General features: G+C 34.8%; 1 long non-coding RNA gene across 1 annotated transcript; it reads left to right on the plus strand.

The window, feature by feature from the left end:
* Positions 1-29,472: 29,472 nt before the first annotated feature.
* Positions 29,473-52,522, plus strand: LOC111096511. Its single transcript, XR_005360409.1, has 4 exons — positions 29,473-29,600; positions 29,740-29,880; positions 30,522-30,675; positions 51,869-52,522. It is a non-coding gene; the product is annotated as an uncharacterized LOC111096511 (long non-coding RNA).
* Positions 52,523-72,089: the final 19,567 nt, after the last annotated feature.

The following is a 72,089-nucleotide window of genomic DNA, read 5'->3' on the forward strand; positions in this document are numbered from 1 at the left end:
AGATGACTACCTCATTCAGATTTAATTAATAGCTTTTAGATTAAATAACTATTATATTCAAAAAGAAGAAAGGTAAACAGGGAAGAAGGAAGGAAAGAACAATGAAAAGATGAGAGGACTAAATTAAAGAATCATAAAACTATGAACTTGTATCCATTTCAAAGATATGTGCAGTAGGCTTTTGTGTGTTGGATATTTCTTTTATTCTTATATCTTTTATTGTTTTTTAAAGATTTTATTTATTTATTCATGAGAGACACACACAGAGAGGCGAGACACAGGTAGAGGGAGAAGCAGGCCCCATGCAGGGAGCCTGACGTGGGACTCGATCCTGAGACTCCAGGATCACACCCTGAGCTGAAGGCAGGCGCTAAACCACTGAGACACCCAAGCGTTCTTTATTCTTACATCTTTTAAATTTAAATTTGAATACTTATATTTCAAGATGAGAACAACAAAATATTTGAAGGGGAAACATTAATATCATTAAATCATAGGACATATATGTAAAATATAAGTAAATATTAAAAATGGATCCTTTTGAGTTAGTTTTCTTTTCACCAAAATTCTCAGTATAAATTACTGTAATTACAGAAGATATATTGTTTTTTCCTTCTGGTACAAAGATAATTTAAAAGAAAGCTTAAGGATATATAAAAAGATTGGGAGAAATGCAATACTTTAATTTTTTGCAGTTTGGCCTTTATAGAAAGCCAAACTAAATTCAGTCTTTTTGAACAAAGTAACCACAGTGGCATACTGAAGAAACTATCTACATACTGACAATTATATTTGAGCATCTTGATCTTCTTTATAGAAGATAGTACATAGCATTTTAAACCATTTTCCTTTGTTTACTAAGATAGAGCTATATAGAGCTACTATATTGTACTCCTTCCATGCTTAAGACTTTTTTCTAGGTGTTGTGATTTTTATAAAGACACTTAGGACATGTTTTGTGGCCCAGAGTTTACACTCTAGAAAAGAAAATAATTGTGATAGGAGGCAAAGTACATTGGGTGGCACAGGCAGCAAGTTTTTGGAGTTTAGAGTTGAGAAAGAGCACCTTTGACTTCCGTGGTGTGCATAGTCTTCCTAGCCAATGTGGGATTGAAGCTTGACCTAAATTGTTGACTTCTTTTTTAAAATAATACCTGTTATAGAAATAAATATATTTCTGGAATGATATAAATAAAAGTAAAAAGACTAAATTAAAGGGCCATTCAAAATTTGTAATACACTATTGTTCAAATAATTCTTGTGTTGTAAGAAGCTTCTAATATAATAATTTGCTAAAAGAATATTTTGTAGCTTTTAGTTTTAAAATTTATTTCTATATTATTTAAGAAATCTATTTACAACAATGGACATGAGATTTTTCTTTTTTTTTTTTTTGACATGAGATTTTTCTAATGCATTTTTTCTTTTTCTTTTCTTTTTCTTTTTTCTTTTTTTGTCCAAACCACTTAGCTATACCTTGTGGGCAGTTGGCCATAAACACTCAGAGGCTGATCCCTTGAAATAAATATTGTATCACCCTGAAATATTGCCTCGCTCTATGGTTCTAGAATAAGAATGAGATTTGGATAAATAGCTACTTTAATCTAACCCATGAAAATATAAATATTGTGAACAAATATTTGTTTTGTATACAAGGCTGGCTTCGTGAATATATGACCTGGACAGTTGAATAGGGCCCATGCTTAGAAAGGCTACATGCTTGGTTTAATATTCTATTTCCTTTATTTTTTAAGATTTTATTTATTTATTTATTTGACAGAGAGAGAGAGAGAGAGAGAGAGAGAGAGCATATGCCCTGGGAGCTGTAGACAGAGAGGGAGAACAGACTCCCTCCTGAGCAAGGCTTAATCCCAGGACCCTAGGATCATGACCCCAACCGAAGGCAGACGCTTAACCAACTGAGCCACCCAGGTGTTCCTATTCTATTGTCCTTTTGATAATTTTGAAGAAGAGACCCTGAATTTTTGTTTTGATCCGGTGCCCACAAATTATGTAGCAGATCCTGCCAGTGTCTCTATTAGTTTGGTCGCTAATACTGCATTGTATAACTGAAATCTGCTGAAAGATTAGAACTTAAATGTTCCCACACACACAGAAAATGTAAATATGTGAGATGATGGATGTGTTAATTAACTCAATGGGGTAATCTTTTTACAGTGTACAGTATACATATATCATACCATCACATTGTACACTTAAGTATCTTAAAATCTTATTTGTCAATTTTACCACATTGGAGCTGAAAAATTTTACTCTGATTATATTGGTTCTTCACTGAATTGATAAATAATATATATATTTTAAAACACCATCCTTCTAGCTTTATATCTTATTCTTTTTCTCCTCCTCAGTATCTTAATCTACATGTGTTTACATATGTATGTATATTCCATACACACTACGTTGCCAGACCATCAGCTTCCAAGGGCCAGGGTGATTGCTCAAAACAGATGATCATCTTCAATAAAAATGAGAATAGACACACTGAAAGAAATATTAATGAACTCATTTTTATTCATGAGATGATATATATATAACATGATTATTTAGACAACATCTTTTCATGTTAGTTTCAGGCAGCTAATTGTACATCTCAAGGAAATAACTGATGTCATAAGATTCTCTCAGGACATTCCTGAGGGGATTACTTTAAGCATTCCAATACATTGAAGTAAAACCATCCCACACATTTAATTACGCAAACTAAATTCATGATCTTCATGCCTTCATGATCTTTTGAACTTCAGTGAGAATAAAAAAACACGATGTTTACTACATAACTAAAACCTGTTCCGACATCTGATTGTGGTAAATGATATATCATTTTTTTTTCTTATTATGCCCACAGTCATAATTTTTAGAAGTTACAGTGTTTTCATCTCCTCTAGCGTCTGTAGTGTGCTTTAGTTACAACCATAACTATCTTATCTGACATTAAAATAACTTCCATTTAACTCTTTTTCTCCCATTATAGTATGGATTAATTCTAATTTTTTAGTCAGAGACATAGGGAATGATTAGTTGCAGGATCATGGCTTACACAAATGCGTGTGTTTGTGTATGTGTGCCATATTTTTGGTACGAATGACAGATAAAAGAAATAGAGAATGATTTGATCAGAATAAACAAGACTGGAGAAAGGAAGAATGAAGGAAGGAAAGTAGGAGAAAGACTAGCTTTACAGTTGAAGTTGTTAATCCCTATTATTTTCTGAGTAATACATCCATTTATATTAGAATGATATTACTTAAATATAAGAAATTACAACACATATTATCATGGCATAGGGCAATTATTTCTATAGTATTAACATATGAGGCAATATAATCATGTGTTTTTATAGGTTCCAGAAAGTCATAAAGTCAATTTTTATTGTTGTTTTCTACATTTTTTTAAAAAAGTAAAATTTAATTTTTGAATTTTTCCATAAGATGTATGATTAAATTCTTATATTTTTGTTAATAAGAGGTGATACCTCATTGTGCTTTTAATTTGCATTTTCCTAATGATTAGTGATTGTGAGCACATTTTCATGTACCTGTGGGCCATTTGTATGTCTTCTCTGGAAAAATATCTATTCTGTTCTTTCTGTTTTGTAATTAGATTGCTTGTTATTGAATTGTATGCATTTTTAAAGATATATTTTTGGATACTAACCCCTTTTCAGGTATATGATTTGTAAATATTTTCTCCCATTCCATAGGTTGCCTTTTCATTTGTTGATGGTTCCCTTTGCTGTGAAAAGTTTTTTTATTTTGATGTAATCCCACTTACTTATTTTGTTTTTGTTGTCTTTGCTTTTAGTGTCAACTCCAAAAAATTATTGCCAGGAATGATGTCCAGGAGCTAACCTCTGTGTTTTCTTCTAGTTGTTTAAAGATTTCTGGTCTTACGGTCAAGTCTTAAATCTATTTTGAATTAATTTTTGTTCATGGTATAAGATAGTGGTCCAGTTTTATTCTTTTGCATGTGGATATCCAGTTTTCTCAATATCATTATTGAAATGATTATCCTTGCCTCATTGTATATCTTTGTTTTTTTTTTTTGTCATAAATTAATTGATTATATAGGTTTGGGTTTACTCTGTGTTACTTCTGGCCTCTCTATCCTGTTTCGTTGATCTATGTATGTTTTCAAGCCAATACCATATATGTTTTTATTACTATAACTTTGCAATACAGTTTGAAATCAGAAAGTGTGATGCATCCAGATTTGGTTTTTTCTCAAGATTGCTTTGGCTATTCAGGGTCTTTTATTGTTCCATACAAACTTCAGGCAATATTTTTTACAAAGGTAAAAATGCTTTTGTTGATGTCCTTAATATCAGTCTTAAAAAGAAAAATCTTGACAATTATCTTTTTTTAAGATTATTTATTTATTTATTCATGAGAGACACGCACAGAGAGAGAGGCAGAGACACAGGCAGAGGAAGAACCAGGATCCCTGCAAGGAGCCAGGTGTGGGATTCGATCCCAGATCCTGCATCATGCCCTGAGCTGAAAGCAGACGCTCAGCCGCTGAGCCACCCAGGCATCCCTTGACAATGATCTTGGTAACTATACATTTATTTACGTATAGTTGAGCTGTCTAGTTGAGCCGTTCAACTAGAGTTCTTAGTTACTTCCTTTTCTTTTTATAATTAACAAAAATTACATTTCAGCCTCATGGCCCTTTTGGCTATATGGGCCCCAAATACAAAAGCTAACTCAATTTCCATTATTATAAAGCAATATACAAAATAGGAAGCTTATTATCTCAAACTCAAAACTGTCTCCTGAGGCGCCTGGGTAGCTCACTCAGTTAAGTCCGCCTTTTCATCTCAGGTCCTGATCCCAGAGTCCTGGGATCCAGCCCAGAATCAGGCTCCTTGCTCAGTGGAGAATCTGCTTCTCTCCCTCCCCCTGCTCATGCTTTCTCTCTCTTTCACTCTCTCTCTCTCTTCCTCGCTTACTTTCTCTCTCTCTAAAATAAATAAATAAAATCTAAAAAAACAAAAAAACAAAAAAAAAAATGAAAGAAACCCTCTACATTTCTTGGTTTGATTAAGAATCATCATATTTCTATTTGTTAAGATATTGACCAAATCTTAAAATGATATGGAAGAAGGACTTTGATCATTGATGGGAAATTGGGGGAGATGAGAATAAAGTTACAGGAAGAAGACTCCAAAATTCTAGAAACTGGTTCCTTGAGAAATCATGCTATGATTAGTAAAAAATAAAGAACAAAAAGGCTTTGAGATACTATGCCTTTGACCTGCTGTGTTTGAAAACTTATTTTTAAACCACACACTGAGCAGCTTCCATAGTATGCTTTATGTATTTACAGACTATTGCACACTGTTGTGACAATTCACTTTGAAGTTACTCTCAGTGGTGTACGGCTTGATGAAAGAACGTTCTGTAATCTTTCTGAGCAGGTCTGGGATATGGTAAAGCAAAGAGGAATCATGGGGAATAGGCCTGACCAGGTCTTCAAAAGATCTTTTCTCTCCCTGTTAAAAAGTGTTCATTCTTAGTTGCCACCCTCTTAGAAAAAATTGTGACCCTCAGGGGTTTTATTTGGAACAACATGAGTGGTTTTACTTTCAATAGTTACAAGGAAAATGACAGGTTATATTTAATTTTTTTATATATCTTTATTTACATAGACTTCAGTGATATCCCTGCTTGCTGTATAATTTGATTTATTTTGGGACATCAGAAAGAATCCATTGAAGTTGCACATGGCAACTGCCTACTTGGGCAGAAAAACATGTAGCACAGAACAGAATAGTAAATAAAATTCAGTTAAAAAAAACACAGAGTACTTTAAAAGGCAATTATGGGTACTTTTATAAAAGTATACTCTATTCAAATACAAAAATATTAGTTGAAGAATAAACAAGTCAGTGTTTGAGAATATGTTGCCCCTAATATTCATAAAAGTCTTACAAATTGTGCAGTGGATTTAAGTTCCTCAAATTTTCTGATGATGGATAAAGAAATATGCGAATATGGGGTTAATCAAATAAATTATTTTAAAACATAACTATAGAATTTAGAAATAGAATATGACCTTTGGTTTTGCTTCCTTAATTTAGTATTTTAAATAATAATGTTTTCTTTTTTTAACTTTTTCAAGTTTTTTTTTTTTTTTTTAAAGTAATCTCTATACCCATCGTGGGGCCTGAACTCAAAACCACCAGATCAAGAGTTGCATGCTCCCATCGACTGAGCCAGCCAGCCACTCCAATAATGTTTTCTTTTAATCTTAGGTCTGTGGCATAAAGCTTATTAAGTAGAACAAATAAATTCAAATTCTGGTTCTACCACATACATACCGTCTCTAAGCCTCAGGTTGCTTACTCAAAGAATGAGGATAATAATAGTAATGAGGATGCCTATTTAATATAACAGAGCTTGGATTCTGGATTCTGAATTCTAATCCTGGTATTACACTTTTTATATGTGTGACTATAGGGAAGGTACTTAACCTGTCTGTGCTATAGTTTCCTAAGCTATAAAATGAAAGTAATAATAACAATAGCTACTTCTTAGAGGTGTGAAGCTTACTCTCTTAGCATGTGTAAAAAACTCTTAGATGAGGGTTTAGTATATAGTAAGTGCTATTTGTATTACTATTATTATCTATCTGTTGCTATTTCTGTGAGAATTATATAAGATAAATTATTCTAAATATCTTCAACAGTGCCTGCAATATTCTAAATGACTAATAATTAATAATCATTTTTAAAAATAGAAGTAAATCTATCAAACCATTTAATATGGAGAGATTATTGTCTTACTGATTAACATGAATCAATTATTTACTTGAAATGACTTTTATTATTTCCATAAACACTCTTCAATTTTGACAATGATTAAAGACTGCTCTTTACTGTTTTCCAAAGAAATTCTGATAACAATGAATTTATAACTAGTGATGTGATAAATTTATGGCTTATTATATGCCATCTTTATGGCTATTTTGTGCTTATACATTCAGTTTTAAAAGAAAACAAGGATATTGTCCTCCATAGCTTGATGAAAAGAATTTTCAGATAAAATATCCAGATGAAAACACTTGAATCCTCATTTTTATTTCATCTTTCTTAATCAAGTTACATGTGGTAGTAGAGGTATTAATAATTTAAACCGATGATTATAATAAAAATAAAAGCAATGTGATAATATTTCTCTTAAAAATAGAAGAGAATTGCCTCGCAGATTTCAACTTAATTCTATACAGCCATGAAGTGTCTTTAAATGTTTTGTTAGTTAATCCAAGGAATGCAAAATAAATAACACAGCCTCAAAATTTAAGCAGCGTAGGATGAGATGCATATACAAATAGGAGATAATATAATTCAGTAAGAGTTCAGTGGGGATCACAAAAGGAAAATATTCCATATGGTTGAGAGTGAGAGGAAAAAAGGAAATAGCATCTGTATTTGGGGGATTGTTAGAATTCTGGAAGACGGAGATAGGGCAGGAGTGATTTTATGGTAGTGACTGAAGGTATCTTTGGGTATTGCAAACAGTCTAATATGCTTGGATATTAAGGTACACTTTTTGAAGCTATGGTAGATATTTATGGAAACATAGGTTGAGATTATTTTTAAGATCTAACATAAGGGGGGATCCCTGGGTGGCTCAGCAGTTCAGCGCCTGCCTTTGGCCCAGGCCATGATCCTGGAGACCTGGGATCAAGTCCCACGTCAGGCTCCCGGCATGGAGCCTGCTTCTCCCTCTGCCTGTGTCTCTGCCTCTCTCTCTCTCTCTCTCTCTCTATCATGAATAAATAAATAAAATCTTTAAAAAAAACTAACATAAGGATAAAACATTAGTTCTCAATTTTATAGGCATTTTCTTTATCCTTCTCATTCTTTAAAAGTCTTTAGAACTCTAACTCTGCTCCCTGAAAGCTTTGAAATCATTTCTTCACTCTTTTAAATTAAATTTTTATTTTAATCAATGTAATATACTTAATATATACTTAATATAGTTTATTAAGTCAGATTGTAGTGAAAGGCCTATGATGGGGATTCCTGGGTGGCTCAGCAGTTTAACACCTGCCTTTGGCCCAGGGGGTGGTCCTGGAGACCTGGGATTGAGTCCCAGGTCAGGCTCCCTGCATGGAACCTGCTTCTCCCTCTGCCTGTGTCTCTGACTCTCTGTGTCTCTCATGAATAAATAAATAAAATCTTTTAAAAAAAAAGAGAGAAAGGCTTATGATAATAGTTCTGTTCTATCCACTGCTTAACCCCAAGTCCCACTCCACAAAAACAATTTTTAACTTCTAGTTATTGAGACTAGACCTACTAGTTTTATTTTTTAATTTTTTAAAGATGTTATTGATTTATTAGAGAGAGAGAGAAAAAAAAAGAATGAGCATGGGAGGGGCAAAGAGAGAATCAGACTCCCTGCTGAGCAGCGAGCTCAATGCAGGGCTTGATCCCAGGTCCCAGGACCCTGGAATCATGACCTGAGCAAGGTAGACACTTAGCCAACTGAGCCGTTCAGACGCCCGTGGACCACCTAATTTTAAATAAATATATTTTACTGCTATTTATTAATTTAAAATAGTTTAAAATCAGCAGATTTCCAGTTGTGAAGTTGAGTATTTAGCTCTCCAATACATGCTGATGATCTGTCCAAAACACACTCATTCTCCTCTACCGTCTTTCTCTTTCTTTTTCTCTTTCCCTCCTGTTCCTCCCTTCCACACACATGCACATGCACACACTTCCTTTCCACTATACTCTGAATGTAATTTATTAAACGTTTTGTTTAAATAAGTACTCAGCGTTTACATGCCTATGAATATGCAAATATTATTTAAGCTAAACCACATAGTGATCCAAGGTGAGATTTCTGTCATTGAATAACTTTTTTTCCCTAGATTTTGTAAATACTTATGCTTAAAAAAACTTTAAGCATTTGCTTAAGTTTCAATGTACTAGCTAGTAATTTTCTTCCAAATCTGAAAGAATCATCACCAAATGGTCAGCCACATCAGATAATCTATTAGTGAATCTATCTATATATCTTTCTGTCTGCCAATATTCTTTCTTGCTGTCTACCTATCTATCATCTCTTTGTCTTTAAATTACAATGTCAGTGCTCCTGGAGAACCTAGCCTTTCTCTTCTACTGGGATTAATTGATTTCTAAAAACTATGTGCTAATGACTTGGGAGTTTCTCTCATCATCATTCTGAGAACCCTATATACCCTTTTTCTAATGGTAAAGTTCCATTTTCTTGATCACTTTGCTGCAATTGTCTGCTTTTTCATTCTATCTGCCTGCCATTAAAAACCACCTTTATTTCCTATAAAGGAATTTTGGTTGGTTTCTGTGAGAAAGAGCAATTATACTCCTGTTTAAGTGAAAACTCCTCTTAATTATAATAGATGATCTAGTTCACAGAGAAAAGAGATGATATTACACTTAAATTTTATCACCTAATCACCTCCACACCTTAAGGCTTATTTGCATTGTTACCAAATCATCTTGCCCTTCAGATTTAAAAACCGGCTAATTGCCACCCTGATTCCCTGTCTTCCCAGATCTAGATACTACTCTTGTCCTTCCTTCACGGCAATGCTTACTGAAAATTTGTCTACCTTTGCTGGCACTTGTCTCCTGAACTCTCATCCCACAGTTCAGTGAAGTCAGATTTTCAGCTCTACTACCTCCCTAAAATGGTTTGCGTTCAGGTTACTCATGGCCCAAGAGGAGACATTTTTAAACATTTTGTTTTTTCCCACCCATAATGTCTTCAATGCATTAAACATTCTTAGTAACCTTCTTTTAAAGGCTCTTTCCTTGTGTTGTGTCAATGGTACTTTCACAGTTTATCTTATGGGCAGCCTACATGGGGACTGTACATTTTAATCAGAAGTTTATTTACTGTCATTAAGTTAAACAAAACAAAAGGATTCTTTAGTTAGTTCATTCTTTCGTTAAAGGATATTTGATGAAGATAGCCTTGTGAATCCATCTCCTCAGTTGAATATGATCAAAGTCCATAGGAAAACTCTCCAGACAATCCTTATTCAGTTAGCTTTCCACTCTCTCCTTTTTATTGATTCTTTGACTGTCAGTGCTTTTCTAATTAATTAGTTCTTTTTTCAGATATGTTAATAAAACTTTAGATATGTTAATAGACTTTCTTTATGTGGGTGAGCCATTCTGTCTGCTTAAAATGAATTTGGTTATTTCTGTTCTTAGAGATTATAGGATGATGTTAACACTTAATTTTCAGAGGCAATCTTATTTCCTTTATTTTGTAGTTCCTGATGAGATGCTTCAAATTTATGTTTATGTGCGACTACACTAAATATTTCTCTGATTAGGTAGAAACTTTTCTTTTGTTTCTTTCTTCTTTCTTCATTCCTTCTTTCCTTCCCTCCCTCCTGAACTCAATGTGCAAGGGCCTATGATAAGAGCTAAATTTTTGTATTACCTTTTGCGTTTTTGACCAGAATGATAAAAGGCAACACAATGGAAAATAAGGGAATATCAGGAATCATGTGTGTACTAGATTTCTATTATCTAAGTTATGAATCTCATTTGTGACTACCCAACACACTTGAAAAAAGCCTACAAAAGGTAACCTTTACCTGATCAATCTCATATAAGCTGCCAGAAATAGCTTGTACCCTCAAAGAGTCTTATGAGTTCTGACATTTTGAAGTAAGCTGAATGCTAGACTCTTACCCTTTGGTATGTGGTAAAGAAGGTGTTCAGAAAGTTCAAATAAACTACTCAAATAAAATGGAATATTTCTAATAATTTATATATAAAAAAAGCCAAATCCTTGGGGGATTCTTGTTCAATCACCCATCGTTTAATCAACCCCCAACACCTCCAGACTTTCTATAGCATAAGAAATGTGTTTGTTGTTGATGATATTTTTGTTTTGTTACTGTTTTTGTTTGTTGTTTAGATAGTGAAAAAAAGAGCAATTGCCTCAATGCTCATTCTTTTTCCAAAGCATAAGTCAGAAAGGGCTGACCATATTCTGTTATCACGTTGACCTTTGGTGGATAAAACTTGTGATGAATCTGAGTGCATTTTTCATAGTAATTAGGTTTTTAAAAATGATTTTATTTATTTATTCATTAGACAGACAGGGAGAGAGAGAGAGGCAGAGACATAGGCAGAGAAAGAAGCAGGCTCCACGCAGGGAACTGGATGTGGGACTCGATCCCCAGACCCCAGGATCATGCCCTGGGCCGAAGGCAGGCACTAAACCGTTGATCCACCCAGGGATCCCCAGTAATTAGGCTTTAATCCTATTTCTAGAGGACAGATGCACATCAAATAAGAATGCTCATGGCATTTACTTTCATATACTTTCTGCATATCTGCATTGAGTTTGCTACATGTTTGAAAAGAGTTATTTGAAAATTGCCTCACATTTTTCATAACTAAAAATCACTTCTCTCTTCTGTATAATCCTCAGGCCTGGTCCACTGTAAAAAGGGGGACATGCCTCTTCTAATTATTCTGCTTCTAAGGCTGGAGATTTGTACATTAAATTGTTAGTTACTAAATATTAAGTCTGGAACAAGATATGACACTTCAGATATAGCAAAGGTAAATTATGGCATACAGCACTATTATAAGGTGTGCTACTATTTTTATAGTAACTTTACCCACTCTATAACCACAAATAAGTATTTGTCTAGTATGTGTGTCGTTTTAAGGAAATTGTGTTGCAGCTTGTAATTACTTGCACTGAAATCCATCTGCTCAAACTTAGACCTTGCACTGCCTCAAACACACTTGAGGCAGGCGGGAGGAGGGGAATGCGGAGTATGTTTTCTTAGAGCTGATTAAAGCCATTGTATTTATTTTGGTTCCTTTAAGAATAAACTTGCTTTACCGTGGGATCAATGAGTCTAGCTATGTTTCCTTGAAAAGTAAAGTATTTATGATATGGTAATTTAGAGAGAGAAGAGAAAGAAAATATCAGCAGGCTCTTGGCTCTTGGACTCTCCTCGGTGATAGTTTCATGTGTACAATGTCTACTATCTCCCCCCTCCAACACACACACACACATACACACACACAGGGCAACTGTAAAGTAGGATTGATTGCCTGAACTACAAGGAGGACTTTTTCCCCTCCACCATTTACTTTTCTCATTAAACTGAGATTTCTCGGTAAATTAACTGGACTTACAGTAACACTATTAAGACTCTTTTTGTATATTTCCTCATTTTTGCCCTGTATATTCTGCATACATTCTTATCTTTGATCTATTTGTTCTTTAACACAATCATGCTCACACTGAGATTGTTTCTCTGCTTGGAATGTGCTTAAATTTACCCTTATTAATCAAAATCTTCATTGTCTCTCATATTCATTTATCATCTACTTTATAAAATATTCTCTCATGTCCACTAAAAAAATGCATCTTTCCTTCATTTTTTCTTCCAAGCATTTTGTGGAGTTTCTTTTATAATATTTTTCACAATTGGCCCTACACAATGATTAGATGTCTCCTTGTCTTTCTTCTATCTAGGCTGTAAAATCTGTAATCTTCTTTCCATTAAGAATCAAGTTTCACATATAGATTTGGAATGCACAAAGCATTATCAGGTATCTGCCAACCAATACTCAATGCACGTTTATTAACTCACAGGATCAATGCTGCCATTCCCCAGGAAACGTAATCTTGCCTCTCTGCTTATGGAAAGTTTCTGTCCTTCAGAAATCAGCTATTTCTTGTCATCACTTCTGGTGATCCCCAACCCTTAGTGATGCCCCTTATTCCTAATTGAAAAGTTGTTTGGAGGATCAAAGGAGCTAAGATACAAGGAGAGTGCCTGGCACAGGGTTAGCACTATGTGAGCATTAGCTCTATGAGTTTCATTTATAGCCTGTAAGGCACAGAGAGGTGGTGTATGTAGGAGTGCCTCGTGGGTAAGTGGTAAAGTGGAATGGAGACTTGGACCCTTTGGCTCTCCATCAGGGTCTGTGATAGGGTTCTTTAAGTCATTAAGTCTGTCCTAAGGTCCCTGTGACCCTGGCTGCCTGGTTAAGGAAATATGCATAAAGAACACAATGAAATACAGACCACTTATTATTTGCTAGAGTTTAGTTCTGCTCTTTGAGGAAGAACTTTGACTTTCTAGCCTGAATTCTAAATTAAAATTGAATAAACAAGTTCCTGATCCTTTACAATGAGCCCTGACCTCATTCTTGTGTGTCTTTTAAAGACAGAGCTACATCCTATAAGAATTGAACTTGCTTGAGATATCTCTTACTGTAAATATGGGAAGGACTAGAATATTATTTTCATTTAATTACTACCTATTATTTGCCAAAAAATTACCAATATTTGCATTATTACAATCACTTGCCAGGCAAATAATACAAATATTATATCTGTTTCTTACCACAGTAATGTATGGGGAGCACTGGTACCCCCATTTAACTGATGAAAGAAAAGAAGCTCATGCATGTAAATGGCTTGCCCAAAGGTATTCAGTAAAGATAGCATGAAAGAGGGATCCCTGGGTGGCGCAGCGGTTTAGCGCCTGCCTTTGGCCCAGGGCGCGATCCTGGAGACCCGGGATCGAATCCCACGTCGGGCTCCCGGTGCATGGAGCCTGCTTCTCCCTCTGCCTGTGTCTCTGCCTCTCTCTCTCTCTCTCTCTCTCTCTCTCTCTCTCTCTGTGACTATCATAAATAAATAAATAATTAAAAAAAAAAAGATAGCATGAAAGAGTGTTAAATATGCCCAACTCTTGCCTCAAATAACATGAGTTCAAATCCTAAGTTTATCACTCATCAATTATGTGATCTTATTTTAGTTACTTTGTTTGCTCATGTGTAAGTGGGATGACAACCACCTATGTTGTTGGTATAACTAAGTAAGACTATAACATGTTGAAATTTTTCAGATTTAAGTGAGAAGTAATATAATTTGATTCTAAATCTATGCTTTAGCCTGTACAAGCATTATGCAACATTGATTCAATTCATTAAAAAATATTTATTGAGCATCTGTTCTAGGTTCTTGGAGTAAGTCAGTGAACAAAACAGGCAAAGATTTTGCATTTCTGGAGCATATGTAGGGGCAGGAAAAGACAGTCAATAAACAAATAGGTAGATAGATTATTTAATATATTTTTAAGATATTTTATTTATTTATTCACTAGAGAATCACAGAGAGAGGCAGAGACATAAGAAGAGGAAGGAGAGGCAGCCTCCATGCAGGGAGCCCGATGTGGGACTCAACCCAGGGACTCCAGGATCACGCCCCGGGCTGAAGGTAGATGCTCAACCACTAAGCCACCCAGGCATCCCCAGATTATTTAATATTTTTAAAGAAGGTGATAGTACTCTGGAAAAATAAAGTGTAGAGAAAGTGGATTGAAAATACCTGGAGGTGCAATTTTAAGTGGATGATCAGAGTACAATTTACTAAGTAGATCATATTTTAAAAAAATATTGAAAAAGATGAGGGAGATGGGGAACTTTCCAGTAAAGAGTTTTTTTTTTTTTTTTTTTTTTAAGATTTTATTTATTTATTCATGAGAGACACAGAGAGAGGCAGAGACACAGAAGGGGAAGAAGCTGGCTCTATGCAGGGAGCCCAATGTGGGACTCGATCCTGGGACTCCAGGATCACACCCTGGGCCAAAGGGAGGCTCTCAACCACTGAGTCACCCAGGGATCCCCCAGTAAAGGGAAGTTTTGCACAAAGTTTCTAAGATGGGTTGTTAATCGGATATATTTGAGCAACAGCAAAGAGGCTACTGTGGTCAGGGGAAGAGTAAAGAGTAGGTGTGGTCACATCAATAACAGATACTGTAAAACACTGTAAATCCTCATGAAGACTTTGAATTTACTGTGCAGAGAAGTGAAATTATCTGATGTGTTTGAAAGGTTGCCTCTGGCTACTGCATTGAGATCTGATCACAAAGGCAGCAAAGTGATCAGTTAGAAGGTAACTTAAACACACAATGAGAGATGTGGTGGCTCACGCCCTGGTGGGAGCAAAAAAGTGGTAAGAAGTGATAATCTGAAAAAAAAAATAAATGATAATCTGCAGGCTGATCCAATAGGATTTCCTTTCAGATTAGCTGCGGATATGAGAGAAAGAGTGGCTTGAAGATGGCATGAAGAATTTTGGTTTGAACAAATGGAATGATAAGCAGTCAACATAGCACAGGTGGCTTTAAGCAGCTTTTGTTGGGAATGGGCATTAAAGGAAAGATTAGAAATTCTGTGATGTGTATTATGAATCTGGGATGGCAGTAGGAAGGGTTAAAAGGTTGCTGTCTTTATTTTGGCTGTTTTAGTTTATGTACTTGCTAATACTTTCTCTTCAGCTTAATACTGCTTTCTTAATTCTTCCATTATTTTCTATTATTAATCAGGTTTTAATTCAGTAATAAAGGGGCTTTATGATATATTTATTTTAAATATCTTGTAATGCTGGAAAACTGATATTCAGTAAGTACTTTTTTCTGGTTGATTGATTTAAATATTAAGTACTATTTTGCATTAAAGACCAGAAAAGAAAGATCATTTGAAAAGTAATTGAATTATATCTATCGTCATTCTTTTATTTGAGAAATATATTTCTGTAAATAAGAAAATCTGTTTTAGTATAAAATAAATATTAACAGCAGGCTATATATATGCAGAAGCTTTTTTACACATAGTTTTCTTTATTAATTCATTCTAGGATGTATATAATTATATTTATTTAATTATTATTGATTAAAATCTTTATAAGTATATTTAATATATTTAATTATAATGGATGCTCAATTAATTTAATTATGATAATATAGTTTGCAAGCAAATTATTTCCTTAAGTAAGACAAAATAATTTATTAAAGGAATAACAGTAGTCTATAAAAATAAAAGAACAGATCAGCTCCTGGAAAGACAAGAACCAGTCATTTTAGTAAAAAATGTAGACTTTGGTTTTACTTTTTAAAGAAAGTATCAAATGAGGCATACCACATGTGCTGATGATGCCAGTTACTCAAGCATTCATCTTCTTACTCTTGATTCTGGGGTTTCAGTCCCTGGAATTCTAATGGAAAAGGCAGGGTATAAATGAAGACATGGCACTCTTTGGAAATACCAAAACTCCAAAGAGGGAATATACTATTACCCCTCCAGTAGTAATTTGTGGGTTTATGAAAGAACACATGTCAAAGAAGGACTTGCTTATGGATTTGAGGGAGATTGCAATATAAAATAAATGTAATGACATAGTTTAGCAAATGCACATGTCCACAGCACTATGACATGTACTTAGATGAGAAAAACTTGAAAAAATTCTACACATATTCCTCTTAAAGAATGGGAAAATATGTATTTTTGCTTCCCATGAAAGATAAGATTTAGTTTTCTAAGAAACTCTTATTTTCTTTACCCCCTCCTCCTTTCTTCTCAATTTGTTTTTAAGATAAGGAGTTCCATTTGTGTTTATTGCTTTTTGTTATGCCTTTTTGTCAGACAAGAGTCTCTGCCTAACTCGTTTAAGGCCAAAAGGAATTGTTTCATGTACTGAAAGTGTAGGAGCCTAGAATTAAAGGTTCAAATGAGGAGCGCTGGGTGGCTAAGTTGGTTAACCCTTGGACTTTTGGTTTCGGCTCAGGTCATGATCTCAGGGTCCTGGGATCCAGCTCTGGGTTAGGCTTTGCATTATGGGATTTGGTCTCTCTCTCTCTCCCTGTGCCCCTTCCCCTGCTTGTGTGTGAATGCTCTCTCTCATAAATAAATAAATAAATAAATAAATAAATAAATAAATAAATAAATAAAATCTTAAAAAGAAAAAAAAGGTTCAAACCATGTCATGGAACCAAGCTTATTCCATTTTTGGCATTGCTTTTTGCTGGCTTGCCTTCATTTTCACCAGTCATATCATGCTAACTGCTGGTAAACCACACTTGTTTCTTTCCCACTTGTTATAGCAAAATCTCATTTTGTAAAATTGCCTCCAACTGGGTCATGTATGCCCCTGAATTAACAACTGGATCTAGGGAAATTCAGTGCTTTCACTGGAAGACTGATGGCTCATTCTGTAGCTGGAGGAGGAGTGAACTGAGGATGAAGGAGCAGTGGTTTGCCAAAGAAAAATGTATATGCTGTTAGCAGGTAAATGGTAAATGGTGAATGGCCAGAACAACAGACGTCCAGTTGAAGAATATTTAATGTGTGGAAAATGGAACACAAAATTCCTTCTTAAGAAACTTCAACAAATTTACTCCTTTTTTTTTTTTTTTTTTTTGGTTTTCTTATGTATTATGTATCACTATTCTCCCTGACTCAAACCTCAGAATAGGTTTTACATATCCCTCTTCCTTGGCTCAGTCATCAGGTTCTGTGAATTTATCTCTCATAATGTCTTTTGCATCTGCACTTTTCTTTCCGTTTTCACTGCCACCATTCAAATTCGGGCTATTATTAATTCTTGCCTAGATAGTTGCTCTACTCTCCTGATTGATCTTCCAGCCTTCAGTTTCCCATAGTACGTATATGAGTAAATGTTATTTCTTATACATCACATTTTATTTCAGTTTGTTTCTCAGTTATATTTCTATGATTGCTCAACATTTGTATTTTGTTCCTCAGTGCTAGAACATAAAGAGCACTGATCTTTGTACAATATTTATCTAACATCCAGGAACTTTGTCTTAACTATTTTCTGCTTATTGTTAGTCTTATTTGTAAACAAAAGCTATCCAAAATTGGGGCACATGGGAAGCAGAGTTGGTTAGGGGACCAATTCTTGATTTCAGCTCAGATTGTGATCTCAGGGTCATGAGTTCAAGCCCTAGTGGAGCCCCACCTCAAGCCCCACCTGGAGCCCAAACCCACAGACTCCGTGGGGTGACTTCTCTCCCTCTCCTTCTGTCCTTCACTTTGCTCACAGCTCTCTTGAAAATAAAATGAATAAAGGCACCTGGGTGGTGCAGTCAGTTGAGCATGTGACTCTTGGTTTCAGCTCAGGTCCTGATCACACGGGTCATGCGATAGAGCTCCCCATTGGGCTCTGTACTCAGCAGAGAGTCTGCTTGAGATTCTCTCTTTCCCTTTCCCTCCACTCCTCCCCCTGCTCTCTCTCTCTCAGATAAACAAATCTTTAAAAATAAATAAATAGTGGATCCCTGGGTGACTCAGCGGTTTAGCACCTGCCTTCAGCTTGGGGCATGATCTTGGAGTCCCAGGATTGAGTCCCACATCGGGCTGCCTGCATGGAGCCTGCTTTTGCCTTTCTCTCTGCCTGTGTCTCTGCCTCTCTCTCTGTGTGTCTCTCATGAATAAATAAATAAAATCTTTAAAAAAATAAATCTTTAAAAATGAAAAAAAAAGTTATCCAAAGTTGATTTGACTTCAGTGCAAAATCTTTGTTTCTACGCAGCTCCAAAATTTATTTAGAACATTATCCTATTGAATTATTTAGAACATTATCCTATTGAAGTTTTAGAGACACTGTATATTCTTTTTTCTTAAGAAAAACAGATATGGTACAAAAATTGTTTTAGAAAAATTAGTCTGAGTGTTAGCTGAAAGAAACACAGGAGACAGAAAGACTCATTCAGGGTTATTGCTATAATATAAACACGTTATGGTAAAGCCTACAGCAAAGAGGGTGAAGCTTGGGAATATAAAAGAAGACAGACTGAAAGGGAGAAATTTACATTTTACCTCCCAATTTAGGGAGGCCTTAAGGGTTAAGGCTGTGTTACCACCTTTCTCTTGGCACTGAATAATAACCAGTAGCCAGGTCAAAGCAAATCTTCAGTAAAGTCTATGAATGTCATTGGGCAAAATTTTGTGACTGATGGTATGTGGGAGAAGTTTTAGTCTGAGAAATTAGAAGTATAGAAAGAATCTAAAACATTTCTCTCCTCTCTTCTTGTCTCTCCTTCCTCCATCCCTCCCTCCCTTCCTTCCTTTTTTTCAAGAATAAAGGAATTATTTATTTGGCTTCCTGGAAGTGCTGTTGTTATTGCTTCAAGAAAGGCACTATGCTAACTTGTGAGTTGATATCCTGATGATTGTTCTACGTAAGATAATATGCCTTGTACCTTTTGTAAAAATAATGAGGAAGAGCCCAGATGCTCCTCCCTTGTCCTACAGTAAATAGTTCCCCTGTTCTTGTCTTAAAAAGATATCTAGAGGCTGCCAAGACTTATACTTCTCAATTTTTCATGGAGTTTAAACCTGGATTTTACTTCCAGGATCTAGGATGGAAAGCTCTAAAGTCTTGCTTGATTCTTACTTTACCTTTTTGTACTTATCTATAACATAGAAACATATTTTAGATGAACAGGCATAAGAGAAGGTTTGACATTTTATGTGTCATGCAATGCTCACTAACAAAACTTGGTAACTTGTAAAGCACTTCTGCTGATAAACCACATTTCATACTTAGAATAATTTTGTGAAATAAATTTAACAAATATTTTAAGCTGCATGTTATGAGGAAATTGATGCTCATGTGATATTGAAATGTAGTTTTGCTTTGCTCAGCTTATCTTATGTTTTCTGGGACCTGATTATTTTCTTTTGGGGAATTGTTCTTTGCCCTCTCTTACATATTTTCCAAATCAGAGCTGCCATAATCTTACATGACCTCATCTTGCTGGCCACAAGGATGTCTCTAAGATGGTTGCATGTTCTATGCTGGACAAATATAATAACTCATTCTCCGGCCACAGTAATTCTAGAGCCAATAAATTCCTTGATCAAACCTGGCCAATTAGAGTCTTTCCTTCCCTGTAATTTAAAATGAGAACCACGAGAAGAGATGGGTGAAACTGTGAGGGGTGAAGTCAAGAGTTAACAGAGGCAATGCTGCCTATTGTATGGAAGAAAGTGAACCTGGCACACAAAGAAAGGTAGGGACGAGAGAGAAAAGGCCTAGTGATTAATATCCTCTAATTCCTCTGGTTCATAAGCCAAGACTTTATCTTAGGTAATACAATAGTTTAACTATATGAACTGACATATTACTCTTTATTTGGCTAATCGGATTTATGTTTGCTTTCTGTTTCATTGGCTTAAATCAGAAGAGTTCTAATACAACTGAGAATATAAATACAGTATTAAATAATACTTAATTAGTGACAAATGATGGAATAGATACTGATTTACTACTGAAAGTCTAAAGTATATTTTTAAATACTTGACAGTGATTACTTGTATGAAGCAGACACTGTCAATACTCCACCCATGTCCCCTTGGATCCCTTTGCTACTTTCATGTGCACAGCCTCCCAGTGGGCTTACCTCTCACTTAAATTTTTTGGTGGACTATCTCAAACTGTTAGAACCAACTCAACCTATGCTGTCTGAGAACCAGAAAGGCCTGGGAATTATCACCCTCTGGGGGCAGCTCTTAAAAGAACTGGCAGGGAGTAGGTCTTAATTCTCCATCTTCTAGTAAGGATAGCTCTGAGATATGATGGATCTATGTTGTCTTCAGATTTCCTTAAACTATTGAGTCAAAGATCTCTTCCACAAGGCTTGTTTAGTATTGCACCCTCACATGGCCTCCTTCCCTTTTCATTCCTGTAGCAGGTCCCCCCACCCACCCCTCCCCCAGCTCACATGGAATCCCTCTCAGGGTGTGATTCTAGGGAACCCAAATGAAAGTAATGGATGACTTTTTCCTAAACTAAACAAGGCAACACAGAAGTTCAAGGATTAAAAAGAAGAGGATTCAGGTTAAGAACGTAGGTGTGAGATTATCAAAAGTAGGTGAAAGAGAACTGCTTGGGAGAGGGAGATGAGAAAGCAGGTACTAAGATAACCACTGTAATTGTATTATTCCTCATATGGAAATGGGAGTTAATCAGAAAATGACCTAAAAATGTGGTTCAGCCATATTTCCAGTGAATTGAAAGGGTACACCTTCTTTACATGAGCCAAACATTACAGAGCACTATTTTACAGTGGTGTGTATCTTGGCTCACAATTTAAGGTTATAATTTATTCTTTTTGGTTTATTTCCCAGTATTCACAGCAATGTCCAGCATACCTGACTGAGGAGTATTGTTGGCTGGAATCTTAGGAAGAAATCTTTACTGAAACCGCTGTAAAAAAGTTAGGATCCTTTCCAAAAGCTCAAGAGTAAAATTACCAAGCAGCCGATTTGTTGATTCTCAGAGAAGTGTTCAACCTCTTCTCCCCAAAACAAATATGCCGACAAAAATATTTTCTGCATTCACCAGCCAACAACTACCTGAGCTGACTATTGGAAACTAATTCAAGAGAATGGAGAGTCAAAATACAGATAAGTCCCTGATATAAAAGTCACCAGAATTCTGACATCTAAACCAGCAAAATGGAGTTAAGGAAAGTAGTTTTTGATTCAATTATTTACGTGTTTCAGTGATCTACTTCATTTTTTAAATATTTCCGAAGCCACCATACAAAAATTTTCTAATACATTTTCAGAATTTATTAGAAAGAGAAATATTTGTTCATCCCTACCTAATTATACTTGTATATTTTTTTCATAAGCCACATATTTTATAGAACAGTTCCAAGCTACTCAGATGCCTTAAATAAAAAGTTTCATGAACATGAGCTTCTGCTCCTCAGTGTATTTCCTGTTTCCTGACCTTTCGTTTCTACTGAGTGTAGGCTTAGGGGTGTTGTGCAGTGTGTGTGTGTGTGTGTGTGTGTGTGTGTGACTAATTCTTACTATTCTCTTCATAGAATTCCCATGCTCCTATCTCCAACAGATTGACCTGTCTGTCCTGACAGTCCCTAGAGCAGTACTATTCTAGTATTCCATACAGTCATCAAAAGAAACACCTCAAAAATAGGTTTTGTGAACTTTATTTTTTCTGTTAGACTGTGAGATACTTGACGGCAGGAACCATGACTTATTCATCTTTGTATTCCCTGTCTGGAGTGTGAGCGTATAGAAGATCTCAACAAATATTTGCAGAATGAATGAATAAACAGCTTATGTGTAGAAAGTTCCAAATGGTTAGTCTTTCCCCCCACAACCCATAACACTCCCAGGAGAAAGGAAAGCTGGGTAAGAACAGTGGATTCTAAGACATCAACTTCTCAATGTTGAACTTGTCTCCTCCTAGAAAATATTAGCAATATAGCTTAGAGGGAAGCACACCGAGCAAAGTGTGGCTTCTTTTTTCCTCTTCTGTTCCTGAAGCAGACTGTGTCCAATAAAAAATGTGGCACAGTAACGTTCAAGATGTGACCTACTCCACTTTATTCCTTTTCATAATCTTATTGGTAATTAAAAAACATTACTATTATTTATATTTCATGTTGTAAAAGGTTAGTTTGAGAGATACTGTATAAATGTAATTAGTAATAAACATAAACATAGGAGTCCATGTAAAACTGTAATAAAGTGATTGTGCAAAGTTAAAAAAAAAGCAGTCTGGTAGATCTTAAACACAGAATTTCTAACTTCCAATCCAGGGCTCTTTTCAGTAAACTACAATCCTATTCACTTCTCATTTCCTGGAGTAGCTGTAGCAAAATATAAGACAATGTTCTGCTCTATGCCAGTTTCCCAATAAAATGTGTAAGAAATTGTAATATATAAATCAAGATTTTACCCAGGTTCCAAAAAGTCAAATAGATCTCCTGAAGTAACAACAGCAGTATGAAAAGAGGTCCAGGAAGAGTAGCTTTAACCAGACTACAATACTAATGTCTATTAGTTAAATGAAGCAGTGATTATTATGATTATGCAACCGAGTTTTTTGTGAAATAATTATCATAGGTAATATTATAATAAATATATTAAAACTTCTTTTAGATTCTATCCTCAAGATTACTACTTCAAATAAATGGAGACCTATTCTAAATTGAGCCATTGAAGAAAACAATAGAAATCTACACTGGATTTCTCTTCTTATTTAAAAAATCCAAATTTAATAAGAAATTAGTCAAATATTTTTAAAAGTCTAACATCTGACATGTTGTGGTAAGAGATTGCTTGTCTCTTAGCCCATCGCATTTGGAGTTCACAATTTTTGCTTTGTTTACTAACATATTCCCAGTTCTTAGCATATTGTCTGACATATGACAGAACCTCAGTATGTATTTGTTGAGTTAATTACACATAATGTATCACGTAGTTGTACTTATTGCTGCATTATATGTAGCCATAAAATGTAGCTATTTTATCTGTGCTAAATGCTGTGGCCCGCCTTATGACTTCAAACAACAAAGGCAAAATCTGGAGGCATATATTGTTTTTCCATTTGTGTTGAATCACTAAGTCGTATCTCATAAAAATTAACTTAGCACTTGCTATGTGTACAGCTCTGTGTTAGGTGTTAGAGGGGGCATCTGGTGGAGGGTACCAAGGTGAGAGAACAACTCAAACAGTTTTAAAGTAATCTATCATTGTCTTTATAAAATGTTGCTTATTATTAAAAAGTTATCTATTAAGGGTAATTTTAAATTATTTAAGTATATTGAAAACATATGAAGTTTTTATTTTTTATAATTTGCTGGGAGCAAATTATAAAGCCAATCAAAATGAATTTTAGGAAATTTCATTTATTTCATACAAAGCTAATATATTAAGAATATAAATACTGGGATGCATGGGTGGCTCAGTCAGTTAAGTATCTTACTCTTGATTTCAGCTCATATCATGATCTCAGGGTTGTGAGATCAAGCCCCGTGTCTGGTTCCACGCTGAACAGGAGCCTGTTTCAGATTCTCCCTCTGCCCTTCCACCTGTGCTTGTGCACGTGTGTGTGTCTCTCTCAATCTCAAAAAAAAAAAAAAAAAGAAAAAGAAAAAAAAAAGGTAAATACAAAATTCTTTGATTAGGGTAGAAATAATATAATAAATTAGAACATTTCAACACAATAAAAGGTATCTGCCACTTTGAGTATCTTAAAGATGCCCTGAAAACTGCACATGCTTATGTAAATATTAGTTTTTCTGCTTAGGGCTTTAGAGAATGTCCCTTTGGTGGGGGGAGCGTAGCTTATTTGGTTAATTCTTGAGCTCCATGAATCAAGGAGATTTTGGTAGAGCTTAAATAGGTTTCAGAACACCTTACCAAATTTTTGAGCTTCTAACTTTTCCAAAACTCTCCATATTAGCAGTGAGTGTGTCAAAATCACTTCAGGTTTAATTTAATTTTAAGATATTTTTTCATAATAATAGAAAAATTATGCTAATTAAAGATGTTTTCTTTTCTCAGAGAGAATTGTTAGGTGTGTTGATTAAAGTAGTTATAGTGCATATGCTTTTCAAATTATAACAATACCCAGTACCCCATTCCCAAGCTTCCTATCTGCCACTCGCCCTATCTTTGCAAATCATTGAAACAGTTTAATTTAAGAGCTCATCAAACTTTTACTTTGCATTTCCTCATTTCTATTTTTACTTTGAAAAAAAATTCTCTTTATTGCTATCCCACTACATTTTAGTGTAGGTTTTAGTCCCCAAATCTCCAGAAAATATACCAGTGCACATTTGGATACTTTGCATGCCTGTGCTCATTGTATGGTATAAGATTGTCATATTGTTTCCACTCCCTTTTCAGACTATTGCCACTAGTCCACTGCTTCCTTTTTATTACCACTTCTTTGGTCCAAGTAGGGGAACATTATGCCAAGATTGAGATATATTTCTACTTTGATAAATTTTATTACTTTGAAATTGTATACATATGGCATTCACTTGCACTCTTCTTTTGATTATACCTTTTAGACTAAGGTATGGTAACAGTTAAGAAGGCCTTATTTCTTGAAATTGACAAGCACAAAGATTAGCTGAAAAAAATGTTATATATAGAATAATCATGATAATTATTGATTTAGTCATAGAAACCCTTAGTATTGGATTTGAGGATTCAGAATGGTTTTTCTTTTTCCTTTTTTTTTTTTTTTTTGTTTGTTTGTTTTTTAAGATTTTATTTATTTATTTGAGAGAGAAAAAGCAAGAGACCCAGCAGGAGCTGAGGAGGAGGAGCAAAGGGAGAGGAAGAAACAGGCTACCTGCTGAGCAGGGAGCCCGATGCAGGCTGAGCCAAAGGCAGAGACTTTATAGACTAAGCCACCCAGGCACCCCCAGAATGGTTTTTCTAAGTGAAACTTAGGCTCAAATTCTCTTCTAGTCACACGCTGTATGCTAGTGTAGTGGCCATCGGTTAATTGGACTTCTACCCCCTTCTCCCTTTTCCAGTCAAAGTCCCTAACTTTATTTTGGTCTCTTTTCTTTCCCACATTCTCTTTCCACATGTTTAGATTGGGCCTCATCCTTGACTCAAGAGTTGGAGTCAAAGAACTTATCCAAAGTTAACTGGTGGATCTCATCACTTCAGATCACAATGCTTAGCTCAGGCATGGGCATGAAACATGATCAGAGCAAGAGGCAGTGAGGCTTCTTTTGGAACTGCTAAAGCAGAAGTGGTGCTCCATCAGGAGTTACTCAAGAGAGGTCCAGGCTAGGTGCTGTAGGAGCTACCTCATTGCCATGTGTAGCCTGAAGCTGAAGTCCATTAGAGAAGGTTTTACTGACAGAAGGTGTAAAAGACAGGCCCTATTTTGAGAATTCTCACCCAGTTACATAATCCAATAAACTTTTTTGTGTGTGCTTAAGCCACTTGGGGATGGTTTTTATACATATACTTTAGCGCTTATAATAAATAACTCTCACTGACTCAGAATTTGGTATCAGAATGTGGAAATGTTAGAAGTAATATATTCTAAAATTTTTAAATTGGATGAGTAGAAACAGTACATACAGTGGTGAGGTACCTCATATCCTAGACTAGGAGACTAGTAATTTTTATTCCTGGTAGTAAAATAGCTAATTACAATATTACATATTGGATAGTGGAATTTAAACGATGAGTCTATTAAGGCTGCAGAATATGGGAATTTTTTGTAGAAAAAAATTAGGATGCTGGACTATGTTGGTTACCTTTTTGTACTTAGTGAAAGAAAGTCCTATAAGAAATTGAAAAGCTTTGTTAAAACTGGCCTATCTGGAAGCAGGGGAAAAAGAAAATGTAATTTTTCTACAAAAGTCAATTTTGCTTTTAGGACTTGCTATTTATGGTGTTTGAAGGACTAGAAATCAGGCCTTGTGTGATGGAAATGCTACCCAAACTAACAATCAGAGACAAGGTGGCAGGTAATAATCAAGAACCTCATGTTATATACTTCCTGCATCACAAGGGGACAATTGCTTCCATAGAGTTGGGGCAAAAGAGAGAAGATTATATAGAGTTTTGTCTACCCAGGCTTTCAAATTACCGATTTTGCTGAAAACAGAAGATGTAAATTCCAGAGCTAACAGAGCATCCTGCTGCTCAATAAAGGCATAGACTCCAGATGAACTGGAAGCTTTTGAGTCTTACTAGTTTTCATCTGGGGCTTCTGATACTTGTCATTTGAAGCACCCTTAAGCTATTAAATTTAGTCTCACAGAGCCTTGGTTTTTTATGTGTAAAATAGGAAGGACAATAACCTTCTCCCAGGATGAGTTTAAGGATTAAATTAGACCATACAAGTTGGAGTATTAAACACTTTGCCTGGTGCATAATTGAGACTTGATGTGGCAACAACAAATATTATTGATATAGGTAGTTCAAATTTCCAAAAAAAGAAAGTTTAGGCTAATTTAAACTGTAATAATTCATATAGTTAATAGTAAACTTTTGAACTCCATTATTTAAAGAAATAGTACTGATGGTAAATACATTTTTAAAAATAACAGACCCATAATGGATTATTAATGAAGCTAAGATTTTCTCTATAGAAGTTGGTGGCAACATATAATTCCAATGCCAGTACTACTATTATATTACACTGTAAATACTTATTTTTGTTTGTATTTATTTTATGTTTATACTTATATTTATTTTTCTTCCAGCTAGACTATCTTTATACAATTAATATTTTAACATACTGCTTGGATCATATAATAGGCAACTAATTTATATTTGTTGATTATATCTATATATAAGTTGATTAACTAATAAAAACTCTTTTCTCTTGCAACCATCAAAAAAGAGCCATAGAGGGACGCCTCTGTGGCTCAGCGGTTGAGCATCTACCTTTGGCTCAGGGTGTGACCCTAGAGACCTGGGATTGAGTCCCGCATCAGGCTCCCTGTATGAAGCCTGCTTCTCCCTCTGCCTGTGTCTCTGCCTCTCTCTCTGTGTGTCTCTCATGAATAAATAAATCAAATCTTTAAAAAAAAAGTGATAGAGCATAAATCTAATCAACATAATTATTTTTTCAATATAAATGCTTATTTAAAATAATAAATTTTTGTATAAAAGATACCCTTAATTGTTGAACACTACATCTGAGACTAATGAGCTACTACTATATGTTGGCTAAATGAATTTAAATAAAAAAGTAAAATAAATATAAGATACCCTTAATCCCCCCGCCCCTTTTTTAAAGATTTTATTTATTTATTCATGAGACACACACAGAGGCAGAGACAGAAGGGAGGGAGGCGAGGGAGAAGCAGGCTCCCTGTGCTGAACCTGATGCAAGACTCATCTGGGACTCTGGGATCATGCCCTGAGCAGAAGGCAGCCACTCAACCACTGAGCCACTCAGGCATCCTCCTTAATCCTCTTTTTATGCTAAAGTATTTTACCATAAGGTAGTGTTAACCTGTTTTTGTTTCTAGGGAGGGATCTTTCATACTGACTGTTCTTGTATTACTTTTTCAATCTATTGAATTATTTATCGTGGTCTCCAGCCTTGGGCCCAGGCCTACTTAATTATATACTAAGCAGAATTACAAATCTCTGGTGAAGGTACTTGACAAATAAGAGTGGGCTAACCCATAGAAGCAAAAAGTGGAAATAAAGTAAAAAGAATAAACATTTAAAGTGAAATAAAGCTAAAAAACATTAATTAAATTTAGTGGCTTGAGTTTAGTTTTAGAGAAGAAAAGTTAGGAAAATGGCAGAAGTAATTCCAGAATAATTTATTATGGTATAGCTTTTGTTTTTTTAACATACTCCAGACTTTCCTGAAAGTACCAATTTTATTATTTTCAATATAGCATATAATTTAATGCAACTTAATTTTTCCATTTTTGTGAGAGGCCTTATAGATAGGAAAGTATTCATTATGGACTATATAATTCAATTTTGCATCAAAAAAACTTGGCATATTCACACAGTGTATTTAAAAACTTTTATTAAGTACTCTTTATGCTCTAGGCACTGTCTTGGTTCAGAGGATACCACAACTCTTGCCTCAAGAAGCTTATAGTCAATAAGCAAAAATGATGAGAACATAGATAATGACAAGGCAAAATATGAAGTTTTAAGATAGTGAAGGCACAGAGAATGCGTACTTACACTAGCCTGGGAAAAAATTGGGAGACCTTAGAAAGTCTTTTTTTTTTTTTTTTAAGATTTCTTTTATTTATTTATGAGAGACAGAGAGAGAGAGAGAGAGAGAGAGACAGGCAGAGGGAGAAGCAATCTCCATGCAGGAAGCCTGATGTGGGACTCAATCCCAGGACCCCAGGATCATGCCCTGGGCCGAAGGCAGGCACCGAACCACTGAGCCATGCAGGGATCCCCCTTAGAAAATCTTTTGAGCTAAGTCTTGAAGGAGGAGTTAGCCAGGTCTGATGGGATTGGGATCTGGGAAATCATTCTCTATACAAAGAAGGTACAATAGTGGAGAAAGATATGATATGATCCACTTTGTTTTTTAAAAGGATTCCTGAGGGATGAGTGGAAGGTATAACATGGGCAAAATGATAAGCAGGAAATCAGGTCATCAAGCTATAGTAATCCAAGACATGAAATTTGCCTAAACCAAATTAGCAGTGTTAAGATGGAAAGAAGTAAATGAACTGAAGAAATACTAAGAACAGAATCTACAATTTTGTGTCTAATTGAATGTTGGTGGTGAGGTACAGATTTTTATCTCAGGAACTCAATATATGCAGGTGTCATTCATTGAGATAGGGCATACAGACAGAGATCAAAGGTAAAATGGGTTCTACTTTTGATGTTAAATTTGGGACATTTAAGTGAAAATATCAGGCACTTAGTTTTGTTTGTTTTGTTTTGTTTTGTTTTTTTTCAGGGACTTAGTTTTACTGAAAAGCTGAAAGTTGTGTTATTTTCCTTCTGGGTGATTGGTTTAGGGTGGATAATACGTAACAAAGTTTTTATCAATTAAATGTACTAGTAAATGTCCTGGGAGAAATGTTCTGGGAAGAATTCTCTTGATTAAAAAAAAGAAAGAAAGAAAAAGAAATTCCTATGGAGAATTCCTGCCCTTCTTTCCTGTTTGAACATTAATTTATAGGGACCTGATGCTTTGAACTGTAGACTCTCTTGACCATTAGGCAAAGGCAAGGAGAATCACAAGAAGTAGAACCAAAGACTTTTTTTTTTTTTTTTTTTAGAACCAAAGACTTGATGATATTACTAAGCAACTGGATCTACCAATTCTAGAATCATTCAACTATGGACGTAGTTTAGCTGAGATATTAAAAACGCTTATTGTTTGAGCAACTTTGTTTTTGTTATTTGCACCTGACAGCATTCCAACCTGAGGATTGATAGGTGATTTGAAGATAATTCAGTAGAATGAATATAGGTAAATCTCTAAAAAAAAATGAATTGTGATTAAGAAAGAAGAGATACTATTATTTAGATGGAGATGTGGCATCATTAAAGATTTTCTTTTTCTTATTTAATGGGAGAGACTGAAGAATATCTAAATATTAACATTGCAGGGGCAATTTCAATTGAGAGAGAAATTTAAGACAACAGAGTATCATGTATGGAGTCGATTGAATAGGAAAAGCCTTTGGAGGAAGGAGACCTCGTTCTGTGATAGCAAGGTGGCAGAGACAGATGGACAGAAAGCTTAACTGGTAGGTGACCTTTTTCACTTTTATTTCGTTTCTATCGCAACTCTTTGTTTATTGTTTTTATGTTGTTTGGCAACCAGAACAGACTTTTACGTTTTTGGGTCCTCACAGATTGAGATTTTCAGGGATTTCTCTCTTTCCATCATCAGAAGAGAATGCCCTCCACAAAAAAAGAAAGCATCATCAATATGCATGTGCCAGGTGCGGGCGAGTCTGTGCATTTGGAATGAGTCGGGTAGGAACTGATCATGTCGGTAATTGTCAAAATCAGATTTCTGTGGCCAGCTGGCTTATCGAAGCACATACTGTCCTGGAGAACCTGAGTCAAATTGGTACCAGCTGAGGAGACAGATATTGGGCTGAAGGCCAAACTAAATAAAAAGATACAAGAAAAGGACAAATTCTGAGTAGAAGAGAAAAAAAATGGAGCATACCAAAGAGTTATTTGATAGTTGTTTTTAAAGATACAACTGAAGAGGTTTGCATTTGCAGCCTCAAAGCCCAAAAAGCGTTCTCTTATTACACTCAAGGGGAGGAATGGAAGCATTTCAACTGGCTACAGTAGGAACATACCGAGAAACCTCATTCTGTTATGTACACGATTTCCATAAACTGACATTCTGCATTTACTCTTTCTTAACTAGATGATACCAAGAAATGAAATCCAAAATCCATCACTGTAATTAGCTCGAGTACACAACGACAGTATCTTCTTCCCCCAAAATTATGATTGATATTAAACTGTTACTGAACATTGAAAAGTTAATATTGATTCTCAAATGAAACAATAGATTGAAGGTATGATTTTTTATTTAAAAACATATCTCTCCTATAAGATTCTATATATAGAATTCCATGTCTTTAACATTGTTTCCAGATGTACTTCTGGCAAGCTTTTTTTGTTTTGTTTTGTTTAGCTAGACCTGTTTTTTAAACCATGTGAAAGATTATATATTACCGAACAGAACCATTTTTGAGGCTTAAGGTTGAAACAGGAGACACTAGTGATTATATCTTTAAGTGATTTCCCATTCTAGAATGGAACAAAGTGCAAGAATAATAATGACCCCACCCAAAGCTTAATTTCTTTACAAAGTAGCCAAAAAAAAAAAATCAAAAATCAAATTAATCTTTCCTTACTTTATGTGTACTGAAAGCAATGGGGAACCATTAATGCAGTTGTACATCTTTCAAAAAAGTGATTAACCAGGTATAGGGGAACTGGCAGTGTTAAAAACAAACAAACAAACAAACAAACAAACAAAAAACCCACAACCCTTTATTTGGTGTTTGGGCCAGAACTGTAAATTATTTTCAAATTATTTGCAGTGTACATTTCAATGCTCCATTGAACTAAGAAGAAATCTATTTGTTCAGCTGGAAGATGTTCCTTTTGGCACAATATCAAATTTACAAAAGCAATAAGAGAAAGTGAAAACATTTTGAACATTTTGAGTGTTAAGGAAGTAATATCATAAAACATAATACAGAGCATATTTTATAAGGAATATTTCTTTTCGGTTTTTTTATGTTTCTGAGAATGCTATACAAATTTGCTAATTAGCTGAATATTTTAAAGGCATTTGATTTTGTTATGAGACACTAATACATTGTAAATACCTTCTCTACCACTTCTACTTTTTCCTTCCTCTTTCGTTTCTACTTGACCTAAATTACTAGAATATTAAATAAATTATTTAACAATATTTTAGTGACAAATAAGCCAGTGATACCAGGCTGCAAAATAAATAAATGTGATATATGTTGGCATTAAAACAACAAAAATTTTAATTTTTTTATGTTTCCACTTTATAAAATTTATAGAAATTAAAGAAAAATTGTTAGTATTTTTTAGCAGAGTAAGTTAATGAAAAAATAAAACAGCATCTTCTATCATCTCACTACCCAACTATGATCAGTAATAGTATAACTTTTTTTAACCTTTAGCTTTACACCTAGGCTTTAAAAAATTGAAGTGCTTGGTATAATACTTTGTACATAATTCATATACTGGTGTTTCAGGAAAAATTATATCAAAGTATCATATATATTACTATACATATATAGACACATAATAATGCATGTGTATTTTATACACACACACTTATTTTTAGTGACTATGTGATAATTTGTTTAGTGAACATTTAGATTAATCATAATCTTTCACCAGCATGAGTATTACTGATAATGGTTTATAATAGTGGTACATTATTTGTAATAGTTATTGATGAGTATTATTGAAGTAGTTTTATTATTGATGAGTATTATTGATGATGTTTTATAATAGTGGTACATTATGTATAATAGTTCCCTCAAACTAGTTAAACAAATATTTATTGAGCAACTATTTTGTGCTAAGCCCAGAGGTGTTAAGACACAATCCCTACCCCAAGAAGAGTTTAACAGTGGTGAGGACTGCAAAATAAATAGTTCATTTAAGGTTTTGAAAGACTGCCATGATAGCAGGCTAAGGCATTTCTGGTATCAAGAAGTTCAGACTCCTGTAATACTAGAACCACCTTTATAGAGAAGTTTGCATCAGTTGAGGTCTGCTCTTAGAATCCACTTGTTAAAAGACAAATTTTACCCTGGTGACAAGTCCTGCTTTTTCTAAGATATGATAATAAGCTAGGCTAGTGTAAAATAGGAAGGGGTTGGTGCATTATTGGAAGTTTACCATGATGGGCAATATTCAGCCAAAACTTTTGAGGAAATCTTTCAGAAAGAGAGCTTTGTTGAAGTGAGGTTGAACTGCCTGCAATTACTCTATATCTCTGGATGCCATTATGAGCTTGTGAAACTACTCTGGGGAATTTTCTTAATTTTAATATATACTAATAAGATATAAGTTCCATGAGAGAAAGGATGTATGTATAGAACTTTGAAAGCTTTCTTGTACAAAGATGTTCAGTAAGTACATGTTGACTCTGTATGGAAAAAATCAGTCCCTATTCTAATAAGCCATTCTAGCATTCAACCTCTGGGCTTTTGATTTATGTCTCTCTCTCTCTCTCTCTCTTTTTAAAGGATTTTATTTATTTATTTGAGAGAAAGCACATATGAGGAGGGGAAGGGTGTGGAGAGAGGTGCAGAGGGAGAGGGAGAAGCAGACTCCCTGCTGAGCAGGGAGCCACAATGTGGGGCTTGATCCCAGGTCCCTGGGATCATGATCTAAGCCATTCCTGAGCCACCAAGGTGCTCCAACTTCCGTCTCTCTTAGTATTGCCTAGAAGGTGTTAAAATTAAGATAAAACCAAACCAAAACAAAACAAAAAACAAATGAAAAAAAAAAAAAACAGTTTGGTCAGACAAACAAAGCTTAATTTAGCTTAGCTTGAAGGGCTAACTTGACCTGAGTCACTTTTGGCTTATGGCTCTGAAAATCACAAGCAAAACTTAAAACTGTTTCCAAAGGTTGTTATGAGGTAGCCATTGACCAATTTCCCATCATTCAAGAAAATTCTAGTATTATGATCAATCACTGTGAAGAATAAGCAATCACTGCTATATTTATATACCCTTTATAACAATATATACCTTAGCTTCATTCCATGTTTTGGTTTGAATGCTCCCAATTTGCAAAATGTCTTTTTGGCATACATATAATAAACTTTTACTAATTACTTCTTCAGTGACTCATAGGTTTTACTTCTGTTATTTCTGAACTTTTGACAAGATCATATGCTATAAGGGCCTAAATATAATAATATTACAAATTTAGGGCCTCATTCGGGTAAAGGAACAGAAAATAGGTGAAAGTGTCATTTAAATAGACTATTCTCTTCCTGCATCACCTCAAATTTGAGAAGTTATGGAGGATTCTGTTCATGAACCTTTTCAAAATTTCCCAGAAGACCAGGACATCCAAATGAATGATGATTCCAAGTGCTCTGCACATTTACCCAGAAGGCTGCTACCTTTGCAGGGGGCTCTCTTCCTTTCCTGACTACCTTTCATGCTTCTGTTAAAAGAACTACAAAACCCGATTAAGGACTTGGGATGGTAAAGAAGTAAATTATTAGTTAAAAGTGATGACAAGTCAATAGGATATATACGTAAAAGAGAAGTCTGAGGGTCACCACTAGAATTCTGTTATGCAGCCTAAGGAGTGTACCTAGGGTCTAGATTTACTAGAGTCTCAGTTTTTGGTTCTAGTTGCTTGACTTACAGTTGTTTCACTCCAATGTTGAAATAGACAATATATGCACAAGGGCACATTTTATATATTACTAGTTTTTTGGCCCATGTGTTGGGATGTAAATATACTTGTCACATGAGTCAATCAAACTGAAAATGTTATTTAGTGGATATGTCTCATTGGTGCTATGAAAAACATGCTGTCATGTCTTTTCCACTTTACAATATCAAAACCCTCCATTTCCGTTGTGCAGCGGCTTAACAAAGGTATAAAGAACAAAATGGTCTCCCCTAATGTACTTTTTATACTCCTGTGATTCTCTAAAGAGAGCTTATTTTTTCCACTTCTATATTTTTATTAATGCTATACCCTCCCCCACCTTTTCAAGGCTAATATCTTTTTACCTTTTAAGACTCAGCTAAATGAAAATCCTTGTGCTAAAAGTCACCTCTATCAAAATATTTATGTCATTTAGTAATAATTATTTAGTGTCTGTTGCTGTAGTTAGAACATAGGTTCTGGAAGAATGAATTAAAAAAGAAGGTCACTGAATGAAAACAATTTGAAGGTCTAAACCCTGAGGTCTTGAATATGTATTTGTATGTTAGCCAGTCTAGACTTCAATTTGCTCATGTGTTAAAAAAGTACATTTCAACTTGAATATCACATATGTAAATGATGGATCGCGGATCACTACAAGTCAGCCATTAATCTGAAATAGCAGAAGTCATGCTGCCAGTTAATGTCTACAAAGCCTTTACTTTGCATTATATTTGAAATAGGAAGAGAAATTATTTTTTCTTTTTTTTTTGAAGTTAATTCTATTAGTAAAGGATTGCTTTTTATTATATACTACTTAAGCTTTACTTTTTGGTTTTGTTATCTTTCTACTCAAATTTCTTAATTTGTATCCAAATATGATCAGATATTTCCATTTACCATCATTAATTAGCTCACATTCCCTACTCCTCTTTGAATAGATATTTAATTACATTATTTAATACTTGGAAATTGTGAATGTGGTTATTGTTCTCAGAGTTCTACTTTCTTTCCTTGATTCCAAACAAATCTTTTCCAATTTCTCAAAGACTTTTGTGTAGCTAAGAGAGCTTATCTTTAAGGGTTTTTGTTTGGCATAATTATTTACTCCAAATATTTCTGAAAACTCATCTTCCTGACTTCACCTTAAGTTCTGCAAGTCTGAACTGTAAAGAAAGCAAATGCAGCAAAAAACAACTGTATTTGCACAAGAACATTGAGTTATTTAAGATACTAACCTATTTGGGCATGTGTAAAATGCCACAGCAGTTGGCATGCTTAATTAAAGCATTAAGAGTAAATGGAAGCATTTAGATTTATATATCATTTGAGGAAAGTAAGTAACTCAATAGTCACTGAATAAAATTCATGAAAAACAGCTTAATTATATATATTTTTTTCAGCGACAAGACAGGATGGTTTATTTAAATTTTAAAATCCCATTGATATTTCAGCAGGGAGTCTATGAAACTAATAAATTAGACTATTCACATAAGAGGAATGCATTCAAAACAGTTCTGTCAAAAAAAACAAAAAACAAAAAACAAAACAGTTTTGTCAAAATATGTTGATAGCATCACTAATGGATAAAATTAATTAAAAATAAAAGTTACAATATAAGCAATATTGAATAAATTATCTATTACAAAAATAAATTGTATCCTCTCCTCAAAAAACAAAAAAGAGACAACTTTGAAAATGTTAAGTGTACTAAAATTACTTTTTTTAGGATTTTATCTGGAATATTGTTATGTATCTATAATACTAAGAAAACACTTTTAATTAGCTTTTAAAATTTAAGTCCTAATTGTCCAGTGAAAGGACTTTAAATAGCACATTTCCTTGATTTCCTAGAACATTTTCCTTCTTGTATAATCCTTAAACACTTATTCTTTAAGAGTTACCTTAAACATACTGCCTCTGAAAATGCTTTTTGACTTCTTCAAGAATAATTAAACATGATTAATTTCTAGATTTGATTACATCAAAAATGTCATAAAATAGGGATATACAGTAAGAGTCTCATATGAGAGGTGGAACACAGATGTAAGTGAAATAAGAAAATTCAGTACTATTTTTGAATATGCTGGAATCTTTTATTAATTATTTGCTGTATGACTATGGCCAAGTTAATTAATCTTTCTGAATTTCTGTTTCCCCATCTTGATTTGGGAAAGATAATTTTAATTACTCTCTAGAGTTCTTGTGATGCTTTAAATGCATTAATCTCTTCTCTTGCCTAGGAAAAGAGATGGGACTAACTCATTTTATTATCTGATCTGATTTGAAGTTGGTGAAATGTATGGTCTGTGCTCTTGTCATGGGTGTCCCATAAATCCCTCCCTCTTCCTGATTAACTAGACCTTATCCCAGGGATGCTCTGAACTCAGCTGCATTCTCAGTTTAGTACTCAACAGTTTCTATTGCAAGGTTATCATTTAATATAGAGGTTCCATGGTGGGCCAACCTCCTTTAAATTCTCAGATATCTCTGTGTTTCACAGTGTGATTCATTGGGAACTCTGGATTGCTCCTATGTCATGCACAATGGGAGAACTAGGGTTTAGAATGTCTTTTTTCTAACCCCTACAGAAAAATTAACTTAAAATTAATTGGATAAAAGGGCATCTGGGTGGCTCAGTTGATTAAGTATCAGACTCTTGATTTCAGCTCAGGCCATGATCTCAGGGTCATGAGATCAAGCCCCGAGTCAAGCTCTGTGCAGGGCAAGGAGCCTGCCTAAGATTCTCTTTCTCCTCCTATCCCCCGCCCACTAACTCACCCTCCCTCTTTCTCTCTCTCTCTCCAAACAAACAAACAAATTGACTGGGTATGTTGCCAAAATAGATTAAGATAAGAGTCATTAGACTTAGCCTATTTAATCTATGTTTGATATAGAATCCCTTTTGGGATCCATTACTTTATGAGTAGTCATTATATTCTCCAAAATATTATTTAAAATGCTAATGATTGATGTAACCATATAGTATTCTTCTCATTTTTCTCCATAACTGCAAAAGATACCAAGAGACATAGCAGCATCAAACGTCTGTTAAATGTTAATAATTTTAATAAGAAATATTAATTTTATGGGGCGCCTGGGTGGCTCAGTTGGTAGAGTGACCTACTCTTGGTTTTCTCAGGTTGTGATCTCCTGGGTTTTGAGATTGAGCCCTAAGACTAGCTCCATGCTCAGTAGGTTGTCTGGTAGAAGATTCTCTCCCTCTGACCCTCCCCCACTTGCACTTGCATTCTCACTCTTTCCTTCTCTCTCTCTCTATAGTAAATACATCTTTTAAAAAAGACATATTAGTTTTAGCAGTATCTTTATTGGACCTTGGGATGAATTGTTTAATACCTGTTACTCAAAGAACATTTGACTATCCCTAAGTTTTGTCCAACATTTACATAGTGTTATTGACTGAATATTTTTTGTCCCTCCAGAATTATATGTTGAAAATCTAATCAGCAAAGTGACAATATTTGGAGATAGGACTTTATGGAAGTAATTAAGATTAAATGAGCTCATAAGAGTGAAGCTCTGATCCAATAGAATTAGTGTTTTGTTTTGTTTCATTTTGTTCAAAGACACTAGACACCAAGGAGGGAGTTCTCTCTTTCACTCTGTGCATGTGTGTGTGTGACTCTCTGTGTCTCTGTCTCTCTCTCTCACACACACACATACATACACACAGCAAAATTGGCATATGAGGAAGCAAGAAGAAGGCAGCTGTCTATAAGCCAGGAAGAGTTTTCACCAGGAAATGGATGGATTAGCACCATGATCTTGGCTTTCCAGCGTCCAGAACTATGAGAAATAAATTTCTGTTGTTTGAGGGACCTAGTCTGCAGTATTTTATTATGGCAGCCTGAGTAGACTAAATCACATGGTAGCGATAATTTATTATAAAATTTGTAGCAATGCTGATTATAGATAATTATATACCTTATTGTTCACATTATTTTATTAATCATATTGTAGAAAAGTAAAAATAAGCAAAATATTTAAAAAATAACAAGCATTATTCTGATTTCTTACATGTCTAAGTACTTATAGAAACACTATTTGGCTTATGGTAGTTTTTCCCTTAAAAAAAGTTGCAATTTTGTTAGGCACGATAGACATAAGGATGATAAAATTATAGACCAGTGTAAGAAATTAAAATTCCCACTTGGAAAATTTTGTGGGAAGTGGTCTGACACAGGTGTACATAAATCCTTTTTTGGTATTTTTATCTACTAATTCAAAGTTTTTCCTTTCTGTTCTTCACTGATAAATATTCCTAGGCTAACAAATACCTTAAAACTGTGTGCATTCTTTAATTGCTTTTACTATTATTGAGGAAAGCAGTCTGATTAGACAGTGGCAAGACATGAAAGATATACTATACAATCAGGTGGTATTTGCATTTTAATTGAACTGACTGAAGGAAATAATGTTTATTTCAGTAGAACACATTTTTTTAAATTTATTTATTCTAGAGAGAGAGTATGTAGACGCAAGTGTGGGGAGGGACAGAGTGAGGGGGAGAGAGAAATTTTAGCAGACTCCTTACTGAGCTTGGAGCCGACTTGGGACTTGGGCCTTGAACTTATGACCTTGAGATCATGACCTGAACAGAAACCAAGAGTCAGATGCCCAACCAACTGCTCCACCCACAAGTCCCCCAGTAGAACACATTTCTATTGACATAATTTCAGCATTGTGGCAAATAATTTGTGGCCAAAAAGTAACTCCTGTCTATCTTACCTATGCCTATTCTTAAGTGTGAAATCTGATGGCGTATTACAAAATGGACAAATTCATAACCTTAATCACAAACTTTGACATAATAAAAGAAAAAAAATCTAAGAGAACTTCATGCAAGAATTGCATGCAAATAAAATTTGCTCTAGTTTTTGAAGATGAGGTAAAATATGGCTAATCAATGAAAAAAGTAAAAGGAAAGCAAAGTCACTCCAGAATGAATGAGCCAGACAAATCTGGGGATAGTCTTCAAGAATAATTTAAATATAAAATATTAATTTAGCAATATTTTTTATTTGCCCTAGGTGCTTCTCCTGTGTCATCCTCCTCTACTCCTCTAGAATGGTCATTAGTTTTCAGATTAAAAGGAGAATTTTTTTCTGATAATTTTGTTAAAAATCTCAAATACTAAAAATGAGTCTAAATGCTTATGTTTGGACACTGTTGCTTTTGTTTTCAAATACAGTATGTGAATCACTGGAATAAAACTAAGAAGCTGGGTTGGCTTTTAAATATGAAAATCTAATTTCTAATCATGGTCCTAATTCAAGTGAGTGTGTGACAGATGCACCTTAAAACTTATCAGCTCAACAGGAAGAAAAAACAACACTACTCTGATCTTTTTCTTTTGAAACTCACTCTGTATATTTTTGGCTCAGATCAGTCCACTCTGATTAGCTTCTATGAATATTTCACTACTCGTACTTCATAAAAAAGAATATTTATAATTCTATAGATAGTAGGGTTATAAGTACAAAAGGTAAAAGCCATATTTCTATAGTTTTGATGAGGGATAGAAGCACAAAAATGTTCACCTTTAGCCCAGAAGGCTGAACTATAGCCTGTATAATTCTAATAAGGATCAAATATCTACAGGTTGCTACATTCTGAAAGAGTGTCATGACTGACTATATATCTCACTGATAGTTAATATCAAATTGAATGAAAAGCACCAGAGAAATATTGCAAAAGTAGTTTTACAAGTAGAAACTTGAAGGAGACATTTGTGATCTAATACTCCCTACATGTCCTTCCTCATAAACACTAAGCATATGAGCACCAACTTCATACAGCAAAAGTTCAGCTCTTTCTGCCCACGGGTCCTGTCCCCTGCTATAATAAAAACATCTTTTTTTGCACTGAAAACATTTCAAGAATTCTTTCTTGACTGTTTGCTCATGGCCCCACATTGGTTTTATTTCTAAGAAGTCCATCTGGTCTCTTTTTAATAGTTACCTATTATTAATTTATGGCTATTTTAGCATCTCAATTAAAATTTAAAACTCTAAGAATCCATTTCCCTTTATATAACCCCTTTATCCATCAGGGTTTAGATGTTCCTTCATCTTGGTCTTTCTATTCAAAACAATTTTGATTTTGTTAAGGATCTTTTGATCCTTGCTTGATTATTCAAATTGATATATAACAGATGATGTGGGTTTTGTTTGTTTGTTTTTTGAGATTTTATTTGCTTATTTGACAGAGAGAGCACAAGTAGGGGGAGCAGCAGGTAGAGGGAGAGGGAGAAGCAGGCTCCCTGTTGAGCAGGGAACCTAATGCGAAGCTCGATCCCAGGACCCTAGGATTATGACCTGAACAAAAGGCAGACACTTAACCCACTGAGCCACCCAGGGATGATACTGAGGAGAACAGGAAGTTTTCATGAGTTTCTAATGTAGTTGTTCATGGCACTAACTGCTCGTACATTGGCCTTGTTGATCCTTGTACACACACACACACACACACACACACACACACACACACTCTTCTCATTCTTGCTTCAGAGCCTTTACACTAACAGTTTTCCTTGGACTAGAATGTTCTTTATCTGCATGGCTCTCTCCTTCATTTTTTTTTGTTTTGTTTTTTGTTTTTTTTTCAATATTATCTCCTCAAGAAGCCTTTCCTGACTACACTCCCCCTCACCACAGTGCCATTTCATTGATAGGATCCATCTCCTAGTTTATTTTTCTTTCTCTCACTTAGCAATATGTAATTGGAGTATAAAAGTTGGGTTTATTCATTTAATATGTGTTTCCTTACCAGAATGTATTGTTTAGTCTGAAAAGCAGTATCTTTGCACTCTTTACTATAAGATTCCCACCATGTGGCATACTATCCCATGCATATTAAACACTTAGTAAATATTTATTTATTAAATAAATTACAAATAAATGTCCCACTCACCTCCTTATCCCTGTCCCCACACAAAGATACTGAATGAGAAAGCTGAACTCCGGGCTCTGTAAGTGCATGGATCTTGTCAAGAAGCAAGCTTTTCTTTCTGGCCTTGGTTGGGGAAGGTTGGACAGGCTCAGGCTCTCATTTATTGCAAAAGTAAGGAGAGCATGGTTAGAGCTTTCCTATCTATTCCTTCCTTTCTGCTCTTTTTTGTGGTAATCTAGAATTACCTCAAAACTCTATTCTCCTTAAATCTACCCCTCTCCCACCAGGCAGGACAATTTCTCCCTTTGCTCAGAAACCAATTCTCGAGGCTGTGCTGGGAGACATAGAGATAGGTAGTCTTATTTGCTCTATAACCAATCCTTCATTTAATTACCCTATGTAATTCAGTACTCCTTTGTTTTATCTATACCACCTAGCTCTTGAATGCTTCTCTGGGAGGTGCTCCCAAGTGGCCTTCTGACAATGCTTTGAGAAATAATAATTAAATAAGATGAGCAATCCCCTAATAATTACCACTTCAATATACTTTCTTAGCATTTTTTTTTTACTTTCTTAGCATTTTATTTTTTTAAGGATTTTATTTATTTATTCATGAGAGACACACACACACAGAGGCAGAGAGACAGGCGAGGGAGAAGCAGGCTCCATGCAGGGAGCCCGACATGGGACCCCATCCCGGGTCTCCAGGATCACGCCCTGGGCTGAAGGTGGCGCTAAGCTGCTGAGCCACCGGGGCTGACCCTACTTTCATAGCATTTTATTTTATTTTATTTTATTTTATTTTATTATTTTATTTTATTTTTTTCTTTCTTAGCATTTTAAAGGGCTTTGAGGGGAGAAGAAAATAAATATGCCCAGTCTCCAATCTTGGTCTCGAAACAATGATATTTTAAATCAAGAGACTTTTAAGAGTTTACATTTTTACATAATTTCTCTTATTAAGATCCTCGGATACTTAGAAACTATTTCAGAGTGCTAAATTAACAAAATTATTGAGGCTTCTTTACTTCCGTATTAGTTTTCCAAATTCTTCCTGTATTAGGTTACTAAGACTCAGCCTGCAAAAAAAATTCAAGTTAACTTCTAAAAGGAAATTGCATCTTCTATGGAAAAAAAAAAAAAGAAAGAAAGGAAGAAAACAAAAGAAAGAAAGAAAGAGAAAGAAAGAAAGAAAGAAAGAAAGAAAGAAAGAAAGAAAGAAAGAGAGAGAGAGAGAGAAAGAAAGAAAGAAAGAAAGAAAGAAAGAAAGAAAGAAAGAAAGAAAGAAAGACTAACCTAGAAAAAGAATGAAAGCAAGCAGTACTCAAACCCCTTAAATATCCTCAAAATTCTACCTCTCTCTGAAAATCCAAAATCCCAATACATACATTTCGGAGGCACAAAGACCTCTCCCATAGCTCTTTATAGGCCCTATCCACAAAGTCTAGGAAACCTCTGCAGGCATAAATACAATCAAATTTACAAGCCAAGCTAGCAAGGGGATGGAAAAATGCATTATGCCTTATCCACCCCAGATTGAAATATGTGGTTTTTCTTCTTTTAATGATCTCAATAATCCTGTAAATTAAACAATTCAACATTAAAATCAGTGAGTTCAATTATTCAGATTTGCTGTCTTTCTTTCTTTCTTCTTTCTTTCTTTCTTTCTTTCTTTCTTTCTTCTTTCTTTCTTTCTTTCTTTCTTTCTTTCTTTCTTTCTTTCTTCTTTCTTTCTTTCTTTCTTCTTCTTTTCTTCTTTCTTTCTTTCTTTCTTTCTTTCTTTCTTTCTTTCTTTCTTTCTTTCTTCTTTCTTTCTTTCTTTCTTTTCTTTCTCTTTCCTGTCTTTCTTCTTTCCTCCTTTTTTTCTTAGATTTTATTTCCTCTTTATTGTAATGATGTGTCATTGACAAAGTCAGAGTAGCCAGAGTGGTAAGATATGGTGCTAACAACACTTTTCTAATTCCAGCATTTGCCCTGGACAAAGGACTACCCACATGCTAGGGCCTTCTTTTGGAGAAAGAGACAGTAGAAAATAAGTCACTTTTCAGGTCCCTCCCGCACCGACCCACTTTTCTAGGGTTGGGCTCTAGAGGGCTTGACCCTCGTGGGTGGGTAATGAGTAATGTGGCATTCACCTAATTTTTGGACTTCTGCTCAAATGTAGGTGTTGTTCAGTTGATAAGTTCTAAGATAGGCTTTCTTTTAGAAGTCTCTTTCCTGCCTTATATTTTTTTTTCTCCTGGGAGAAAATAAAGCTGAGAAAACAAAATTTAAGAGGTCAGGAGCTAGCAGCTGTGAAATCAGCCACAAAATTCTTACAGCAATGTGCAAAAAAATGTCTCTTTTTAGGTTTCTTTTTAGTTCAATACTATTTTCATCATTCAAAAAAAGATAAGAAATACCATAGAGAATTAAAAGTTATAAAAATCAACATATTTTTTCTTCATTACATCACTAGAACTTAAGAGCCTTTAACTCAAAAGTAGTCAGTCATAAACTGAACCTTATTAATTATAAGAAAACATCAGATAGTAAAATATGATTTATCAACATAGCAAAATATAAGGCAAAGGGGATAGTTGCCTCCTATAACAAGATTTTTTTAACTTGAAACCAAATGTCCAAATCATTCAGACACATCCCAAATTGTAGTTTTTGGAGTTTGATAGAGCTAAGTTTGATTCCCCAATTGATCACTTATTGAGTTGTGCAATCTCTGAACATTAATTTTCTCATACTAAAAAATGGTAATAAAACTTACCTCACAAAGTATTATCAGAGTTAAATGAGGTAATATATGTAGGTCATGTGATCGTAGTTAAAATGCTGATGACATTGAAGCTCACAAGTTAATTTCAGAAGACCTGCGTTTAAGTATCAACTGTGTTGTAGTATTATGTACTGACTTGGAGTCTTTCCAAATCTTTTTGCCCAGACCTTTAATTTTTTTTTTTATTTTATAAAATTGAAGCTAGGGCTAAAGTTATATTTGTGAGGATTAATTAATGAAGCTTATTCATTCATTTAAACGGTATTTATTTATTTATTTATTTATTTATTTATTTATAAATAAAACAGCGGAACCAAAAGACACCTGCCCACATTAAGCTGAGATTCTAGTATCTTTACCAAAATTTTACACACAGCAGGAATTTATTTAGCATGAATAAAGATCAGCTCTATTGAAAGAGAATTATAACTCTTCTATTTTACTCAGAATATTATAAAGAAGAAGGAAGGAATCACCAAAAAGATCTTTTCTTAATTCCAAAGCTTGTCTTCAGTTAAAAAAACAGGTTGACAGGGCAGTCTGGGTGGCTCAGCAGTTTAGTGCTGCCTTCAGCCCAGGGCATGATCCTGGAGACCCGGGGTCAAGTCCCATGTTAGGCTCCCTGCATGGAGCCTGCTTCTCCTTCTGCCTGTGTCTATGCTTCTCTCTCTCTCTCTCTCTGTGTGTGCGTGTGTGTGTGTGTGTGTGTGTGTGTATGCTTCTCATGAATAAATAAATAAAATTAAATTAAAACAGGTTGACACATTTTGTGGAAGATTTTTTAAAGAAGCAATGGGAAAAGACAAAATAAATTAGGTAACTTTGAAAAGTGCATATGAGAAATTCAACTTATTGGCACTGTTTTGGTAGTGTTAGTATGTCCATTGCTTTCAATGAAGATTACTTCTGGAAAATAGGATTCCAAGCCACAAAAGGATTCATTATTTTTATTTATTTTAGTGTTTCTTAGCAGGTTGGGGAAGTTTGTTTAACATGATGTTTCTTCACTTTCTACTTTGGATCTGTTTTGCAGAATTTGAGATTACTATAGGAAATACAATATATTAGTCATTTTCTAATTTTTTGTTCACTGATACAATGGTAAAGTATTTGCAGTTTTTATCCTCTTATTATCAAACATACCTTCATAGTAGCTACGAGTATTCACATATGCATATTAATTAATAAACTGATTAAAAATTCCAAAGATTACAGTTGATTAGAGTTTGTTTTTTATATTTGAAATTAGACTTTTAGAAATAACTGGCTTGCCAAGTTACTTTTATTGCTCACCTCATATCGAAAGCTCCATATGCATATTGTTTACATTCAAGAAGAAATACAAATTATTTTGAACTGACTGCTGTGTTGTAGGTTAGTGAATGAACTATTTATTAGCAAAACCACAGTATAAATGAGCCTAAAGGAAAGTATGAAAAATTCTATGGGACTTTAGCCAAAGAGGTTTTATCAGGAGAAGAGGAATGAAGTGAGGCTAAGGATACGGATGTTGCTGTAAGATTATATGTAATTACAATAAGTAAAAAAAAAAAAAGTGGAGGAAAAATCTTAAAACTTACGTAAATTTAAAAAAAAAATTATTTATTTATTCATGAGAGACACAGAGAGGCAGAGACATAGGCAGAGGGAGAAGCAGATGCAGGACTCGATCCCAGGACTCCAGGATCACGACCTGAGCCAAAGGCAGACGTTCAACAGCTGAGCGACTTGGGTGCCGCAACTTATGTAAATTTTTATACTATCTTTATTATTTCCCCGGACCAATCATTGGTCTGCAAATAATGTATTATTTGTGGGTTAATGGGTAAGATTTTTGAGGGGGTATTTATTTTATGTTGGTTCCCTAAATTAATCATATACTTACTCGCTCCCATTTTTTCAGGATGGCTGTGATAGATACAACTATTCATACATATTTACTCTGACAAGAAAGTGTTTTTCCTCCTATGTATAAAAACTGTCACTGTGAATTTAACCTCATATTATATGTTTTGTAAAAAGAAATTACCTTTTCTAAATTTAATTTTAGTCATTGTATTTCAACATTTCAAGCAAATTAATATCTAATTTAGCCATTCTTTCTCATTCTATTTTTTAAATTCTACCTTTATGCTTCTGTTCATCCTTAGGCATTCAAGCTCCTATTTAAAAAAATATATCAGACACACACACACACATATATACAAACACATATTTTGGTGCATTATGGTTCTCTTTCTCTTCACAGCCATATTTTTTAAAAGTGTAATCTTTACTTTCTTTCCACAACCTTACTTTCCACTCTTGACCAGGATAATTTGCTTCCCTTTCTATCATATGAATAAAATTGTTCTCATCAAGGTAAATGATGACTTTGTTGTTGCTAAAACCAATGGAATCTTTAATTCTTTATTCTTACTCATATAATAGTATTTAACAATTTAATAATTTCTTTCTTAAATCAACTTATTCTGCTTTAGCAGGCTTGTCTAATGTATCTCCTGTCTTTGTGGTTGCTGTCTCAGTTTCCCTTAAAACTGAATTTGTTTTGGGCATCTCAGAGCTGTATCTTTGGCACCTTCTCCATCTCCTCTATATATTTTGCTAGAAGATTAAATCAATTTGCCTGTCCTTAATCTCCATCTGATGTCATGGTGCCTCCCATATCCATGCTGTAACCCAGACCTAAACATCCAAATGCCTTCTGAATATTTCTTCTTGAATATCTCACAGTTGCCTCTGCGTAGTATGTTCCAAACTGAACTTTTCACCTTCTCCTTACTCCGCCACCTACCAAATGACTCTTCTATTTTCTCTACTTCTGCAAATAACATTAACATCTGGCATTTCCAAAGCCAGAAATAAAGACCTAATTTTGACTGCTCATTTTTCTTTCATCCTCAAATCCAAATAATTAACTAGTCTTGCCATTCTTCTTCATTTTCATTGCTACTATGTTACTCCCAAACACTATCATCTCTCATCTAGGTACTCTAACAGTTTCCTAACTTGTTTTATTAACTCCCGTCTTGTCTCCTCCAGCTAATTTTTATAGCAGAGTTGCACCACTCTTTAAAAACAAAAATCTGATGTCATTTTTAAAAATTAAAACCTGTTTGTTGATTCTTATTTTATTTAAAATAGACTCCAAGGGTGCCTGGCTGGCCGAGTTGGTGGACTATGCAACTCTTGATCTCGGCATTGTAGGTTCGAGCCCCACACTGGGTATTGAGATTACTTAAAACCTTAAAAAAATAGAATCTAAATATAAGAGCATAGTTTGCAGGTTCCTTCATTATCTAAGCCCTGATTACATTACTGATCTCATATCTTACCCTTTCCTACTTACAGAGATATTGCTATTTACTCTTAGGTATACACAGACCTATGCATTCACTATAAACACTAGAGGTATTAAATTGCTTTTAGATTCCCAAAGCACCATACTGATATCTTCATTTCTATTTTCACCTATCATCTACTAACATTTAGACTCTCAATTAAGTGGCTTCTACCTCCCAGAAGTATTCCCTAATTCCTTCTGTCTGGGTTCAGAGTTTTTATTTTATGTTCTTAAACATATTCTCATAAGTCCTCATGCAGGGATGCCTGGGTGGCTCAGCGGTTGGGCACCTGCCTTTGGCTGGGGTCATGATCCTGGGATTTCAGATCGAGTCCCGCAACGGGCTCTCTGCATGAAGCCTGCTTCTCCCTCTGCCTGTGTCTCTGCCACTCTTTCTGTGTCTCTCATGAATAAATAAATAAATTTTTTTAAAAAGTCCTCATGCAGACAACCATTGCTTGTTTTAATTGCCTATATTTTCCCACTAGACTATAAGCTATGACTATCTTATTAATTACTCCATCCATGAACCAACCATAAATCCTGGGAGTCAGTACATCTCAATACATATTGATTGAATGTAAAAGATACATAATTAATCAAGCAAATAGTCTTTTGTTGCTAATGCATACAAATGAACTGTAAATAATATTTTATTATTTTATTTTTTAAATATTTCATTTATTTATTCATGAGAGATAGAGAGAGAAAAGCAGAGGCATAGGCAGAGGGAGAAGCAGGCCCCATGCAGGGAGCCCGATGTGGGACTCCATCCGGGGACTGCAGAATCATGCCCTGGTCTGAAGGCAGATGCTCAACTGCTGAGCCACCCAAGCATCCCTGTAAATAATATTTTTAAAATATAATTGTATTTAACTTTATTTAAAGGCAGTACGTGTGCATTGTGAAAATCTTGTCAAATCCAGACATAATGCTTAAAGTTATATTTACTGCAAATTATAACACATAAAAATAATAGCAATTTTTGAAAATCGATCCTTTATTTTTATACAATTCAGAAAATGATATATTTCTAAGTTGCTTTTCTATATTATTGTGTTCAAATTTATTTTATAATCTACATAAATGTGGTTTGATTTCTTTGAGAATCAACAATGATGCTATGTTCACTTTTTCTGATAAAGATTTAGAAATAATAAATTCAGTGAGACAAATCCTTTTATAAAATGTGTCTAATATGTTCAAAATATGTTTTAGCTATTCTTTAAAAAGAAGAAGGTGGCTCTTTTAAAAATAGCTTCTCAAAGCTAGCTTATTAAATGCTAAGAAATTCCTAATTGGCAGCAATAGGGAATCATTGTTGTATATCATTGTTGTATACTGAAGACATTGGTCAGGACAGTTAGTAGCGATTTCTGTGGTAAAACAAATGACATTATAAAATTTCTCTTCAGTATCATTGATTTTGTCTTTATTTATCGAGATCGAGAGAAGCAGAGACATAGGAAGAGACAGAAGCAGGCTCCCCTGTGGGGAACCCCATACGGGACTTGATCCCAGGACCCCAGGACCCTGGGATCACAACCTGAACTGAAGGTAGACACTTAAGCACTGAGCCATTCAGGTGCCCCTGATTTTGTCTTTTAAATGGTTGGCCCTAGCATGGCAAATGTGTTGAAATCATCATTTGGGGCAAATAAAGCAGGAGTCCCCAGGGTTAAAAAGTCTCAAATTTAGTCTTTAAGGATTAACTGGATCATTTAAAAAATATAGGTTTCTGCACTTTATCCTCAGAGATCCCATACTGATAGGTTTGTGGAAGGCCCAGTAGTGCTCATTATAGCAGGTGCTTGTACAGATTTTGGTGTAGGACATATCTGGGTCATACTTTAAGAAACACTGACATGGGATTTGGGCCTACACCACCTGTGGACTTTTCATGTGATCTCGACAGTTTTTAACAATGTGATTTTTTTTGTTTTTAATAATATAAATATAATAATAATATAAATATGAGCATGAAATATAAACAAACTCCTTTCATTTTTATGGAAAATGCATGTTTTACCTTTAGAAATATTGTCTTATGTAATAACATTTTTACTTGAAAATGGTTAGGTTTTTGTTGCTGTTTTAAATATTTTATTTATTTATTTGAGAGAGAGAGAGAGAGAACAAAGGAGCAGGAGCCATGGGAGGGGGAGAGAGACAAGCAGACTCCCCGCTGAGCAGGGAGCCCAATGCAGGACTATCCCAGGACCCCGAGATCACAACCTGAGCCAAAGTCAGATGCTTAACTGACTGAGCCACCCAGTTGCCCTCCAAAAGGTTAGTGTTTGGACCCACACTGCTTTTATACCCTGAGGCCTTCCCATATTAATTTTTTTTCCCACCATACAGCTACTTCCATACCTGGAGGCTCATGTAAAATGAAATGGGATTTTGACTACTGAATACATGTAGCTAGTGTCTGTATCTATCCTTTTATTCCCACATAGCATTTCACTACTTATAGGCAGTTTGAATTGAAACATGTCATTTAGGTAAATTCAGACATCCCATTCATAAAGAGATTTGTTGTAAAACATAACTGATATTCTAGTACTACAATATAAAATTTGCTTAAACTCCGTTCTAATATTGCACTTTAAAATCCATTATAAATTGCAATTATAGACTATCGGTTTTCAAAATAGTCAAAAGCACACGTTTGAAAACACAAGCTTTATTTCTGGCCTCACCACTCATGTGACTTTGCTGAATTCTCTCAGACTTCTTTACTTATTGTTGATATATTGAACAGTTATGAGCATCTTCTCATTTTTTGCTGATATCAGTGGGTTTAAAAATGAAAACACAAAGACCCCTTGCCTTGCCTTCCTTTCAGTGTTTACCTGAAGATCAAATAAAGTAGCTTTATAAACTCTAGTTCCACATCAGTACAAAATTCTATTTTATTTGCTCTAAGTACACAAAAATGATTTTCCTAAAAGTTGGTTTTGTAAACTTCCTAGATAAAACCACACAATGGACAAATGTGCTTTAGATAATAACTTTCAAAGCTTTTAAAATCTCTCTGTAATGATCTGCTGTGTCCCTGGTCCCTGCATACTGTTCTTCTTTGTTAAAATTGGTGCTTAAAACTAAATTTTCCTCAGGTCCAAACTAGAATCTTTTATCTTGACAATGTATCTAGCTCACTTCTGAGAATATGCCATTGTTAATAACTGCTTTATTCTCATTAAAATCTCCTGCTAATTTCCATTCAGTAATACACAGATTATTTTCCTTCAAAACTCATTAGCCATTCCTTATAGGTATCTTATCATGAAATCAAAACTGTTAAAGGTGATGAATGAGGGATCCCTGGGTGGTGCAGCGGTTTAGCGCCTGCCTTTGGCCCAGGTCGCGATCCTGGAGACCCGGAATCGAATCCCACGTCGGGCTCCCGATGCATGGAGCCTGCTTCTCCCTCTGCATGTGTCTCTGCCTCTCTCTCTCTCTCTCTCTCTCTCTGTGACTATCATAAATAAATAAAAATTTAAAAAAATTTTTTTTAAAAAAAGGTGATGAATGAATTTTAAAACCTATTCAGGGATGTTCTAATATGCTTGTATGTGTGTGTGTGTGTGTGTGTGTGTGCACACTTATGTATGTGTATTTGAGCAGATCCATGCATTTATGCAATAGCTGATATGTAGGAACCACATTTTCAAATGTGTAAATGTAATTAAATGTCCTTCTATCCACGTAACATGAGATATCTGCTATCTCTCATCTATTTTACCTAAAACTGCCCTGACCATAGGTCACTACTGATGGAAAATCTCCAGATTGTTCTGTTAGCATATGTGGCCATGCTCTGAACCATGCTATAATAAACCTGATCTTAGCTGTTTGGAACAGGCAAGATGACATGGCCAATAGAATCTAACCTATTGCACTAGTACATGAGAATATATGATTCCAAGTCAGTGGTCAAGCAAAAGTATATATATATACTCACTCTTGGGAATTCAGAATGGAGATCCAGGGTAGGATGAGAGAGGGTCATCAAATTGATCACAGAGTGGAAACATACAGTTTAAAAAAATAGAAAGAAGGAGAGAGAAGCTGTGTCACCAAAATGGCAGAGTTCTGCAACTCATGCTTTGAAGGTATTTCAAGAGATTGTGTTTACTAAGACTTCAATGAATCTTGAATGAATCATTTCCCATTTTTCTTTTTGGTGGGCTTGACTGCACTATAGTTACTGTATATGGTTACTACACTATAGTTACTTTTCTCAAGAGGTATAATTGAGCTTTTCCTGGGTTCTGGGAAGCCTCAACTCATGACTGAAATATTTGTTTTCTCATGTCAACATATATCTATATAATAGAACTCCCATTATTTGAATTACTCAAACTGCTTCAATGTTCTTTGGTTCCAATGTTCTTTGGAACCAGAAGAGCTAACACAGATTCCTAGTGCGGAAAGAACTGTGATAAAATCATCTCAATTGGAAACTATTTTTCTTGCTTTTCAGAGTCATAAAGAAAAGGACCTCAAAGAAAAAAGTATTATATAAAATAAAGGATTTATGATTGTATGGACTTTATTTATTTTAAATCATCAATGATGTTCCGTTAGCATCATTCACAGTTTTGGCAGTCTGGTTTTGAATAACACTAAATAGTTCTCTATGTCTGGACTGACTTGGGTGACCTGATTATTTTAAGCAGAATATTTAAGTAGATGGATTATAACACCATTTATACAACATGCACATGTTCATTCATTATGTATATATTTGTGGCCAAATAAGTTTTTTTTTTTTTTCCCCCAGCACAATCTACTTTGACTGGCTAAAGACCAAAATAAACCTTAATTTATGATTTATCATTCTGCAATTGGTTATCGCAATGGATGCTTTGGTAGATTCCCTAAACTCCTTCCTCAAGACCATCCAGCAGTTACTGGAAATAACAGCAACTGACCACACAGAGCTCAATCCCTCAAGAAGAGTTGTGCTCAGCTACAAGGAGCTGCTTTACCACAGGTGACTAGGGGCAATCCATGGCCAATGACTGCCTAATGAAGGGATACAATGGCCCTGCCTCAAGTTGGGACAACTTTAAAGGCCCACCTCATCTCTAGAGTTCCCAAGAGCATTGGCTGAAGTCTGAGATGCAACTGCATTACACGTTATCTTGTATCCCTCTGCCCAGGCCCTGTCATCACTTGTTCATATGTGTATGTTCTACTAGAGGACCCCATAAGCAACCTATGTGAAATTGTCTGTCACTTAATAGGGAACTCATTTTTCTGATACAGAAAAAACTTAGGTCCTGCATTTTACAAAAATATGAGATAAAGGAATTTTCCTCCTTGAGTTTTGAAAAGAATAATCTGAAAAAGCTCAAAAACACAACGAAGAATAATTTCATCGGGTTTATGAAAACTTCTCATTTTCAATACAATAAATATCATGAGATAGAAATGACACTTGTCCTCACAATATCCAAGATAGAGACTTACTTCAGATTTTTCTAGGTGGAATTGGCTGGGATTGCATATATTTGATAAGTGCTAAATCTAAAGAGTTTAACCTTTAAGCCATTTACAGGCAGGACTGTGTATAATTCTTAGGTAAAACAGGAGATACATATTTTGTATTTTTTATTTTAAAAATAGAAGTGGAGAATCAAAAGGTGTATTGTGAAAATGAGAACAGCAAGTTGCATATATATCTATAGTACAGTTTTTATAAGTGCAAAGGCACCAAAATCCTTAAGAAGCTTGTGTATATATTTGTATATATTTGAGGTTGAAGAAACTTATGTAACAGGCATTAACTATCATAAGGTGAAACTAGTAGAAAGGAAAGTTAGCAAGAGTGTGAATACAGTCCTTTAAAAGGTTTAAAATAATCATTATTCCTCTATATTATTCTAGTGTTTTTTCCTGGTTGAAGTTAAGCGGTATGAGGTCCATAATTTTGGAAGAGACATTAGAGATTTAAAATGAAATAGAACAATGCCTTTAATATAAAAAACAGACTACAGAAAACTAAATAAAAATTTTGTTCATTGTAATGTGATACCGGCTGATGTTGATATTACTGAAAGGATGGCTCTAAGTTCACAGTGGAATTGACTGTAAACAGAAGCAATAGTTTCAAAGAACTGTGGTAAGCATAAACCAAATTGGGTTATAATTGATGACAGAATTTTAAAATGTTTCTTTCCTAAAGTGATGCCTATATTACTGTTGACTATTAAGTTATTTATTTTTCTTATTTCTGTCTTCAAAACCATGTTTAAAGAAGTAGCAGAGATAGAGCATGTCATGTTTAAAACCCCTCAAAACTCCCCGTAACTTTCAGGGTAAAATCCAGACTCATTAAACTGGAATGTAGGTCTCATATATCCTTTCTGCTTACTCTTTAACTTCATCTCCCCCTCCGCCCCCTCACGTGGTTTACTTCAGCCTTCAGATTGTGAGAGGCCTTCAAGGGTATCTGCTTCTGTATCTTTGTACATTTTGCTTCCTTATGCTAGAAAGTTCTATCCACCAAGTTCCACTTTCCCAGATCAGTTTTATTCCTCCTTTACTAGTAAAGCAAAAGCAAGATATCTTCTTCTCTAGGTAGGATTTTTGTGCTTCCAAACATTAGCCTGGATTAGGCGCCTTCCCAGCACATCCCCTCATATCTCAGGGTTTTTCTTTTTCATGGCATTCATCCCAGTGAATTCCTTTTTTTTAGCTTTATTGAAGTTTAATTGATATACAATAAACTGCACATTTTAAAGTGTATAATTTAATGAGCTTTGACATATGTATAGAGCCATGAAACCATCACCACAAATCAAGATAATGAACTTTTTCTGTCACCCACAAAAATGTCTTCATGTCTTTGTATTTCCCCCTATCCCTCCCTACCCTCCCTGTGCATCCCCCAGGCTACCACTGATCTGCTTTCTATCATGATAGATTAGTTTGGATTGTCTAGAATTTTATATAAATGAAACCATACAATGTACTCTTTTATCTCTGGCTTTTTTCACTCAGCATGATTATTTTTGGATTCATCAATAGTTTATTTGTTTTCTATTTCTGAATAGTATTCCATTGTATGGTTATACCAAGATTTGTTTATCCATTCACCTGATAGACATTAGTGTTGCTTCCAGTCTGGGGCTATTACCAAAAAAGGTGTTCTGCATAGTTTTGTACATCTTTCTGTGGACATATACTATTATTTTTCCTGTGTAAATTCCTAGGATTGTGTATTAATTTCTAGGGCTGTTTTAATAAAATATGGCCAATTGTGTGGTTTAAAATAATAGAAATTGATTTGCCCACAGTTCTGGAGGCTAGAAGTCCAAAATCAAGGTGTTAGCATAGTTATGTTCCCTCCAAAGGCTATAAGGAAGAATTCTTCTTTGCTTCCTCTAGATTCTGAGATTTCTTGGCATTCTTTGGCATTTTTGATATTCCTTGGCTTGCAGATGGATCACTCTATCTATGTATAGCCTTCAATTCTATGTATTTGTGTCTCTGTATCCAGATTTCCCTCTTCTTATAAGAACACCAGTCATATTAGATTTAGGGCCCACTTTAATCAAGTAGCATCTTATCTTGAGTACATCTGCAAAGACCCTATTTCCACATAAGGACATATTTATAGGTTCTGAGTAGATATGAATTTAAAATTTTTTTTGACTTTAAATTCAATTAATTAATGTGTAATGTATAATTAATTTCAGATGTAGGGGTCAGTGGTTCATCAGTCTTATATAATACTCAGTACTCATTACATCACATGTGGATGTGAATTTTGAGGGGATACTATTCAACCCAATACAGAGCCTAGCATTTCTTTGGACAAGATTAATCCATCTTGTATAGATATTTTGCAAATATATTCTCCTAGGAAGGGCTTGCCTTTTCATTTTTACGTCAATGTCTTTTGAAGAGCAAAGTTTCCAACTTTGATAAACTCCAAATTAACTGCTTATTTATTCTATAGTTTGTCCTTTTGTATTGTGTTTAAGAAACATAAAAGATCATTAAGATTTTTCTCTTATGATATCTTTTAGAAGTTTTCCAGGCTTAAATCTATGAACCATTTAAAGTTAATTTTTGTATATATTGTGAATTAAGAATAGAGGTTTGTTTTTGTTTGTTTTGTAATAGTTATACAATTGTTTAGCACCATTTGTTAAAAATATTATTCTTTCCCCGTTGAATTGTCTTGGTATTAAAAACATAAATTGAATGTATTTACAGGTCTAATTCTAGACTCTATTTCTGTTCTGTCGTTGATCTATTTTTTAAGTCCTTATGCCAAAACCATACTTCCCTGATTATTCTAATTTTATAATAAGTCTTAGAATTAGATAATAAATCTTCTAACTTTATTTTTATAAAAGTTGTTTTTATTAGTTCTAGACCCCTTGTGAGTCTATATAAATATAGAATTTTATTGCTGGAGTTTTCATTGAGATTGCATTAGATCTATAGAACAATTAAGGAGAATTGGTATCTTAACAACATTGAGTCTTCCAAGATATACATTCAATTGGATCTTTAAATTCTCAGCGATGGTTTTTAGTTTTCAATATACAGATGCTGTATACATTCTATCAGATTTATTCCTATTTCTTATTGTTGATGCTACAGTTGACTTTTGAACAACACAAGTTTGAACTGTATGGGCCCATTTATACATGGATTTTTTTCATTAACATTGTACAGTATTGTAAATGTATTCTCTCTTCCTTATGACTTTCCCAATAACACTTTTTCTCTAGCTTACTTTACTGTAAGAATACAGTATATGATATATATGCATATATATATAACATATAAAATATGTTAATTGGCTGTTTATATTATCAATAAGGCTTCTAGTCAACAGTAGGCTATTAGTAGTTAAGTTCTGAGGGACTCAAAAGTTACATGTAGATTTTCAACTATACAAGGAGTTGGTGCTCCTAACCTCCATGTTGTTCAAGGGTCAATTGTATTTTTTATGTTATTATTTTTAATCTCTATTTTGAATGGGTTTTTGCTAGTATAAAAAGTAATTGATAAATGTATAGTGATCTAGTATCATTCAACATAAGCTCATTTTTTTTTAGGCTTAGTAGATTTTTTTTTAAGATTTTATTTATTTATTAATGAGGGAGAGAGAGAGAGAGAGAGAGAGAGAGAGAGAGGTAGAGACACAGGAAGAGGGAGAAGCAGGCTCCATGCAGGGAGCCTGACATGGGACTTGATACCAGTTCTCCAGGATCAGGCCCTGGGCTGAAGGCTGCACTAAATTGCTGAGCCACCTGGGCTGCCCTAAGTAGATTTTTTTTTTTATAGCTCCCACAGGACTTTCTACATAGATAATAACGTTGTCTATAAATCCAAACAGTTTTTCTCCTGTACAATTCCAAGGCCTTTTTCCCCCACCTCACCCTTTTTCTTGCCTTACTGCACTAACTAGCACCTCTAGTATGATGTCAAATGGAAGTTGAAAGGAGACATCCTTCCTTTGTTAATGATCTTAGGGGAAAAAAGTTAGTCTTTGAGGTTTTAAGAGATTTTTTTTCATTCAAGGGTACAATATTGCATTCTCTAGTCTTTTACACAGTCAATAAACATGGGTTTCCTAAATTACAGAAAGATAATGAGAATTTAAAATATATAGAACAACTTAAAGTTATAAAGAGTTATGTGTATACACATAAGTTGAAAGAAAAGGAAAATATCTTTTATACTATAGAGCAGATGCTCAATAAAACTTTTTGCATGTTTTAATTGTCCATCATAAATTATTGAACCAAAAAGCTTATCTGTTTATTATAGTCTTATATTTAGCTTTCTTTTATATTGGGTTTCTTTTGGTATCAGTTGTTCACCTTTAGTTATGTTCAGTTTTCTTTTTTTTAATATTTTATTTACTTATTCATGAGAGACACAAAGAGAGTCAGAGAAAGAGGCAGAGACAGGAGAAGCAGGCTCCATGCAAGAACCCCAATATGGGACTTGATCCCGGGACTCTGGGATCACACCCTGAGCTGAAGGCAGATGCTCAGCCGGTGAGCCACCCAGGTGTCCCTGTTCAGTGTTCTAAAGAACTATCTATAGGTACATCTTTGTCTGTATCTATCTCAGGTAGGTATGGGGCATTAAATTATTCTTGTTTCTATTTGCGCTGATATTTAAAGATAGCGATAATGTCCTTTGTCCACATGTTGTGTTATCACCTTTGAAACAGATTCCCTATCAGAATACATGGACATGTCGAGAGCCCAAAATTTACATTCTGCTGCTTTGTTGATTTAGACAGTTTCTTTCTGTCTTTCTCTACATATTGTATTTATTTGAGAGAGAGAGAGAGAGAGAGATAGTGACAAAGATAGCACAAGCAAGGAGGAGAGGGAGAAGCAGGGTCCCCGCTTAGGCAAAATCCTTCTGATAAGAGTATTTGCAGCTGAAAGTTTACCTAAGAGCCAAAGAAATTTCTAATTATAAAGGAATTGAGAAGATCCTTTCTCCTTGAGATTATTATTAAAAATACCTTAAATTTCAGAATGTTGCACACTGAAGTTTGCTATAAGGGAAGGCCGGTCCCATGTGCAAAAGATTGATGACTTGCACTTGACATTGTCTTAGGGAGGGTAGTATTTGAGCACAGTGTATAGTTTATGCTGGAATACATTCAGACCTATGATTTTGGGCATGCTTGAGAAAATGGAAGGCAAGCAAGTGGCAATATATATCATAATTAGTCACCAGATCTTTGATAAAGGAGCAAAGGCAATACAATGGAGAAAAATAGTCTCTTGCACAAAAGGTACTGGAACAACTGGATATCTACATACAAAAAAAAAAAAAGAATCTAGACAAATCTCACACTCTTCACAAAAATTAACTCAAAATAGACTGTAGACCTAAATGTAAAACGCAAAATTATAAAAGTCTTGAAAGATAATCTAGAAGAAAACCTAGATGACCTTGGATCTGGCAATGACTTTTCAGACAAAACAGCAAAGTTATGATCCATTTAAGAGTTAATAAGCTGAACTTCATTAAAATTAAAAACATCTAGTCTGTGAAAGGCAATGTCAAAAGTATAAGACAAACCACATGCTAGGATAAAATATTTGCAAAAGACACATCTGATACAGGCCAAAATATGTTATCCAAAATATACAAAGAACTCTTAAAAGGTAACAATAAGAGAACAAGCAATGCTATTAAAATATGAGGCAAAATCTTAACAGACACCTTGCCACAAAGATATACAAAAGGCAAATAAACATATGCAAAGATATTCTACATCATATAAGTGAAATGGCAATTAAGACAATGAGATAACATCATATGGCTGTTTGAATGGTCACAATTCAGAACACTGACAACATCAAATGTTGGTGAGGATGTGGAGCAACAGGAACTCTTGTTCATTGCCAGTGGGAATGCAAATGGCAAGCCTACTTTGGAAGACAGTTTGGTGGTTTTTTATGAAACTAAATATACTCTTAGCATATGATCTAGCAATCACACTCCTTGGTATTTGCCCAAAGGAGTTAAAAATTTATGTCCACATGAAAATCTGCACATAGATTATACCAGATTTATTCATAGTTACTAGAACTTGGAAAGAAGCAAGATGTTTTTCACTAGGTGAATGAATAAATTGTGGTACATCTAGAAAATAGAATATTATTCAGCACTGAAAAAACCCTGAGCTATGAAGCCATGAAAAGGGAAAGAAGCCAACTTGAAAGAGCCACATCATGTATGATTCCAACTATATGACATTCTAGTAAAAGCAAAACAATGCAGACAGTAAAATGATCAGTGGTTGGCAGTGGTTAGGGGTGAGGGATATAAATGGGCAGAGCACAGAGGATTTTTAAGGCAGTAAAAATATTCTGTATAGTGCCATAATGATGGATACGTGACATTGTACATTTATCCAAACCTACACAATATATACACCAGGAGTGAACCCTAAGATAAACTAGATTTTGGGCAACAGTGAGTGATGTGTCCATCTAGGTTTATCAAATATAATAAATGTATCATTCTGATGCCAGATGTTGATGATGGGAGAGGCTATGCATGTTGAAGGTAGGTATGGGGGTATATGGTAACTCTGTATTTTCCCCTTAATTTTACTTCAATCCTTAAACTGCTGTAAAAACAAAGTTTTAAATAAAATAAAATAAAAATAAAGTATAATAAAATAAAATAACTGTTATAGTTAAGGCTCAAGGTAATTCTTTTTGCTGTGGGATCTCCCTAATGAACCTAACACTGGGAGGAATCCTTCCCCAAAGAATGAACTGCATTGAAAAAGGCCTAACCTCAGAGCCAAATTGACTTCTGCGTATCTTACATTTTTCGGCATACCTCAGAGCTTCAGCTCTGTGGCAATTTCTATTGCTCATGGCCTTGCACTGGATAGCTGAACTGCTCTGAATTTAAGCCAGAGGAGCAATTTGGTACTGGAGAACTTTTAACCACAAAGAGAGGCTATGAAGAGGGCCAACCCTTGCATAAATCTGGCTTAATAAGGTACACTTGAATTCTCAGTCTCTGGCCACATTAGCCCAGTAAGCAGGAAAGAAGCAAGAATTCAATAAGCCAGGGCAAGCAAGTTCTTAGGAATAGTTTGGGATATTGGATAAAGGCTGGCTTTCCTGCTATGATGAGCAAGTGAAGATTCAGAGTTGTCATAATATGAAAATTGTTTTAATTATGACATTAATTTATACCCAAAACAAGAAAAGTAGAATCCATATTTAAAATATGTGTATTGAGTTTCTGAATTTGTTTTTAAACAAAATTAAACCTCATACCCCCAATTTTGAAGTTTCTTTCAACAAATATGTTAGTCCTTATTTGATAACTTGCCATTGAAATAGTTTCTTTTATAGTCAATGCATATGTTGGTAAATATTTTAATTTCATTTAAACAGAAGAAAATTGAGCATACAGATATATCTTGGGTGAATGCTTTTTATGCTAAAACATTTATCTTCATCATCATCATCATCATCATCATCATCATCATCATCATTCTCTAGGCTTTTGAAAAGCTGAACTCAGATAATCAAACAAGCCAGAAATTCAAACTATTATGTAAAAACAAACAATAACTCTTGGGCATCAAGAGCTTTGGGTTCTAGTCCTAGCTCTGCCACTAAGTAGCTGGGTAAGGCCTTGGATAAATCACCTACATCCATTAGACCTTTGATTTGTCCTTTCTAAAAAAAAGGAATTATACCACATGATTTCCAAGGACTCTTACAGTTCTAAAAGCTCTAAATTTTCTTGCCTATGCACTTGTTACAAATATTTTATTCACATAGCAATATATCATTTTACAAAATGCTGCCCAAGCAGGATATGTTGCATCCTTCAGGAATTAAATCAATCAGGTTGTAAAAACAACTATTTCATTTAGGATAGGGAAATAAAAAAAAAAAAAAACCTGCATAGTCTTAATATATTAAGATAGAGATTTCAAAGTATTTGACATCTTAATAATTGTAAAATATCCTGATTTTACTATTTTTTGCCTTATGAAAAAGAAAAAGCTGTTAATACACAATTTAAAATGAGTGCTTCTTTTCAAGCTCTCTAAGAAATAGTAAAAGGTTTTTTCCCCTCATCATCAGGATGTGGCTATCAAGTGAAAAGCTGAATTAATTTGGACTCAACATAGTATGTGCCATTTTTCAGTAAATACATATTTTCTTTTTCAATAGTCTGATGAAATTCCATGGTGATTTTCATGCCTCAGAAAACCTATCTGTTATTTAATTTTTTTCTTACCATAAGTTTTTACTATAAATTTTTATATCATATATGTGTATATTCAATAAATATTAGCTATTTCTAAATTATTTCACAAGTATACAGTAGGAAGATATACCATCATAAAATATCATCATCATGAATAGGCTGGTAAAATACAACATCCACAGTAGTTATCCTTGGCTTTCTAGAACATTTGTTAATCAAAGTGTGGACCATGGGCCAGTAGCCTAGTATCACCTGGGAACTTACTAGAATTGCAGAATCTTAGCCCATCCCAGACCTCCTGAATTAAGATTGAATCATAAACACTTTCAAATTTGAGTAGCATTGGTCTAAAGAGATACTGATAGTTCCAGTCTGAGGACCATGATTTAAGTAGCAAGCAAGGAGACATCCTGGTGGGGAGGCCCTGCTATTTGTATTCCCCTTCCTCCACCTCCCACCTTCATGTTTTTCCTGAGATAGTAATGAGATGCTGATTAATACTCATAGAGTGATACCTTTTCTCCCAAAAGAGTGCCTGAATCTGACACTTATGAGAGGCCTTTGTTATAGAGAAATTTTCTTGTGTTGGCTTTGAAGGAAGATGTTTTCAGGGTTAGTATAAACCATTTAGATGATATATTGAATACATTTTCATTCCATTTTGAAAGTAAATCTATGATTGGCTGCTCATATGTGAGGGAAAAATGGTTAATTTCTAGGCATTTAAAAGGGTTTTTAATTGTAAATCAATTGTTTCTAAGTATTTATGCTTGGATACCCAATCATTAAAAAATCCATAGACATTGTATGACTACATCTAAGGGATAGATGTTGGTTCAAAATGTGCTGAATACAAACATTATAAAGTATAATATATAATTTTCCTACATCTATTTTCACTTCTGGTTGCCTCCTTCATCCAAAGATATTCGTGCTTTGGATAGAAAATCTTGTGATGTCATTTGAGAAAAAATTACGGTGTGAGTTTTGCTTATAACAATGTAGTGGTCAGAAGAACCCACTCCACCTTGGCACTAGATTATAGTTCAGAAAATGTTCATGCTTATTTGTAATGTGTCCAGAAGATACTGAAAGAGAGAGATTTGAAGTTGGAAAGAGTTCATACAAATCAAATTGAATGCTTCCTAAAATAAAGTACAATATGATATGATATGATACAGCATAATATAATACAAGACTTGCAGAAAAAGGCTGAATCTGAAGGATAAAATAAACAAAAAAGGTAAAAAAAGGTAAATGAAAGTTTACTCTTCCTAACTTTCCCAGTTACTCTTCTGCATAGGGGATATCAAGTTACAAAATGGTAGTGGACTAGGTTTATTTACCTAATGAACGAATGCCCGATGCTTGCCTGTCTACAGAATGCATTTTTAGAATCTGCACTACTACCTCAAGAAAGGGAAGAAAGTAATGGTTTGTAGGACATTACAAAATACTGGATTGAACAGCAGGCATAGTGCACTGGGGTCAATGTAAGGGGAAAATTTTGTAAAAATTGTCATATAAATTATAAATCAATTTTAAAAGTTTGAAATGAAGAAAGTGGAAAGAGTAAAAATATAGAGATTAAAGAATATAACAGAAGGATAAAAATGGAAGATTAAAGTGTGTAAAGAAGCTATAGAAATGAGAGGAAGAGACACTTATAGAAAAGTATTATTAAGTATTATTTGTGCAAATATTGAACTGACCCAAATTTATACAGCTAGTTAGTGACAGATCCAGAGTTTACCTAAAAATGACTGACCCCAGAATTTTTGTTATTGATGTAGTAAGGATCCTAGATATTTATATTTCTAGGAATGAATTTTAGATTATGTAATCTATAGCGCTAATATTATATCCCCAGAAATGAAACATAAAGCTTTTCCCTTTTTTATGAAAGGGTTTGTTTCTCACCTCAAATTGTTTAGGTAGTCTTGAAAGGTAGTGTAAAAAAGTTAAAAGGCCTGGGATTTTTACTTAAGACAAGGATTCAAATCCAGAGTCTAACACTTACTACTTTTCACATTTTTGTTCATCTCATTGTCTCATTTGTCTCTCTCCAACATTTGATGGGAGATCAAATAAGATTATAATTATGGCATAGTGCTTGACATTGGCTAGACATTCAAAAATGGTAATTATTAGTATTATTTCTGAAATTACTGTTATTTTTACTGTTATTCTCAAGCACTACTGACTGTTATTAGTCTCCTAGATTTCTCCACTAGAATATGAACTATATAAGAGCATGAAATTGGGATGTTTCTAGGCTCATGCCCATGTCTGGCACAGAATATTTGCTCTGTAAACCTATAAATGGGAAGCTGCTAAAAAAATAATTGAATAGGACACCATTGCTGTTGACGATAAATTAATTTAGTATTTTTATTAGAATCTCATGCTTGTACTGGTTTATTTATTTATTTTTAAAGATTTATTTATTTATTTATTTAAGGGCGAGAAGAGCAGAGAGAGATAGAATCACAAGCAGACTCCCCACTGAGCATGGAGCCCCACTAGACGTGGGGTGGGGTTCAATCTTAAGACCCTGAGATCATGACCTGAGTGGAAATCAAGAGTCTGATGTTTAACTGACTGAGCCACCCAGGCACCTCGATATTTGTACTTATTTAAAATGACTCTAAAACATAGACTTAGAGGGAAATTTGGGGGATTGAGAGATTACTCTATTTTAATGCATCAATTTTTTCATATATATATTTAAATATATATATACATATATATTTATATATATAAGAAAAAATATATATAAATAATATATATATAAAATATATATAAATATATATATGAAAAAATTCATATATATATGAAAAATATATATATGTATGTATATATATTTAAAGTAGGCAAGTGCTAAAGCAGTGATTTCACAGTGATGAAAATTCCATTTATTGTAGCATTTGTATTTCAGCTCTATATTTACAATTGACTCTCCCCCTACCACCCTAAATATAGTGCATAATAAAATGGAATTTCCAGACAGAACTTCGTTTTTTACTGCTTGATATATATCAGAGAAACTTTCTCCTCTTTGCATTCATTGGCAATTATGCAGCATTCCTTCAAAATACATCTGCATTTGGGTTTCTATTTTTATGTTTCCCTTTAAGCTATTTGCAGATGAAGTCACTCAATGGTGTATAGTGCTTTATTTCTTTTCTTGTGCCACAGTCAGCATAAAAACTTTACAGTCTCATAAAAAAGAAAAGTACGCAATAAATGGATCTAATGAGCTTCTGAAAAATAGAAGTTTGAATATTTAATAAAATTCAGAGCTTTCATAGGAGTTTGAATATATTACAAAATCAGAGCTTTCATTTCATGTAATAAAAAAAGCAGAGTAATTTGTCCACAAGAGTCAAATCTAAGAAAATCTATACCCTTTTTTTCTAATTTGTCTAAATGTCCATTATTTGTGGCTCATAAACAAGCTCATTGGAGATTCATTGATTTGATGTCTACTATGTTCAGGATGCTGCACTGTATGGGTGTGGATTTCTAGACATATATTTTTCCTTTAGGTACTGTCCTTCAACCAGCCTGTGGTCCACCTGCCATGACATGGCTCATGATTGGGCCTTATAGGCAATAAGTACTAACTTTGGATTTTCTCCTGATTCTATGAGTAATTGTGTCACTTTGGAAAAGGCCACTTATTTTCATTTATTTATTCAATGTATATTTAATGATGATCCTCTATTTCCCTATCACTGTTTCAGGTTCTAGAAATAGAGTAATAGTACTGTAGATGAATAATCTGCCTTTTCACTGTCACTCATGTGTCAGTGGGACTGCCTTAATAGTCACTAGCTCCATTTTCCTCTTTCTAAATGTGTTAAACTATCATCTCTTAGGGCATGGTGAGGACTGAACTGGATAACAGGTATGAGACTCTAAAAGTAATTTAATGCCTAATGGAACATAAATGCTCAAGAAACATTAGTTTGCATGCCACCACATTCTATTCCAACAGAACACATAATATATTTGGGTAAAATAAGTTAAGGATCAATTTTATACTTTGAATTATAATCTAAAATTATTTTGTTGTTCATTCTATAATCATAGAATGTTATGACTTTGTTGCAATATCATAATATTTTGATACTTTAAACACTGTAGATAATGTGAAAGATAATTCCAAACCATTGTTGAAAACGTTAATAATTTAACTTTGATAATTTTTTGAACATTAGCAAAGCCAAAAATCATTTAACTTTAAGTGCTTCAGATGTGCAACATAATATTAAGATTCTATTGGGGATCCCTGGGTGGCTCAGCAGTTTAGCGCCTGCCTTTGGCCCAGGGCATGGTCCTGGAGTCCTGGGATCGAGTCCTGCATTGGGCTTCCTGCATGGAGCCTGCTTCTCCCTCTGCTTTGTCTCTGCATCTCTCTCTCTCTCTCTCTGTCTCTCATGAATAAATAAATAAAATTTTTAAAAAAGATTCTAACTTAGAAGCTTCATGGTGGTTTCCTCCAGTAATAATCAAAATGGTATTTAAGATATTCTAGTGTGAATTAGACATTCTCTTGAATTTAAAAATCCTTGAAATGTAATTGTAAGGTTGCACATTTAAATTTAGTTAAAACATTTTTAAAGAGTTTTTATTAATATAATTTTAGATTTATACAAAGGTGGCAAAATAGTGTAGAGCATTCCCATCTACGCCATATCTAGTTTCCCATATATTTAACATTTTACATTAGTATTGTCCATATGTCACAATTAATGAATCAATGTTAATTCATTATTACTTATTAGAGTCTATTCTTTATTTATACTTCCTTAGGTTTTAACTAATACCCTTTTTCTATTCCAGGATCCCATCAGAATAACATATTATATTTAGCTGTTACATCTTCCTAGGCTTCTCAGACTTTCCTCATCTTTTATGACTTTGACAGCTTTGAGGAATCAGATATTTTATAGAATGTTAATCAGGATTTGTTTGATGTTTTTCTCATGAACATGGAGTTAAAGGATTTGGGAGAGGAGGATTATAGAGATTAAGTTCCATTTTCATTATATCATATCAAGCATGAAAACTATTAACTGACATCATTGCTGATGTTAAGTTGTCATCTGGCTGAAGGGTGCTTGCCAGGCTTCTTCACAGTAAATTTCTTTATACTCTCTTTCCATACAGTACTCTTTGGAAGGAAGTCAGTGTGTGGGGGCCACACTTAAGGGGTGAGAGTCATTGGGGTGCTTGGGTGGCTTAGTCGGTTAAATGTCTGCTTTTGGTTCAGGTCACAATCCCGGGGTCCTGGGATGAAGCCCCACGCTGGGCTCCCTGCTCAATGGAGAACCTCCTTCTCCCTCTCCTTCTGCCCTGCCCCTAGCTCATGGGCACACTCTCTCTCTCAAGTAAATGAATAAAAATCTTAAAAAAAAAAAAAAAAAAGAGGTAAGAGTTATGCTCTGCCTTCTTGAGAATAGGGTAACTACATAAAATATTTGAAATACTTCACAGGGGAGATTTGTCTACTCTCACCTATTTATTTATTTTATTTTTTATGTCAGTATCAATTCATATATATTTATTTTATACTTTGAGTTATAATCTAAAATTCTTTTTTTTTTTTTTTTTTCAAATTGTTCCAGTTTTGGCCATTTGGCACTTTTTCAGTCAGCTTGTATGCTAATGTGACATACTTCATCACTGTTTTGTTGTTGTTTTGTTTTTTTAAAAAACATGCTTTTTAAATTTATTTATTTATTTGAGAGAGAAAGAGAGAGATAGTGCATGCAGACGTGTTGGGGGAAGGGCAAAGGGGGAGGGAGAGACAGAATCCCAAGCAGACTCCCCACTGAGTGCAAAGCCCTATGCAGGGTTCATTCCACAACCCTGAGATCATGACCTGAGCAGAAATCAAGAGTCTGATGCCTAACCGACTGAGCCACTCAGGCAACCCCTGTTTTAGTTTTTACACTTCAGAATACTCTATGCTCACCTTGTCCTCAGTCCTGGAATCAGCCATTTTCTTTAAGAAGTCCTGATTTCTTTTATTGGAGAATTTTAGAAACTAAGGTCTGGGGACCAGGCTTGATCCATGGGAGGAGTGCAGTCGGCTCTTGAGGATAAACTGCACCTCAGAATGATTTCTAATGTGATTTCTTTGGTTTAAGGCAAAGGGCCTAACCTTTTGTGCTTATTCCCTATATGTCCTTCATTATTAGCTATGGACCATTTCCTAGGGTATGACTTCCAAATGAAGGCAGTTCTCATCAGCTCAGGCCAATCTCCTGGAAATATAGAGCAACTGTAAGGTCCTAGCAGCTAACATAGCAGCTCCAGTAAGGGCAGCTGGCTAGGGAACCACAGTGCCATGTACAAGCCATGAAAACTAGCAAGATTAGATATGGATTACCTAGCTTCAGAATTATGGAAGTGTATTAATGATTGGAATTCTACTAAATATAGATTAGCCAGATTAAAGATCACCATTAGCAGAGAGGAGGTTGTGGAAAGGTCATGTTGCAGAGCAATATAAAATATAATAGAGGCTAAAGAAACTCTCAGATGGTAACTCACAGATTAGAAGCAACTCCCAATCAAGTAGAACCTCAAAATGATAGGAGAGATAAATTAAAGGACACAAGAAAGAGGAATTTTGGAAATTATAAATAACCACAATCCATTCATGGAAAAATTATTCATTGGAGTACATATTTTGTGCCAGACACTGTTCTGGATGAAGCAGTGAAGTAAAAAATCTCATTTCCCATAAAGCTTACATTCTAATGAAGGGAGACAGAAAATAAACAATGAAAAATAATATAGTTCAGTTGGAGAAAAGTGCAAAAGAAAAAATAAAGTACCACACGAGGATAAGAGTCATAGTGTGGGAAAGGATGTTTTGAATTGGATAGTAAGAGAATAATTAATCTTAAAAGCTGAAGGAAACCAGGTAGTCAAAAATTAGGAGAAAGTGTGTTTTAGGCAAACAGCACAGCTTGTGCAAAGGCACTGATTGGAGAATGTGCTTGATGTATGCAAGGAGCAGCAGGAGAGCCAGAGTAACTGGAGTTCCAAGAAAGAGGGAGTGTGATGGAGTGACCGAAATCTGTGAAAGTGAAGATCATACAAAGCAGAGCTTACAGCCCATGTTTGATCCACCAGGTGTTTCTGTATGGCTTCCCAGCAATTATAAATGGTTTTCACAATTTTACAAGTTTGGAATAAAATATCAAAAATAAAATAATATTTTATGGTACTTGGAAATTACATGAAATTCAAATTTCAGTATCCATAAATACAGGTTTATTGGAACACACAATCTTCTGTTTTTGCCTTATCTGTGACTGTTTTCGTACTACCATAGCAAAATGTTGTAGTTACTCCAGAAAATAATGTCTAACCTTTATAGAAATAGTTTTCCAACTCCTGATCTAGAACTTTACAGGCCATGGTAAGAATTTAAAATTTTATACTTAAAGGGATGGGGAGCTGCTGGAGGTTTTAGAAGAGAGGATTTACATGATCTAGTTTGTTTTCAAAACTCGAATCAGTTAATAGAATCAATGAATTTCCTAAATAAAGAGAACAAAGGTATCTTTTGTTGTCTTAGTGTGGTGACATAAGTACCAAACCTTAGGGTGGGGGCTGGTTGCTGGGCTCATTGGAGGGTTAGAACTTCCAGCCCACCGCCCTGGCTTCCATGGAGAGAAAGATGATGGAGGCTAAAAGGAATTGATTTCATCAGATAGCTAAGTAATGAAGCCACTATAAAAATCCAAAGGGAGGCGGTTTTGAGGACGTATGGGTTGGTAAATGTGTGGAGATTTGGGGAAAGTGGCCTTCAGAAAGGGCATGGAAATACCACACCCTTTCCACATATATTGTCCTTTGTATATTTTCCATCTGGCTGTTTCTGAATTATATCCTTCTATAATAAAGTGGCGTTAAAGAACAAAAATTCAGCTGAGTAAATTTGAAGAGCTAATTGGCTTTATTATGTGATTTGTGTATTGACTGTATTTCACCCAGCAAGTAGAAGGGAGCTCTGGAAAAAAAGGAAAGTTTTTTATAGGAAGGAGAGTGAGGCAAGAAAGTTATTAGTAAAAAAAAAGGGGGGGGGGGGGGGATAAAGGGATGATCCAGTCAAGGTCACCTTTCCTTAGGTAGAAGGGCGAGGGTCCTTATTAGATGGATTACCTCATCTTCCTTTGGGAGATGAAGAGGGTCCATGTGACAGATTACCTCATTGATGCTTATCAGAAAATTCCTGATTGATAGGTTAAGACTCACATGTCTTTGAGGGAGCTGACAGTACAATTAGGTTAGGTATTAAGCCCTGGTTTGGTGACTTAGCCTGGTCCAAGTGATGCTGTTCTAAGCCTGTAGTTTTTTGTTTTTGTTTTTTTTTTTTTCAACACTGGTAATCTAGTAAATAAAACATTTCTGTGAGTTCTGTGAACCACTCTAGCAATAATCAAATTCAAGGAGAGGTTGGCTGGATCCTCCAATCCATAGCCTGTCTGGTCAGAAGCATAGCCGACAACCAGGGCTTGTTATGGCATGTGTGTGCAGGCAGGATAGGGGTGATCCTGCAGGACAGAGCCCTTAACCCGTGGAAGCTGATGCAATCACTGGGAGATAGTATCTGAACTGAATTGAATTTGTAGGACAGCTGGTGTCCGAGAATTGGTTGGTGGTATGGAGAAAACCTCCCAACATATTGGAATTGGTAACCAGGAAAATAACAGGTAAGACTTTTGGCCAGACAGCCTTATATCACTTAGAAATTGGTTTTTCAAGGATTGTTTCTCTTAGTTCATTTTTCCCTATTTCTGTATATTACTATAAATTTGTTCCTATGTATATTTCTATAAAACTTAAAGTGAATAAAATATAAAATTTCCTTAAAGAAACCTAAATAAGATGATATAACTATTGTGCTGTTATAAAAAAATAAGAAAACAAAAGAGCCATGAAAATACAATTCATTTATTCACAATATAACATTTAGTTTGGCTTTATAGAACCTAAAGGGTCCTGGCAGGAGCTTCTAAAGAAGCTAATAAAGATTCAGGTTTGGGAAGGATGAAGAAGGAACACTCAAAACATTGCAGACTGAGAAACAAAGGTAGGGTCCAAGTACTCACTATGCATACCTGGAGACTGCAGGGAGGGGACCATCCAGAAAGTGGACAAGATGACTTTAGAATCTAGGCAAACAATCCTTGATTTATTACTATCTTGCCAACCAAAATAGATTTGATTGTTATGTGCTGTTTTTTTTTTTTTTTTTTTTTTGCTGGACCCAACGTGAAAAAGTTTATGTTGTAAAACAAACACTTAACTACAAATCAGAGCCCTCCCAGGGTCTCAGCAGAGGGCAGTTGAGCTAGCCAAGGCGCTTTGGTTTCTTCTTCATTATGCCTCACGTCTGAGAAGTTGTGCGAGAACTTGAGGCCTGGAGAAAAAGTGGAGTTGAGGTCACTGGAAATGAGGAACCTTTCCTGCAGTTAAGTCTCTTTCTGAGAAATTTTCTCAGGTCTTTCTCTGAGATAATATTTTACTGTTTGCTTCTCTCACTCACATCAAATTTTCTTGAATGAATGATAGCTACTGTCAATTTCTTGTAAGGAAATAATAGCCATAGTTGATTTTTTTGTGTGTAAGAGATTCCTGTTCTATTTACATATATCAGATGGAATCAAATGCTTATATGGAATTCATATAACTTCTCAACTTCTACCTTTAGTAGTGAAATAGGAAGTCAGTTAAAATATGTACCACAGAAAGTAATTCTAAATCTTTTTTTTTTAATTTTTATTTATTTATGATAGTCACACAGAGAGAGAGAGAGAGAGAGAGAGAGGCAGAGACACAGGCAGAGGGAGAAGCAGGCTCCATGCACCGGGAGCCCGACGTGGGATTCAATCGATCCTGGGTCTCCAGGATCGCGCTCTGGGCCAAAGGCAGGCGCTAAACCGCTGCGCCACCCAGGGATCCCAGAAAGTAATTCTAAATACATGTTGAGGCAGGCACCCATTAGCACTCTGGAGAGGTAAGTAGAATTCTGAAAAACAAATTCTGAGCATGGCACATGCACTGTAGTAAAATAATCAGAGGTAAGCAACAGTAAAAGTAAGACATAATGTTGACGTTTTGGAATATAGGTGAGGTCTGGAGCCAATACCAAGAAAGAATTCTTGAGACATCTTTGGTGCAAAATGGTAGTTGTATTAAAGCACAGGAACAAGACCCAAGGGCAGGAAGAGCTGCTGCCCCGGGCCTGTGAGGAGTGGCTGATTGTATACCTGGTAGCTGGGAGGGGGTTGAGAATAGCCTACTCTAAGGAATTTTGGAAGCCAGGTTTCCAGGACCTTGAGGGGACTAGCTATTGTTGGGAAAAGGTCACTTATTATCATCTAATAAAACTTGAGTCATGAGACCCTTCAGATGTATATCAGCGGGCCATGTGCTTGGGGGATGGATGATGGCTAACACTCTCTTGGGGGGTTTAGAGTTAAAGGAAATTTCTAAAGTGATTTTTATACATTAAAGTAGACTTACATTATCCTGGGGGTTGGGCTAAGGTTGCCTTTTGCCCTTAGCAAAGTATGAACATCGAGGCAGTTGAGTCTGTAGAGGAATGTCCCTCTCCTCTGCCTGTTTCAAGGACTTGTCAGTGTGCTGCCCCGGGCTTGTGCTTTGTCCTCAGCTAGCCCTGTTCCCCATCACAAAATACACTAAGAATCCAAATGGTGGTTGATGGGGAAAGATGGGGGGTGGGGTTCAATTGAAACAAATCAAATGAAAGTAAAATTCTACAACACCAGAAGCCATGCAGGAAATATTAAAATATAGAATAAATATGAGGACCATCAGGAAACTTTGGGATAAGAGCAAATGAAGTTTAACAAAATTTGAAGGTTTATTTAGAAATATCCGAGAAATTTGACATATAGTAGTTAAAATAAATCTTTTATTTTGATATGTGGCTTCAGTGGAGGCTGAATACTTGTTGAAAAAACTGTGGTGGCTGCTGTACAGATTACATGCTCTATTCATTATTTGGAAGCTAATAGATTTAATTGTGGAGTCTGAAAAGATTGAAAAATGGAAATCTGGTTTTCCAACATTATAATCTCAAGCACTGTCCACTATAACTTTTTAAAAGATGTATTTTGAATTATTTCATGAACCTGAGAAAAATAGATATAGTCCTGAAAATTTATGCAATGGAAAGCCAACTGAATTCAGTGATAGAG

Source organism: Canis lupus, chromosome 6 (genome assembly GCF_011100685.1).
Source record: "Canis lupus familiaris isolate Mischka breed German Shepherd chromosome 6, alternate assembly UU_Cfam_GSD_1.0, whole genome shotgun sequence".
In the NCBI taxonomy this organism is placed as follows: domain Eukaryota; kingdom Metazoa; phylum Chordata; class Mammalia; order Carnivora; family Canidae; genus Canis; species Canis lupus.